Raw genomic sequence first — 66,681 nt, forward strand, 5'->3', positions numbered from 1 at the left:
AGAATCAAAATTTTTCAGAAGAATCTTCATCCATGCTTGTGATAATTTTAAGTATTTTATTATATTTTCTGAGACTTATTTTTTTTTTACATATTCTTTTTTAGAACATCAAATTGAATTTTCAGAGTACATAATAACATGATATTAAATTGTGCATATGGTAACATCTAAATTATTAATTAGAGCTACAAATAAGTAACTATTTTATGTTGCTCCTATTATTTATTAAACTATTTATTTAGAAACATTAGAATTTATTTAGGACTATATATTTACAAAAATTGATTTATTTAAAGTAATGCATATTCGTTATTAGAGTATCAAGTTTTTGCCTTTTGATTGAGTGCATTTTTCCGGTCGACAAATTGTCTATTGTTCACTTTTATAAAAATAAATAAATAACTAAGGTCTTTGCCGTGAGAATGATTTAATATATTTCAAATTTCTTTCTGTTATTAGACATAGTATTTAATTGTTGTAAAATTTCTCTGTAAGATGTATATATTTTTCATGTTAGCCAAAGACTTTAATTTTAGATTTATTCGAGACAATAATAGTTTCTGAAATATTATTGAATCCGAAAACATAAATTGACTACTGGATACACTATTCTTAGTTCACACTATAAAAATGTTATTTTGTATTTTTGATTATTTTTTGAATGTGAAAGAAGAAAAAGTTTAACAATTTTTCATTTTATTCAATAAGAGTAATAGACAATAACTATTAAGCATTTGCTGTTCTTATACCATCCTTTATATTACTATTGTAAAGTAAATATTGTTAAAAAAAATATAAATATTACTATTTCTATTTAAAAAATATATCGGCCTTTGTTCAAGAACAAAATATTAAGAATTAAAATCTGAAAAATGTAATATTTAAGTTTTTACATTTTCTATTTCTTAGAATTAAAAAAAAAACTTTATATAATAATTATATATATATATATATATATATTTCTAGATATAAATAAATTTATCAATATACGTTTAGCAAAAACAAAAAAAAAAAAAACAAAAAAATTAATATTTTATCTTAAATTATCTACGATGAACTAAAGATAAATGAATCCTAAAGTTTTTTTAAAAATGATTGATAACCAATGCCTCATTTTATGTATTATTTGATGTTGAGTATTAGTATAAACATTGCTTAAATATAAATTTAATATCCATAGGTGGTGGACGGATGTCTTACAAAGTGTTCAATAAAAATATCCTCGGACCCGCTTAAAAACAGCAAATCCAGCATTTTTCCTGCTTGTTCAGGAGGGACTATTTGTTCGTTATTTTCTTTAAATTGTTTGAAACACGCACATAGTAATGTGCATAATAACGAATATTTGAAATCTCAAAACGAAATAATAAAAGATGTTTTTGTCGTACTCACTAAATTGGAGTACATCAAAGATCCATTAGTCCTCAAGTATTTTAAGAAGATTGACTTCGATACAAAAGTTAAACACAATTTACTTCCTTCTACAAAGAATCAACTCGGCGGTGATAAAATAAATACGAGTTTAAATAGTTGGAGTTATGGATCTAGTATAAACTTAAATGAACAAACAGCCAAAGATGATTTATCCAACTGTAATGCACGTAATATGACCTCCAGTATGAGCTATAGTAATGGACAACTAGGAATCATAACGAACGTTGAAGGCAAAGTTAATCAAGAAATGGACAAAAATGCCGATGAATTTCCAACAGAATTTAGAACCAGATTGAGAAAAAGACCACTTAGTAGAAGCTTCGTAGAGTCGTTGAATATTTTTCACGGTAAAAGAAGAAAGCGTCGAGTGAATTATATAGAAGACTACAGTGATTCCGAGATAAATGAATCAGGTTCATCTATCTTGAAGCAGCAAAGAATGCACTTGCAGGTTCGTTATATTTTGCTTATTTGGGAGATTGATTTCTTTTTTACTTAATCTATTTAATTATTAATCTACTTTATTAGGAATAAATTTATGAGACGTCTGTAATAATAATAATATTCACTTTTAACAATATTCTTTCTTAATAATAATAATTGTAATAATAATAATATTCTCTTTTAACAATATTCAATATCTAAATTGCTTTTTATTAGATTGAAAATAAAAATGACACTAAATATTTTTATTGCATAAACATTGTTAAAGTAATTCAGTTTAATATAATTATTTTTTGTTTTTAACTCTAGTTACTTCTTAACGATTTTATCGAGCTATATTTTATTGTCAATATTTTTATTGCTTTTACTCAAAAATAATCTTTAAGATTATCGGGAAAGTCAACAAGATCATAAAAATCATAGTAAAAGTTTTTTTTCTTTGTCACTATGATTATCCTGTATTTAATACTGTATATATTTGATTGATTATTTGTTTGCTTTTATTAATCAATTAATAAGTTATTGATGCTTCAAGGTATTTCAATTTTGTCTAATTTTTCGCAATATTTCTTTAAAATTCTTATTATCGACAGCGAAAAAATAGTTTAAATTAAAAAATTTTTTAAAACTTGTACAAATTTTGTATTTACATTTAAAAATATGTGTTCGAAAAATATCTATAAACAAGTTTGTTGTCTATGACGATTAGTATATTATTTGTTAAACGTAAAAAAATTCCCATTTAAAATTACGTACTTTATTAGGCCTTGTTTTAATGTCAGAAAAATGATGTGATTATTTGTATTATGAAATTATTTTTACTATCATTAATTAATATTCTCGGCACATTGCCTTGCATCTTATATATATACTATTAAAATCTTTACTTTAGACTGCATTTAATAAAAATTTTTGTTATGTTTACTATCAATTACTATCGATTGTAATTAGTACATCTTGTTAAAAGCCCTTAATAGTTATCTTTAACTATTTTATTTTACGATTGTGAATACATCTGGGGTTTTTACTTAATTTCCATAAACGATACTTCACTTTAGTTATAGAATTATAGATGATATATTTTATTTTATTACTTGGTTTTATCGTTTTATTTTAAAGATTATTTTCAGGATATTGCTCGGTAGTCCTTTATGATTCCGTTATAGTTTATTATTCTCTTAGAGTTGAAATTCAATCTCATTAACAATAGAAAGATGTGTGATGTCAATTACGACAATTATATTATTATATGTCTACCATAGGAAACAGTTTAGTTTCTATTTAAAAAGCAATTCAATCTAACAGAATTTGCATTATTTCTGAAAATTTTGTATTTTATATATAATTAATAATGTCAGTGATCTAAATTTTTCTTTTTTTACATTTTTAGAAAAATAAATGATTTTTATTTAAGAGCTTTATGTACAGATCGTGAGTTAGTTTGCTATGTGTTTTTGAAGGAATTGCTAATTTCAACTTGTTAAGTTATATTATTTGTAATGAAGTGTGATAATAACTTATACAATTAAGTAAATTTAATAGAGTGCAATACTTTTACGAGTCAAAAAATAAAAAGGAAAGGACTAGTAAGATTTAAAGCGTAACACCAAGAAAACAGATATTGTTTTATTCGTTTTCATACATTTATAATATGTCAAATAATATTTATTATATTTGTACATTACTCCTGCAAAAAAAAAAAAAAAAAAAAAAAAAAAAAAAAAAAAAAAAAAAAAAAAAAAAAAAACAGAAAAAAAAAACAGAAAAAAAACGCTTTTAAATATGTATACTGAAAATACAAGATTTTTTATAGATACTTCTCAGTTACAGACCTACTTCTTATTTTACATTATACATGAAAACGACTGATGAAACAAACAAAATTGAAGTGGGTGTTAGATTCCTAATTTTTTTATGGTGACGCCTGTTGACACATAGACTCGACGGCTGACGTTGCGGGAACGCCAAAATTTCAAAATCTACGGCAGCAAAGAGATGGATGAGAACGACATGGAAGTAGAGGAATTTACTCGCATCGGTTTACAAAATAGAACTCAGAGTAAAGGAGATGATAGCAGTAATGTGGCCAATTCGAGCAATAGATCAGAAAGCCACGCGATCGAAGATTCGGACACTTTCGATCATACTTCTCGATCTCGGGTTACTAGCGTCTCGGAGAATGTCGAGGGCAAACAAAGCGTTCAGCCAATCCACAAAATTTTCAGCTCAGACTCGTTGAATAAATTTGACGAACAAACTCTTAACGAACACTCTCAAATTGTAAGTTTATTATACCTTTTTGTATATGTAAATTGCGCTTGTTCATTTATTTCTAAGAATTATCATAAATTTATAATTTCTGAACTTTGAAAAAACATTGTTTATTTACTTTCATTGAATTAAGGTATTTTATTGTATTCTATTAAGTACAGAAATCCGCCTATTAATGGTTCTTCTTTGATTTTAAATATTACATTTTAAAATAACGATGGAAATGAATTAATTTTCTTACCATTCAAGAAGAAATATTTTCTTTATATGATATATTAAATTATATTTATAAAAATTTTCAATTTAACTTCTGATTTTTTTTTACTCTCTAAAAGGCAGTATTTGATATAAAATAAATATTATAAATTTTTCGAATTAAATATAAATATTCTCCTCAATGACATTAGTGTAAGGATATATCGACAACTAATGTCGTGGTGCGTTTCATTAGAATAAAGACAAATAAAATAATAACAAAAATATAATTATCTACGAGGCTGAAAAATGGATTGGAGATTTAAAAAAAATTTTTTATTATTTTTTTTTTTTTTTCAAAACAATTTCTATTATACGAAAATGTGCTTTATTTTTCCAACTATCATAGCGTAATGACGAAAACAAGGATATAAAGGCAGATGAGTTTTGTATGAATCGTATACAACTTAGATCACGTAGTCGGATTTTAGCTGCTGGACATCTTAAAATCTTGCAACAAACCGAATTGACGCAGAAGGAGGAGCATATTTCTGGCCACAATGTACGAGCACCAATTTTGAATATTGATGTTAAGAACGAACGAAATTCCTCGACGTTTAAAGTTTCGAACAAGAGCAACAGCAAGAAGTCCAAAGTATCCAAAATAGATGAGTTTTCTGTTAATAAAAGAAATGCTTCAAGTATTTTATCTCGAAATGAAAAAGAGAATACACGTATTAATAGGCATAAATCGGTTGTATCGTCAAGGTCGTCTAAACAGTCCAAAATCAATACAGTAGAAAAACTTAGCAATTCTGAATTGAAGTTCGAACCATCGAGCATTTATAAGCGGACAATCGATGGCGGCATTCCGCTTAGAAATCCCAAGGTTGAAACTTCATTTTATTTTTTTAACGCATTATTAATTGAAAATAATATTTAATAATATGTAATTGTGCGAGGGACAACGTATGAGGGACTAATTGTACTTAATGAATTTGAAAAGACAACTATTTTTAATTCCAAATTATTTCTTGCTTTAGATATAAATTTAGTAAAAATTACATATATTATAATTCTAAATATAGAATATATACTTTATATCTAAAAGCATATTAATTATTAAATTCAAATTATTTTCTATGAGAGCTTTTTAATGATTTGAAGCTGCTTTTTTTGTCATTAAAGCAAAAGTATTATTAAAATAATTTGTCACATTACTTCAAATTATTATTATAATGATTTGTTTTTATATAAACAGTACTATCACATAATTATATTATTACACAATATTATTACACATATTTTTTTAGTTATAATTAAATTTTTCGGATAGTACATTTTAATTGTGATAAAATACTTCTAATCTAACAGGTTGAACTGATAAGATTGGAAATGATTTGCGAAAGTTTTGAAGATTATTCAGCTAGTGAAATAGAGTTGTTAACTGGAAAGTACATTGATATGTTGATGAATTCAAATTTTACCTGTGATACTTGGCGTAATTCCTTAAATTACCATCCACCCGAAGCGATTGTTGAGAAGCACGTTGACCAAATCGATAATTCTGATTGCGTATCTGATATTGATTCGCAACAGGAAAGTGTAAAGTTGGTTACAATGGTTGAATCTGAAGATAATGTACATACAGAAGATAATGTAGATAAAGTAAAAGTAAAATCTCCTGCAAAATCTAATACGAAACAAATTGAAAGTACGTTTTCATCGTTTACTACTTTGGAGTCTGCAATAGCCACCCTCGTAGATACTGAGCCTGGAGAACAACGGAATTTCGGTGCTATTAATATATCGGAAGTTTTGAATAGTCCATCAAATAGTGTAAACGAGAAGGAGAAAGATCAGACAATTGAGTTAAATGATCAAGCAGTTGATAATAACAATCAGAGGCAATTAAATTTGTGTGATAAGCAGCTGTCGGTGCACGATGCAATTTTGGTAAATGGTACAACGATGTACGGTTGTTCTGTTTGTAATAGAATATTCGTCGCTGAGAATTTATTGAGACAACATCAGTCAGCTAATCATAAAGATAATGATGCAGCAGCCAGTTGTATCGACTCTGCGCGTGCTAGTACGTCTAAGTCCAGTATTAAGCATAAAGCTCAAGCTTCTGGTCGTTCATGTTCGAAAAAGGCGATGCCAGAGAAGTGTAAGAGAAAGTTAAAGTTTTTAGAGAGCCTCAAATGTACGATATGCTCTATAACATTCAATTCTAAGGAAGAGCTTTTCGATCACATAATGACGCACAATGAACAAGAATTGCAAGAGGCTTATAAAGTGGCGAAAGCTAAAGCGAAGAAGCAACAAAGCGAGCGATCTTCCAACATGTCCGAGGAGTCGGATAAAGCAACGCAACAGACGGCAGAAGATTCGCACGATAAAGAAATACAGAATAAAACGAGGAACAAGAGTACTGATAGTAGTAATCGAAGTAGCAGGTCGTCAGTGGATGTCGAAGATTTAATTTTTGAAAATCCATTAAATAATACCCCGTGTACCAGAACTGGGCCAGTAGTAACGGTAGATGCACAACAACAGGTTAGATTTCCTTTAGTATTTTATAATATACGGTGTAACGTAAGGAAGCAATTTTATTAGAACATTATTAGAACATTATTTATAATAAATTAAATAACTTTTGAAAAGGTATTTCATGTCGAGCATAGAAATTTGTATGTATACGGTATAATGATGTATAAGGTCAATCAATGACTTACGCGATGAAATAATAATCCAAGTAACGTAACTTATAAATTATATTACCAATGATCGATATTAACATAAGAATGTATTGCTTTGTTTATAGTTGATAGAATTAGAATGTAATGAAACTCTTGTCGATGAGAGCGAAATATCCATGAGGATACAGTGCTCTAAGACTGTAACGATATGCTCTTGTCATGAACACGAAACGATACCACAAGATCTTCAAATAGAGATGGTGCTGTTGTGCAAGACTTGTAACGTTGTCTTCCGTCGTCGCGACTGCTTCGAGGTACATTATAGAATGAACTTGGAGTGCCGTCGCCAACGTACCAACAACGAAGTGACAAAGATACCGAAGCTTTTTTGCAGTGGATGTCCTTGCGTGTTGGATTCTCTTATGGACATGAGGATGCATTTGGAAATGCACGCGAGAAAAAATTGTCAGGGAACTGTTACTTTTATCTGCAACATTTGCAAAGTCGCATTCTTCGGCGTTGGTGGAATTTTTTATTCACATTGGTTCAACCATACAAAGTCACCGAACTTTGTAGCCAGTCGATACTCTTTTCCAAAACTATCCGTTGTCTCGGTGGTGGAAGATTCGAATTTCGCCATAACGACAAGTAAGAGCCAGGAGGGATTTTTCTACATTGCTGAGCATGTTTGTAGACAATGCAGGTATATAAAATCGATATAAAATAGTTGATAGTTTCCTAATATCGCCTACTTATCTTATTGACTTAATCAATTGATTAGTAATTTATCTAATCTATTCGAACATTTTTTTCTTTATAACATTCATTCTTAATTAATAGCATAATCGTTAATGCTCAAACGAATATATTATTTGTCGATGAATGTGCGCGTGTATTTTGTTGTTGTTATAATTTGCTTTACCGAAGGATAAAATTAATCGTCTCTCTATAAGTAATTAAAGCAAGTTTTTACAACTTGAAACAAAAAAAAAAAAAAAAAAAAAAAAAAAAAAAAAAAAAAAAAAAGCATAAATATACGCATGTCAATTAAAAAAAATATTTTTCTTCAGACTTTTGTGCGATGATTAATAACGCTTTTGTTTCAACAGGCTGCCATTCAGTTCGGAGCCTGAACTTTTAAAGCATAAGACCCGTCCTTGCCAATCGCAGCAATCGACTCCACGTACCGATGGTCCGGACAGTAATCGTCTGCAGATGATAAAACTCATTTGTGATCTGTGCAAAAAGTACTACGTTAGCAAAGAGAACTTTGATAGACATTGCAGCGAACGAAATCATCTCAAAACTCCAATAACGAAATTTTCTCGTCTGCCCATCAATGCCAACGAACAGGCCTTTGTTTGTAGTCTATGTCGTGCCGTTAGCAAATCTCTCGACGATTTGAAAGAGCACTGGAAACGCATTCACAGTCCTATAATGGAGCTTTATACCTGCAAAACTTGTAACGTTGTGCCCTCGAACGATGTTACGAATTATACTTACGACAAGTTCGAAAGACATTGCCGTATTGTTCACAAGAGTGAGGTCATTACGTGTCTTGTATATTTTGTTACTGCGAGGTACGTTTGTAATATCTGTAGGTTTGGTTTCGAAACGGAAAAGTCGATGAAGGAGCATCAGGTCGTACATCAAAAGAGATCATCTCAAAATAAAAGCGCTAATACATCGTTGGCAGGATTGCCAATCGAACAGCAAATGACGACCATGTGGGTAGCTGACAAACATGTGGCCTCTGACGGTGGTAGGAAAGTGCATCCTGTATATGTGCATTATCCAGGTGTTAATAACAAACGAGTTGTTCCAATATTACCAGGTTAATATTTTTCAGTGTTCACTTTCTCTTGTATTTAATTTACGTTTCATTTTAACGCGATTGAAAATCATATTAAATCAAGTCATTAAGTATTTAATTATCAATATTATAACGTAAATTGTAACTATAGTTTATTTTCCATATTTTTAAGTTTTTTTTTTTTTTCATTAATTTTATTTATATGAGGTGGATGATAAATGAAATTAGTCGAAATATCGAATTATTTATACTTGTTTCATTGAAATATTAATATATGTTTGAAATGTTAAAATCATTGATTTCTTATAGTCTGTACGAAATACAAATCTCAACTGCTTATAAAGATGGTCGAGAATGGAAATACGATATATATATATATATATATATATATATATATATATATATATATATATATATATATATATATATATATATATATATATATATATATATATATATATATATATATATATATATATATATATATATATATATATATATATATATATATATATATATATATATATATATATATATATATATATATATATATATATATTACGGTATAAATATAAAAATACAATAGAATAGTGATATTACATTGTAAATCCTTTTTTCCTCTGCATATATTGCGGATAAATTATGAAATCACGTTTATAATAATAATAATAAATAAGTTAACTAAATTTTAAAAATCACCAAAAGACAAAAATTGTAACATTCATGCAATATGTGTAATTAAAGTTATAATGAGTACTTTTTTTTTTTTTTTTTTTTTTTTTTTTTTTTTTTTTTTTTTTTTTTGAAATTTTATGATTATTACTGACATTTAGTCTAGTATTTCGAGCGGATGGCAATCGCGAGTAAAATAAATTGATGCGTTTAATTATGAATTTTGTTTTGCCGTTAAGAGTTCAGTTAGGGCGTCAATTTATAATTCTGATTTCTCTGTAATTGTACAGCGCCACCGAAGAACCAAAGTCAGCAGTCGTTGCAGCCTTGTAATTCAAGCACCGCTAGCGATAATCCAACGAGCTCGTCGCCGAGCATCGCCTCCAGCAGTACGAATACTTCACTCGCCCGTGGCTCCAACTCCATGTTGCGCAATATGCTCGCCCAGAGGGCGCTTGATCAGCCACAGCCTCCCGAGCAAAACTGTACCACGAATTCGAGCGTCGAAACGATACTCATCGATTCGCGATCCAACAGTCCCTCGTCCGATTCCCCCGCGCCTATTGCGAGGGATAAATCCGGTACGAGTGGCAACGATGCTGGTAATGTATCATTGTTCTTTTCTAATTAATGTAAAAAGCAATCAAATTGGAAATAATGGTGTAGGATATGAGTATGGAAACGCGCATAATAGGCTTAAATTTTATATGTAGTATTAATTATAACGAGCGAGTGCAGAATTATTTGACCTATTTCTTACATTAATGTAAATAGTCTGTTTAATACCTAAATTAATATTTCTCCCAGTACATTTAAAAAGTAGTTATTTATTTGTTTATTACAATTTGTTTATATTTTATTTTTATAACAATTTATTGTTGTTGATATCGTGATCATCGTCGATACCTTATTGTCATATCACTACTGCCACAAATATCACCATCGGTATCATTATCATTATTATTATAACTAGCACTGTCATTTTCATTATTATTATTTACGTGACTAATGTAACATGTGTGTACAATTTTGGGAGGGAAAAATTACGTGTTGAAAGATGGAATAACGAAACCTAAGCGGTGTCTCAATGAATCAAATGACATTCATAAGTAAATATATTTTTAATATCGTATGCTAAATTACCGTTTATTAAAGTCTGAAAGAAAATCTGTTAAAGGAATTTGCGGGAGTTTTTAATTTTATTACTGAATACCGTATTTTCCGTATTTTAGAAATCTACCGTATAAAACATTATTATATCATAGAAATTTATGTTTTAAGATTCATTTAAGATTACTAAGAAAATATTTAAATTGTTTCAGTAATCGCATCAAAAAAATCGTATATGACAATGGTGAATCCGAACTTCGAGTCGCTGTTAGGTACAAACAGCTCTTTACAGACAATTAATAATAACAACGACGGTACTCTTCTTGACAAAGATAACTCCGGTGGCACCGCGACACCCGTTAGTATGGACTCCTTGACTCCACAGCCGTTCGAGGTGGTACTCGTAACTGACGATCTAAGCGAAAACTCCAATTCCGAATCACTGATTGTAAATGATAGGAACAGAATTTCTTCGGCGGATAAAGGTTTGGATATAGTAAAATCCAACACTAACCAGCAGAAGCAACAGACAACCGAGAAGAACGAGGTTTCTTCGGCAAAATCTTCCAAGTTTCTACGTGTGCGTTCGATAGCTGAATTGCAGCATATGAAAATTCATTTGTGCTCCACATGTGGTTTGAGTTTCGATACGCCACATGCTTTTGATCAGCATTCGCGCCAGCATGAAATAATCGGCGAAGCTAATCGAATGACGCCAGTGCAGATGATCTCTCCAATGCTTGCACAGAATAACAAAGAGCTAAATGATTCTCAAAATATGTTAATTTCACAGGCCAGTCATAAACTGGCTTTATTGACACCTAGTGGCCAACCTATGGTAAGATAATATATATATATATATCATCATTTCGGTTATTAATTGATCAATTAGATTATTGATTTAGAAGTTTTTTTTCATTTTCCAATGTAATTACAATTCAAATTTCATTTGTAAAATTAAATAAATCTTATAGAGTGCACGTGCATATAGAGACAGTAATTAACTTGAATATATTAAAAGTATACTTATATCTTTGAAAGTTAATTTTCATTAATATCTTATTATAAACACCCAAGCTTTTATTTAATATTTTAAAATCTTTATAAAAATGACAATTCTTGTACACATTAACGTTTGTTGCGATGATGATTAATATTCTTTACACACATATACACACGTATAAGTACATACGCATTTTAAGTTTCTGCTTTTTTTTTTTTTTTTTTTTTTTTTTTTAATTACATTGTCGACATGTTTTTTTTTTATAATATGTAAAAATGCATGCTAAAATTTATTAATGCCGTTTCCTTTTAACATGTTCTTGTATGTAAACCCGTAGGTATGTATAACAAATCCAATGCCTCGGCTCTTTCCAATCAATTGTATCAACCACTGCAACAACAGCAATATCAACAATATAAACAGCAGCATCATCCCTCTTACTGGTTTGCATCTTGCAACGATACGTATAATGCTAACCAACCAAACTTGCAATATAACGCATATAGTCGCCATAATCAGCAACTACACCATCAGCAATCACACCATCACGCACCACAGCATCAGTTATCGCACCATCAACCGCTGCACAATCAGCCGCCGCACCACCAGCCGTCGCACCATCAGCCACCACACCATCAGTCACATCATCAGCCACAACACCATCAGCAACAACACCATCAGCCACAACATCATCAGCAGCAACACCATCAGCAGTCACAAAGTGAAAAGTCAGCACATCAATCAAGTGTCTTACGACGACCGGTTAACTTGAATAATGCAAATGGTACATACGTGTCCCGAGGTCCACCACCCGCATATCCTAGTACCTCCAATTCAATGACGCCTAGTCGATCAAGCTCGATACAGTTGCCGGAGAGAAACACGACAGGTAGCTCGGTCCCGACGCCGAAGCGACCTTCGGGTGCTGCTACGAGGATACCACAGCAGAGTTTGCCAAATTTCGGAAATGGCTCGGAACATCGACAGACCGTAAGTTTGCGGTGTTAAACCCTTCCAATTTCATTTCATGCCACTGATTATTACAAGATTATAAAAAATTTCTTGCCAATACTAAGTTTCGAAAATTTCCTTACTACTTTATATGAATGTCCAGAATTCCATCTAGAATTCTAATTATTTTCCTTATCAATTAATTTATAAATTACTTTTATTAATGACAATTGCCAAAAATTTATGTAGTATTTCCATTTTATCTTTATTAAATGTAACATTTTTTTTTCAAGTATTAAAACGTATAATCAATATGATTGAATTATTAATATATCACAGTGAAAAATTTTTTATAAAATTGTTTACTGAGTCGTGTCTAATCTCACGTTTCCAAAAACTGTTTTATCGAGCACAAGTTTTGTGCGTTAAAATAGTTTATACATTAAACAGATTATTATAAGCCGTGAGCTATTAAAATTTGGTTTTACAAGATCCTTATAAGACGCATTAATAATTCATTTTTCTTGAAACTAAATTACTCAAATACTACTTTTTTTTTTAAATAACAGGCCCCCCGAATCCCGTACAATCTGAACGAGGATGTAAACAACTCTAGAATACCGCCAAATCATCAAGCGATCAGACATTCACAACACAGCCAGTACAAGAATTACAGTCGAAATTCCAGCGAAATGAGCTACAGTGGGGGGAGCATTATCGCAAATCCAAATTATCATCATTCTCAACAGCAATCATCAAAGGTTATGTATACCTGTAAGCTCAAGGGTTGTCCATTTCGATCCGATAATATCTCAGCACTCCGTGCCCACGAGAAGAACCACATAAATCAGCAACTCTCCGCCATATCGAGCAATTTACTGCAGCAACAGCAACAGCAACAGCAACGTCTTCCTATAAAACATGTACCGGTTAGTCAGATGCCCGAGAGGACGCGTCATGCGATACCTACCAGTCGACCGCCAGTGCACTCCAGCTTAGACAAACGGTACATCTGCCGTGTCTGCAATATTTGTTGTACCTCGAGCACCGAGCTGATCGATCATATGGCGCAATGTCATAATACACCGAGTAGCCAACTTTGCTGCTACATTTGCGATTACTGCCCAACACCATTAATTTTTGACTCGGAAGATTTACTGCGCAAGCACATGCATTCAAATCACAATCACTTCTGTGAGCTTTGCAACAAAAGGTATCCCTCGAAGGAGGACCTGATAATACACATGGAGGTGCACGCGAGGGCTACCTGATACATGAGCAGCGAAGAAAGCTTTTAGTAAAAATCGTCAGGACGTTCCAGGAAAATCTAAAAGCAAGAATAATAGCAAGGAAAAAACCAAGCGTGTTGTGGTTTTTAAATGTATAAGAGCCTACATACTTATTGACTTCATTATCGCACCGAATCCACCCTTTCTCGTTTTGCGAGTTACAAAAATTTATGAATTTTTATTCGCATTATTACTGCGATGAGTAATAGTTTGTTGATTGACGAATCAAAGGGTAAATTGTGATTCTGTTTCATTTGAAAGAGTTAAATTTACTTCAACGAAATACCTCTATATATTTTAAGTTCACGAGAGAACACATTAATATTAATAATTAAAATTTCTAGTTTCATAAGATTAAATAAATGAAAATATATTAAAAATAGTCTGTATAAATAAACAACAAAAGGATGTTTAATAGATTCAGAATTAGAGGCTGTATGCTGTATAAAGTACTTCTATGGTTTATGCAAGTAGTTTTTATTTGATTAACGTTCCATCGCGTAGTTTTGATTTGCTTGTTCTCGCGTGCACTTTGAATTTGTGCATATATATATTGGATGATTTGAATTCTATTTATAAATATACTAAAAGAAAGCAGAAGAAATTTATAAATAAAATTTGATTAAAGTTTGTCTTTAATGACGACTTATTATTCGTAGTTTGTATAATTGAGTTTACTTTTAATAATTTTGATGATTCTTATATCGAATGAATAAATTTTAGTTTCTTTAAAGTTGTATTTATTGAACTGAAATGTAGTTCGTAAAGAATAATTAATTTATGAAAATTCCAGCTGAGTAAAAATTTTATTAGAGTGACGTTAAATTGATTATTCTGTTAATGATAGTTATTGTAATTTATATACAAAATTATTTAAGGTTTTTATAATTATGAAATAAGTAAAATAATATTGAAACCATTTATTGTATTCAAACGTACAACAAATTGCTAGTTGATGATAAAAATTAGTATAATTATTTGTATACTTAATGTTACAATATAACTAGTAGAGACGGCCAATTTGTTCATTAAAATGTCTCGACTCGAATCATATTATAATTTCGACATTAATTTTGCAAAATAAAGTTCTTTCATTTGTTATAATTATCAATAATCGAAATAATTTTAATAGATGCTTCCTAAAAAATATTTTGCTTAGTGTTATTTTCAGAGATTACATTATTTAAGAAACTTCAAATCTTTCCATTATATTTTTTTATAATTCATATTCATAACTTTTCAAATGCAAATTCTATAAACAAAAATAAAAAAATATCTTATCATTTAAATACAAAAAATAGTAAACATTAAACATACAATTTCGAAGTTCAAATTACCTGTTCTTTCAGAAAAGGAGATAAAATTTTTAGTGTCATATTATGAATGAATATAAAAATCTAAACAACTAAACGTATAATCATTTCTGTTTAAATTTCTGTTAAAAAAATATTCACTTTGTTTAGATGCATCAGTTCCGCTTACATATTTTCATCAATGTCATTAATTTAATGATCACAATTTTTTTTTGTTTTTTTTTTTGTTTTTTTTTTGTTTTTTTTTTTGTTTTTTGATGAAATTTAACATATTTAAAAACAAAAAAAATAGTAACTATATAAATGCGTATTTTACGTTCAGTTACTGAATCATAATGAATTATTAATAAATAAACAGCGTTATTAATGTACGTTAAAACATCATTAATTGATGTAATTTAAAACGTGTGACATTGGGTCGCTAAAATAAACATTACACACATTTTTATGCTCGTATTTTTTAAAAATACCTAAAGTTTTGATTATTTTGTTAATAAAATTGAAACTACTACATTAATAGGTTAGAACGTTAAAATCTATTATAATGTACGGATAGCAAGATAAACTTACTTGACAATCTAAAATAAGAATATTAAATTTTGTTATAAAATTGAAACATTTAATAAATAATAAATAAATGTATATATAGTAATAAAAATAATAATTACTAAAGCTGTTAAATTACATGTTTTATAAATATGCTTGTATAAAACTGCAAGTGATTGAGAAAGAAAATTATTTACTACTCTTGGTGCAGCTTCATTATTTTGTAATTTAATTAGTAAATAATTTAATTTCAATCTTAATTTCTTTTATTTAATTTTAATTAATCAATTTTTTTTCAGTGTGTTATTTCAAGACAAATTATTTTTTTATTTTTATAATTAAAATAGATATAAATTTTATACAAATATATGAAAATAATGAAAGCCGTAAATTAGTTTTATAATTTTATTAATTACTTTAGTGCACATTAAATATCCTTAAAATAATAGATAATAGAGAATAGTTATTTTGATCAAAAAATTTTATTAAAAAATTCTATACAGACTAAATATGATTCCTTAACTGGTAAAAGTGTACAAATCTGTCATTAATAGTGATAATGATAATGATAATGATGATAATAATAATAATAATAATAATAATAATAATAATAATAATAATGATAATGATAATAACAGTAATTGTTATAATAAATGGTTATACAATAGTATAGTTATACAATAACTTGTTTAAGTGATAAAGCAATAAATAATTTTGCCATAAATATTACTTAAAGATAATAAATAGCCAAACCCTATATAGTAATAAAAAGCAATGCAATTTTTAAAAATACATGTATAGATTTGATTTAACAGATTTTTCGTTTATATTTAAACAAAAAAAAAGGTGTTTTAATGGAACTACGAGCATACTCACCTCTTAATTATTTGTTCTATATAATGTTAAGTGTCATCCTGAAGTAAAATTAAAATTACGAGAAAGAATTAATGATGAAACAATTTATTTGCACGTAGAATATATAGATTAATATGATTTTGTATTATTTGTAATTATGGGAAAAGCGATTAAACTTTATTATTCTCATTGAAAGTATAAGACAAATCTCCAGAATTAAAATATTTTTATTCATCATATTTATATAATAAATACAATATTACAATTTTATTATAAAATTATTAATATAATATTGTAATTCAAATTCATTGATAATTAATCAGAAATAAGAGATTTATTAAAAAGTGTTTGATTTGAAAAAGTGTATTCTCAACATAATTTTACTTCAGGTAACTAAGATAAAGTGAAGCTATTTTTACATCACTTTTTTATTTGGTGTACGAGTGTATAATTCATTTCTACGGTCTCACAGTTTTGTAACCACAGTGAGAAACGCGCATGTACTAAATGCTAAATTATTAATTTCTAAGCTTTGGCACGTGATTCACGTTCGACGTCGTCACAACGATTCGTCCTTATACAACGAAAATCATATGTGTGTGTGTGTGTGTGTGTGCGCGCGCGCGTGTGGGTGTGTGAGGCGCTTATGCATATATATATATATATATATATATATATATATAGTGTGTATATTTATGCATATACATATGCATATATATATGTATATATACATATATATATATATATAAATATATATTTGTGTATGCGTGCGTGCGTGCGTGCGTGTGTGTGTATGCATATATATATATATATATATATATATATATTTATTCTTATAACGATATTTATAAAATTTACATATATATTATATTTTTATTGTGTTGAACTTAGATATTTGTTATTATTTATATGGTACGTTTTAATGTACTTAATATATTTCTTCCTATTTACTACTATGTTTCATACTGTTCTTATTCATTTTATTGAGTGTATTTTTAGAGATCTCGCTAAAAAATGCAGTACCTCGCTTATGGAGATACCAGAGATTGTCACTTTTTCGAAAACTAAATTTTCTATTTTATTTTTTAATATGCTTTGTAGAAATTCGGAGGCACTTTTTAAAATAATCACTAAATAAAAATACATTATATCTTGTTATTATCATTAATTACACTATATGATGTATAGCATAAATCACATATTACTTTTCAAATGTAAAGATAATATAAAGCAAAAAATTGCATTTCCTTATTTCACTAACTGTATAATAAAAATATCAGTTACTCAGTGATTTTTTGTTAATTGGATTATTATTTTTAAACGAATTATTATTATTAGTATTCGTCGTTAAACCGGAATGAAAACCGTACTGTTCGTATAAATTATAGATATTAATTTGAATTTAACAATCTAAATTAATACATAAAAAAAAAGCAATTTTAATGTTTAAAGAATAAGAACAATAATTATCATTGATTTTGGATTTGTCTTTTTTAATTTTCGATCAAGTGACAATGTTCATTTTATGTTCATTTTCTTGCTTATCATATATGTTTATCAAGATGTTACGAGTATTACATGAGTAGTACATGTACGAATATTCTATCTAAGCGCAATAAATTTATATAAATTAACGTATGTTAACATTACTTATGGATTAATATATTTTCACGTCCGAGGAGAAGCGAAGTAGAATTCGGTCTTTACGACTATGTTACTTTATAATACTGATAAAGGTATAAGATGTACACTTTGATTTTCTATTTTTTTACTTTTTATACAAAAGTATAGAATTTCACTTTTTTTTTGTTTTTTTTTTTTTTTGTTTTTTTTTTGTTTTCTTTTGAAAAGCATTATTTGTAATAATACATAAGAACGTGGGTTTTATACAAATTTAGTAAAACGTATTTAGTTCATAAATTGGCAGCAGTCACATATTGACGCTCTAAAGCATCAATATTCAATCATAAAAAATAACTGCGGGCACTTTGTTTTTATATAAATAAATACAATTTATTCCTAATTTGAAGTATAAATATAAGTAAATAACACATTGGACAAAATTAAAACATGAAATAAAAAAGTAATGTTTCAATTTATATGAAAACAACGGAAAAACGAAAAACATTATTTAAGTAAATTTTTCTTCAATTAAATAAATAAATTAATTGTAATGTTTATTTTTACTTATATTTATAATTTTGTGATTAACAAAAATATTAGTATAAATATTATAAGAGTTTGGTAATAAAAAATATCTTTGTTTTCGAACATAAAATCTCGATGCTACATAAATATAATAATTTCAGAAATCATAACAGCTTCATCGCACAAATGATTGAGATTTTGATTACAATCCGACTTAGATCAATAAAACTAATTGTTACATTACATTTAGTTATACAGTTTAATTAATATGTATATATATATATATATATATATATATATATATATATATATATATATATATATATATTTTCAATACATTGAGACATTGAGCATTGAGAAAAATCGCACAAGAGCAATAAAACGCGAAATTTATAATGTTACTTCATTTTTTACGGCGGTTAAATATTTCAATGTAATATAATGTTAAGATAATTTAAAAGAAAAAAAAGAATTGAATATTCATGTAAATGAGAATACTTGAATTAATGCATCATCAAAATTAATATGTCAAATTTTTCTTAATTTTAATATTAAAGTTTCTTTTTAAACAAAAAATATTGGTTTATATTTTCAATTGTATATTTGAAATTTTATGTTTAATGACATCTCTATAAATTTAATTTAATTATATATTTTTTTATTTTTCATTTTTAATATACATTTTAAAATCAGTTACTTTATTATTTTATAGAATTTATTATTTTAAAAAGATTTCATTGTCTAATCTATTATCTTATGTTTTTTAATATAATTTTTAATTACGTAGTTAATTAATTAGCTACAGTAGTGCAAAAATATGTTTTTTTTTTTTCGACAGATTATCATGAATTTGCACATTATCGGACGTTTTTCTACTGTTATAACATTGCATATCTCACTCTTTATAAATTTTTAAAATACAAGTAAACATGACATTTTATGTTTACTGTCATTATATTATCATCATCATACTTATTGAGATCATCAATGTAAAAACTTGTTAAGATATTATTTTATACTGTGCTTGGGTTATAGAGTATTTACACGAATAATTTCTATTTAATGTTCTATTCACCTTATAAAAAATTTGATTATTATAAAATATTTAGGAATTTTCACTTAAATCGAATAGCTATGAAATTTGAAAATGAACTTGTGTAGCTAAATTTATGATAAATAAATACTATTTACAGTATTCAATTAACGAATTAAACAGATGTACATGTAACGTGTAGGAATAATATTAAAATTAATATATTTAGATATAATACTTTGACTGTAATGCACATAAATAAACATTGTATATATTACAGGCTTTTTTTTAAATGAATAGGCATTAATTGAGATCTATTTAAATTTACGAAAAGTTGATTTTACTTAATTAGGGGGGAGGGGAAGCTTGCAGATAGAAACATTTAAACTATATTATTAACTCCTTATGTCTTATGCATGGACCGGTTATTTTAAACCATTATCCGCGAATTTTGAGTATCTAAAGCAGGTACTGATATTATAACATTATACATATATAATATATATATATATATATATATATATATATATATATATATATAGACATTGACAATATATCTAGATTCTTTCATTAATTCTACAAATAATAATAACGTAAGGATAGTTATATTTTATTATTTATTATATCTCTGATTTCATATTTTTATTTTTCAATTGTCCATATTGATTCGCATTCAATTTTAACGTTTAAATGCAATAATTATTTAAAAAAAAAAAAAAAAAAATCTATTTAATTAAGTATACTGCATTGGATATTTTGAAAGACAATTATAAATTCTGTAGTAGTATATCAGTAATCTATCAATTATAACTTGAGTTAATGTACTAATAATGAGTAAATATACTTTACAGAAATAAAGATGTAAAAACTATTTTTTTTTTATCATATAAAGAAAATACCTTTGAAATATCACAATTTATAATAATGCGAATACATAAATTGTAAATAATAATTACCTTTTATGTTAATTATCTTATCTGTATTTTATTGATTTATGATTCTGTAAAATCATGAAAATTGAGGGAAAAAAATTGTACGTAATTAAGAAATTTTTGAATTCTGCTCTATGTTTCCACTATTTAAAAAAGTTATTTAAACGAGAAATTAAATTTTAATTAAATTGAATAAAGTAATAGGAAGTCTGGTATTTTAAAAGTTGATCGATTTCAAGTTGTGTATATTTTTTTTTATACAATGATAATTAAAAATTAGTGCATAGATTATGCTTAAAATTCGTTTGATATATAATAAAACGTTATTTCAAATCTCCTTAAAAATTGTATAAAATTTCATAGTATAAAATTTTAGAGTCTTTTATTTCTAAAATAATACTTTTTATTAGATAGTGAAATCGTAAATCCGTTGAATGTTGTTGAGCGATCATTGTTCGATGGCTCATTCAATGAATTTATATCAAGTCTCGTGGGACGAAAAGTAACGGACTCGTTTACGAAGTTTGATAAAAGATTTTTTTATATATATATATATAGATATAAAAGAAAATGTTAAACAATCGTAAAGGAGAGGAAGCGCTAGAAGAGAGTACGATACTCGAGATTATTCGAGACGGCGCGACTGATATTTTATCAGTCAGGCCTTTACAATTCCCTCGTCCATTAAAATCTACTGACGGCCTCGTCGTCGCCGACGAAATAGTTGCAGCCCTTTATCGTCGAATTGTACATACTATAGGTGGGACTGACGAGGAGGTGCCCGACGAGACTACCTTTCTCGTCGACGCAGGCCGAGTAACGAGCTCCGTGGTGGTTGGACTTGTAGCCCTTGTCCCTGCGCAGGGTCATTACGCGGCCGTCCGCCTCCAGCAGACACTTCTCCTCCATCGACGTGGGGTAGCGGTTTATCTGACTGCAGGCTTTCTTCGGCTGGGGGCCATCCTTACGCTGGTTAACGCGGCAGTCCTCCGGACGTAGTGGCATGGACGGGTAGTTGGGTTGACGGGCGAGGGTCGTGAGGGTCCGGTCGCCCGTGTCGTTGAAGCTGCGGGATCACAGGGACGAGCGATTACTCCTCCGATGTATTTGTCAGGGGAGCTCGTTGATTAAAGGATAAATTTGCCCGATTGTGCATCGAGACTAATTGTTTGTTTAAAGAGTATTCTTTTTTTTTTTTTTTTTTTTTTTTTTTTTTTTTTTTGGGATGCCCAGTGTGTCGCAGAAATAGCCAATTATAGAGAATATTCAAGGAGAAATGCATATTAATAGTACAAATTGTAATTCTGCTCTGTTTCTCACCGAAGAGAATTTAAAAATTAATCGATGTGGTTTTATAATTCAAGCTTGTATACATAACGCCGTTAAAAGTACAATAAATGTCAAAAAAAAAAAAAAAAAAAAAAAAAAAAAAAAAAAAAAAAAAAAAAAAAAAAAAAAAAAAAAAAATGTTAAGCGCTAACCTGTGATGCCTGACAATTCCACGCTTGATTCGGCAATGCTCATTGCCGCCCTGACCGCTGATCGCGGTCCCGTGGGTTTTACAAGCCTCGACTCCAGGGATCGGTGACAACGAGCTCGGACCAAATGAGCTGCTGCTTTGCCTCCTGTCGAATATATTTACCATTTCTACGGACGGTGTGGGTGAGAAGGTTCCCTAGAAGAAAAAAAAAAACAAAAAAAAACATCAGGATTCCCTTTAAAATTACGAATCTTTTGGTGAATTTTTCGGAATTTGAATTAGATTTTGAAGCTAATAATTGCTATTATTAACCGTCAGTTTCATTGAGTATTGTCTGTTATTGATTTTCCTGCGATTTTCCTACATTTTGACGAATACGCGACAATAACCAATATTGCATTGATAATGTACACGTTTGAACTTGATTTCTCAGAATGTGATAGCATTTTATCGTAATGTTATTTACAGAATATTTCAAACTGTTAATACAATTGTTTAGTATAAGTGATTTCAGTCAAGTGGCGAATAGATAAAAAATTAAAAAAATTAATGATACCATTACTTTTTGTTTTATGATGTAATTGCGTCAATTAGTCATTTGGAGTGTTTTGCTAATTATTTAAAGATAGAACAATACTCTTTAATTTTTACACAATAAACTCTACTATTATTTCTATGTAAATTCTCAATAAATAAAAATTGCATTATTATATTGTATAAATAATTATTGAACTGAATGATTATCATGCGTTATGCTGTTTACAGAAAAAAATGTAAATTAATCTCTGCTTTTCTCTATTCTATGTGTATGTCACAGATAATAAATTAAAACATAATAATTTTCTAATTTTCTATTATAATTATCTATGAAACTTTTAGCTAGTAAGTGTATAATAATTGAAGTCAATGTAACCTGTAAAGATGTTCTTCTTAACGTTCCTCCCTCCATGCCAATTAATTTGACACCTTTAATGTTTTTTTTAATGATAGCGGATCCGTCGGTAAGATTCAGATTTAGTTCCATGTTACTGCGATCTGCGCCAATTTTTTCACCTTCGAGTCTGCCATTAGTAATGATGGTGGTTGGCACTTTAGCATATGGCATACCTACTTATTTCAATAGAATATAAAATTTAAAATTTATTCGACAGATTATTAATAGGTTTGCTGTAAAAATTTCTAAAGCTCTTGAACAATTTCAGAAAATAAATGGATAATAAATTAATATTTATATACGTGTAAATGATTGTACCGTCTAAAGAATATTCAATAATATATATTTACGATTAATCATTGAACGAGTGAAAGATTATGGCAATGAGTAATTTTGCATTAAGAATTATATTTGAATTTTATAGAATATATCGAGGCTCTTGATAGATTTCCATTTGGTTGATTAAACGAGGTTAGCCGAATAAAATGGCCTTACTCATAGACGTGGCTGTTGAGGGACTCAATATTCTTGGTGGAGGTGGGCCTATACAGTCGGTCATGTGCCCAGACGTGAAATTCATATTCTTAACACCGAGAATTTGTCCAGGTGCCACGGGATTGTTAATAATCGTTGGATGATGAAGGGCCTGTCCCGGGCGACTCGCTATCGTCGCCGTTTGCTTCGGACTCATTGATTCCCGTAGATTCTGCGGTCCTTGTAGATTCTGATTCATTTTGTGCGAGTTGTTACAAATTAGCGATTTCGGTTCGCATAATACGTTTATCATGTCACATCGTATGGTCGGTTGTTGATGAGGTGGTTGGTGTTGTTGAAGCTGGGTGTCGGTGCTGCTCCCGTCGTAGTCCGTACGGTTACTCGAAAGTGTCGGTGCGTCGGATAAGTGACCCGGTGAAGCGTCCTGTGCATATTACAGTACAAATTGGCTTCTTTATAGTCAAGTAATTGTATTACCTGAGATTTCGCGAGAGTTGGCCTTAAGTAAATAAATGGATGGGAATAAGAATCCGTAGAAGCTATTAGTAATCGAATAATATTTATGTAAGGTTACATTTGCCCTTACAATCATCACGCTTTCATTATTTTTATTTAAATGAATATCTATCATAAATAATAATCGATATTTCTCATTAAATCAATTGTTTTTCAAGAAGGTGATATTTATTTTAGGTTGATATCACATTACTGGAATAAGAAAATTATTGTTGCGGTAAAATAATCAGGCATTATAAAGAAAAATTTCCCTTTTATGAATGTACGGGAAGTTGAGATGCCTCTGATTAAAAATTTAATTAGGAATTTGTGAAATATTGTTTGTAGAAAAAAAGTAAATAGATAGGAAGAAACGTAGGTATAATGGAAAAGAGGTATGGATGCGTGTAAATAAAATACATAAATCAAGAATGCCGGAATGATAGATAAAAAGTATACAAATGATGTTCTACAAGCTTTTACAAATACATAAAGGAAGAAAAGTGGACAAAATACTTGGTGATTGTTAAATAAAACAAATATATCATAGTGAAATATTTTTATTCGTGTAAAGAATGTGGGTAGAATTATTCGAGACAAATTTAAAGAAGAAACTATCGAGTATCTATGGAATTTTACATGCAATGGCAAAGTTAAATAAATAAATAATATATTATTTTAATAAATAAATGCAATATTGTGTTGTTAAATTGTATGCCAGGAGTATTATGGGCAATATAATGAGTGTAATATAAGAAATTTGTTTTATATATTTAAGAGCAACATTTTAATAAAAAGCAAAAATGTTTAATATTAAAGGACAATGTAGATTATTAGAAAATATTTCTTTAAAGATAGTTGATTATTGTATAAAATAAAGATAAAAATTAAAATTATCGATTTATATCTTTATGTTGAAAATTTTTAGAATATTAATTAACTTAATGAAACATTTCAATGTAATAGATCAAATAGATGTATTGATAATTAAATTATCAAGAGATTATTAATATTTGTGGCAAAAAATAATAATATAAGTTTTTAAATTTTTGGAAAATTCGCATTTTACTTAAAAATCTTTAAGTACAAATATACCTTAGATATATATACATTGAGAATTGAGTAAAGCTTTAAAATGATCGTACATTAAAGATAATTAAATTATTTCAAGTTTCAGATATATTTGCCTTTAATGTTAAATAAGACTTAAAACGTTAACTACCTAAAATTAACATTTGAATATTGCATTAAGTAGACATTTTTTTTTAGGCAATTGGAGTTCGGGGTTGGTGGCGGTCGAGGGGGGGGGGGTTTGGCCAGGGGGACGAGGGATATTCTTAAACGGTGTATTTCCTTATAACATTTTAATATTTATTTCAATAATATAAACTTTCAGCTTTTATCGTTCAGTTTTAATTAAGCATCATTTAGGATAATTAAAAAACAAAACGATCGGCGAAATAAAAGAAGCGGTAGAGGAAAACAGGAAGAGCAGAAGTTTGTGTAAGGAATGAAAAGCATGTCAGTTGTGATGGAGAAAGGAAAGGTACGGCTGAAGTAACAATTAAAAGTGCTGAAAAGGCTTACATTCATAGTGTTATCGATTAAAGCGGCGCCCGAGCTGCTTTGTACTACTCCATTTAGATTCTTCGTATTGCCAGGTGCATAGACATTTAGTATATCACAGCAACGTGGAAGGTATCCACCGCCGAGAAGATTGCGCGTGAAAAAGCTGACGATAAGCTGAGCAAAAATGGCCGATAACATCGCTGCGCTGCGGAAAGGAAACTTTTGCGTGTGGGTGCGCGAGTCATAAAATGGATACTCTACGAAAGCTGGTATGCCTAAGTCCTTCTCGCCACCTACAGAAAAGAATAAAGAAAGAACAACAACAACAACAACAACAACAACAACAACAACAACAACAACAATAAAATAACAAAAATAACAACAGCAGCACTTTCAGTTTGTAAAATGATAAAAATTTAATATTTATGTAAGTGAAATGAAGTATAACGTAATATTGAAATACCAAGGTTGCCTGTTTCTCTAGGACGTATAATTTGTAAAGATATTTAACAAAATAATAATAAAATTATTTTATTAGATGTTATTTGATGTTCTTTATTAGTTAAGTTGAGAATGACAATTTGAAGAAGACAATGGTGCAAGAGCATGTAAGGGTATGTATCGAATAAAACTAATTTTATTGTGTAGCCATGTTGATTACCAAAATCCATTAGTGCTGTTGGTATTCTCATTTGTTTTCCATTATTCCGTAATGTGTAAGTTTTATTATTTTCTCTCATATATATGACATATTTATAAACGAAATATAGATTTGTACGAACGCGAATGTGTATGTACTTACCAGATATTCGTACGACAGTGCCGACAATGTAACCAGCAATACACCCATACGAGTCAACCAGCGTGGGCCAGTGGATAACAGAAAGAAGTTGTGGAAATAAAACCACGTACATAAAATCGGAGCATAAATAACTGCAAAATTAAAATGTGCAAACTGAATTTTTATCACTACATTTTAATGGGAGGAATTTTTAATTTACTACGACAATGGAATTGAAATTGGTGCAAAAGTATATACTACTCTGTACGAAACGTAAAACAAAACAAAACAAAACAAAACAAAAATGCTTTGTAATTAAGTTAAATGATAGAATTTTAACTACGGTTTTTCTATATGTTTGTGTTGTGTGAATTACTTACGCTAAATAGTTAACACTGCTAACACTAAGAGCAACTGTTGCGGAAAGAAAAGAAACTATTGCAACTGAAATCCGAAGAATCCAATCCAATTCTCTTTCAGTAGCCTAAGGTTAAGAGAAAATACTTCGTAAAAAAACAAATATTATTCAAACATGCATGCATTAAGAGAAAAACAAAAAACAAAAAATACAAAGAAAATGAAAAATTCAAATTGATATTTAATAAACTAGGATGAGATTCAAGTGTCTAAGAGCGAAGAAAAAATTCCTTTCTTCTCACCCTCTTACCGAATATTTTTTTTTTTTTTTTTTTTTTTTTTTTCTATTGATTATAAAAATGATTACGCTACAATAAAATAAGGTCTTATTATATGAAATTATAATCAAATAAAAGTCTTGGATTAAACTACGCAAATTATGCTAATAGAAAATACGTCGTAGATAATAATAATAATGACGATAATGATAATAATACTCTAAGGGTCAATAGTAGGAGCATTAAAGCGCTTTGGAAGAAAATGAATAAAAAATAGAGCTTTAGTTGTTAGGAGTTGCATTATTTACCTTTGGCCTTAACGTTAATTTATAAACATTCCTCGAAAACATGGAGCTTATTCCAAGGATGCTCGTGTCAGCTGACGCCATGACCCCGGCTGAGATGCCAACTAGACCTTTTATAAACAAATCGAAGAATTTTTTCCCAATGCAGCTAGTTTATTCATCAATGTGGCTTAAAATAAAATAAGAATGCAGTATCTGCCTACCTCGCGACCAACGATTTTACATATCCACAGCCGAGCAAACATAAACTCTCTACTTTCCCTATGGCTTCGCTTTTCCATAGCTTTAATCGCGATTAAAATTTCGAGCGCCCAAGGGAATGTTTCTCATTTAATTAGGAATTTATTAATTTTTTAAATTTATCTTTTTCTCGATTAGATGCCATATCGAAAGATATAAAGATGGATAGAGGCGCAGAGTTATGGCGATAAATGGCGATAAATGGCAATAAATGGCAATAAATGGCAATAAATGGCAATAAATGGCAATAAATGGCAATAAATGGCCAATTTAGCTACGCGGTATTCCATGGAATGCCGTTACTCGCGGGCCCGAAACGCAAGGCGCCAATCGATTATTCGTTTATTCCCCTCCATTATCCGCATAGCCAATTCAAAATGGGCCTGCCCATCCACCCACCTCCTACCCCACGGAGTTCCGACACGTCGAAAGGTTGGTCGATCGACCGCACGAGCATCGTCCGGCATGATTTGCAACGATTTGCCGGGCTTTGATTCGCTTACCGGCGACTGAAACCCACTGGGGAGTGAGATAGCGGAGAACGAGAGGCATCACGGCACTGCCATTGTCCAGGCCCATGGTTTTGTTGTAAGTATCGATAAGTGGCCAATCGGTAGCTCGGGCGACGGCGCCAATCATCGCCGAAGGCACGGCTAGGGATAGGCAGCCGAACATCGAGGCGATCGAGAGGGTGCGCGCTTGATTTGCGCTCTTGATGCTCAGAATCCTTTGGAAGTAGCCCTGTAACATGGTCACGTGATTATGTCAACGTATACCCCGGAGCTGTTGGAGTCTCCGTATCATGTCCCGGTCGTCTCGCTCTTTTAAGATACGCGCTTCTCGATTAGCATTTCAATCAATTATTCCATAATCCCGGGTATTTAATTATCATAATTATCCGATTGTTGTGGCATTGAGTTTAATCTTTTAGTATTATGCGTTAGTCGTTTTATCATTCTTCGATATGCCTCTCTCTCTCTCTCTCTCTCTCTCTCTCTCTCTCTCGTTCTTTGTATTAAACGCACTCTTAAAGGTTTTTTTTAAAGACTCATAATGAATTTATAGTCTCAAGGAAATGATACTTTTCTATTATCATGATTAGGAGCACATTTAGTTATTATTATTATTATCATTATTATTATTACTATTACTATTACTATTACTATTACTATTACTATTACTATTACTATTACTATTACTATTACTATTACTATTACTATTACTATTACTATTACTATTACTATTACTATTACTATTACTATTACTATTACTATTATTATTATTATTATTATTATTATTATTATTATTATTATTATTATTATTATTATTATTATTATTAAAAACTTATAGATTGCAATACAATAGTGAGTCAACAACTTGTATACTTATAAGATTATAATTATGAAACTATTTACGTTCGTAAATTCCAGCATAGTTGTCATATAGTTTTTATGTAGAAATTTTATGAATTCCTTTCTTATCGTATATAGATAGATAGATAAGAACATGCGATAGAGGCGATCATAATGAAAATATAGTAGAAATTATTTATTTATCTATTCTTCGAGTCGAATTCTCCTGCTTTACGATAATAATAAAGCAGCGAAAGCCATAGAGATATTTATAGACAGAGAGTAAAATATCATTGTAAATAATGCATTTAACAATGTAATTAAGAGACTTTGAGAGAATCGAGACTTGGAAATGGAGTGAGAGAGTGGCGCAGACGTATTATTAGACTTGGAAATGGGATGGCCGAGCGATGGCTTACCTGCCAAGGTATGCGTCCGAAAATGGCGAGGAGCATCGTGTCGAGCCACTCGCCGAGGTCGTGCGTCTTTATGTCGCCCATCCAGTTTTTGGATGCTGAGCTCCTTTCGAATGAGACGGCCGGATGGACGGCCGCGTATGGTGTAGAAATTGACAAGCCGAATGCTACGCAAACCAGTTGTAGAACGTCTGTCCAAACCATCGAATACATGCCACCAGAGATTTTGTACCTGTAAATTGTACATTCCTGATATTTTGTAGTTTTGCTTTTAATGCCCCCGCTCTCCCCCTCTTTGCTATTCGCCACTTAGTACCCAAGTAGGCAATGCCAGAATATTTCGAAATACGGTGAGAGAGAGAGAGAGAGAGAGAGAGAGAGAGAGAGAGAAAGGCTTAAAATGTCGATTCTTTGAAATTTGACTGTGAAATATTAAGATTTGTAGATTTATTAGAGAGACGTGGAATATTGTGAGATATTCGACTTTAGACGAGTACTCGTTCTTATACTGCATCCTAAATGTTAATTTTACAAAGTTAATTTTAATTTCTCATCAAAAGCAATATTTTCCGAGATTTTCTCTTAAAGTTTTTTGAAAAACGTGTATCTTCCGAGTGACTTACAAACATAAAGCTATTTATGATATTTTGCTGTATTTTAATATTAAATCTGAGATGTTAAAAAGCTTATATAACAATTTATAATTAAAAATATTTATTTATTAAAGTTTATTGTTGTGTAGTAGGATAGCATACAATTTATACAACTTTGAAGCATTTAACAAAATTTTTTACCCCTGTGGTGATGTTTTCTCTCTCTCTCTCTCTCTCTCTCTCTCTATATATATATATATATATATATATATATATATATATATATACATAAATCTTTGCATATTAATGCTTTTATTATCGTGAATTAATCGTGAATTATAATAAAAAAATATTAAACATCTGACGGCGTGTTGATATAGCGATGAATTCACTCTCATAACGAGAGTCAGGAAATTGACAAAGGCAGATTAAAATTCCCATTTACTTGGTAAAACTTTATGCATCGCAATGGGATTCGAGTTTACTTCGACGTTATATAAGACGCGAACTTCCGATAACGATATTCGAGAATTAAAGCTTGTTAGTTGCTGATCCTTGCGTGCTCGCGAAGCTTAAAAATTTGTCAAGCAGAAGGCGAAGTAAAGTTTTCGTCGCTCTCTAACAAGTTTGCAAGCTCGAAAATGTTTTACCTCACTGTAATCAACGAGTATTCTGTTTACGGCATCGTTCGGCAACAGATTTTTAGTCTTTTTTATTTTATCGAAGCAAAGAGTTGTTTATATGGATAAACAACTCGAACAAGTAAAGTTTGAAGGAAAATGTACTTAATGCACGTAAGCAAATAATTTCAATAATTTTCATTTTTGTTATTTTATTGAAAAAACTTTTTATTTACTTAATTTTTTTTTTTTTTTTTTGTTCGTTTGTTTTACTTTTACTATTGCATTAAATTTCATTTTTACTTTCTTTCGTAATTTGTATTTTGATTGTCTTTGGTAATTATCAGAAATGCATTTGTAATGTCAAATTTGATTAAAAAAAAAATTAAAAACACTACTATTTAAACGTTAAATTCCTGTGCTAGTAAATTATTATTTTAAACATTATGACTACGAGTGCCGTTCAATTCCTAACAAGTTCTATAAAATTTCATTCCTTCCTTAAATTAAGCAATAAGTCGATTTCAATAGAATTCATTCGACAATAAATATAATGCACACAAATTCTATTTAAAGTAAATTCAGAAATTAGAAAAATATTTCAAATGTAATTGATTATTATTTTAACTATAATTATATGCAAAGGAGCATTTTTGTTAAATGGGTTGTTTTTACTAACAATTATTAAAAGCAAATGAAACTTTTAAAATTTTAATTTCATATTGCGGATTATACGTATTGAAATTTACATTTGTGTTGATTCTTATACTATACAATGATATTTTCAATTAAGTTTTAGCCTTGTTTTTGTCATTATAATAAAGTCGTTTTTGTCATATAATAACTCGATAACATTGAATTAAGTTTCTTCATATGTCATATGTATGACAATTTTAGCGAATGTTGTTCCTCTATTTCTGTCTCGTATACGTAGTTGTATAAAAAATATATTTTTTTTATATAGAATTTTTTTACTTCGTAACGTAATATCGTAAGTTATTGAATTACATTACATACATTACAAGACAGTGAATCTTACTCGTAACTAGTATCCAATTTTTTATTAACGATTTTTTCCCCTCATTTTTTCACACAATGTCGGGCGTTTCGGTGCTTGAGCGACCGCGGATCTAACAAAATGTCATGTCTTTACCTGAACGCGTGATTTTTGCAAAACGAATTACTAATCGAAGCACCGGCTCTAATATCTAAATAGAAACTAAGCTATTGCCGAGCTGACGTAGCATCTGCCCGGCAAATAAAAACGAAATCTGTAAAGCTCTCCCATGCCCATGCCGCTTCCATACAAAGCAAGCACTGCCGCCATTTAACAGGCGCTTCAAGAATCGAGGAAACGCGGTCGGAACAACGTATGCGGGCGGTGGGCGTGATTCTGTAAAAACGACAGACGATAAATAGGAGTCGGCCAGGCTCATACTCCTCGTACTCACGTGGCTGCAGCGAGAATCATAGAACAAACGCCGAGACTGGGCTCGATGCCGGCGACTATGCTGAGGGAAAGACCCAGCGCCTTGAGCAGCGACGCGCACCGGAATAAGTCACCGCAGAAGGCGGGCAGGAACATGAGGCCGCCGACCCGGGCCCCGTAGTGATGCTGCAGAGGGTCGAGCATCGTCACGTACTCGGCCTTCCTCATCGGCTTGGCGAATAGCAAAGCACCTGCGCATACAGCGTGTTCGGCCCTGTTGGTCATTTGATTTTCGCTGCGCTTGCAGTCATTAATTGTAGGTGGCGGTAACTAGTTTCGAGCTACTGACCGAGCTAAGCTTGATTTATTTTATTTTCCTAGCATAACATTCGTGAACGCTGCCGGATTAACGATTATAGGACCGGGATTTTCAATCGGACCTTCCGGCCGTGATCGATATTTTATCGATAATTATTAATATCGTCGCTTTTAGGCTTTTTATTGTAATTCTCGGATTCTTTTGACGATGCATTGACGGCGAAAAAATTGATTATTATAATGCACTCTAGGCGGCGGATTAGAATATCACGTTAAACGAATTGAATACTTACAATTTTAATAATTGAACATGTGTTATTGGAAGGCGAAACATTCAACTACTCTTCGCTTTCTAAATGCATAAATTCATAATAAATACAGGATAAACGATCCATTACTAAGAGTCAGCATTGGCTACTTTATGTCAATATGATATTATGGTACTGTGATAATCAAATAATATTGATCTTTATTGAACAATGTCATTAATTGTCATTAATGTCAGTTAAAAAAACTGCTCACTTATCTATAATATTAAAATTGAAGCATATGACACTATAATTCTACACAATTTAAATTCCTAATAATGCTTCTTTTTTTTTTTTAATTCATTAATTTTTCTATATGTAATGTTATACATATTATATATAATGTATTAGTATATTAGGTATATATTATATTATCTAAATGTAATGCGATATAATATGTAATGTAATGTTTATAATATTTAAATTTCTGTAGAGCGATACATAAGTTGTACTCTAGTAATCCAGAATTGATTAAAACAAAAATGTACACAAGATTAAATAAATCGATAGCGTTATAAATCGAATAATGCAAATAACAATGTTTCGTAATGTCTCTTTGGGCATGTAATTGTGATTTTAATTTACTTATGTGCTCATTATGTGAATTTCAAATTGAATATTATGATTTGAAATCCAATCATCGATATTATATATCTTCATAATTATAATAAAAATTCATAATATTTAAACGTTTTTATATTCCCTTAGATATAAGTTAATTAAGCAGTTAAGATACATTCACGGTTAGAATTAATTTAATTTAATGTTAATATAAATAATTTGAATTCATTTTATATAAATTCTGTATAAAATTTTATGTTTACAAATAACAAAAATGTATTGAAAATATGAAAATTTGATATTCCGAGCTGTTTATATCATTTAATCGGTATATAAAAAAACTTCATAGAAGAATTAAATAAATAAATTGTTCGTAGATATAAGATATAGAAAATTTAGAAAAATTATATTACTCTTGGTTGTATAAATAATTAAAAAACAACTAAATAATAAATATATTTTTATACTACTAAGCTTTTGTGTAAGTTAACCAGTTTAATGCATTTTAAATTATTAATTGTGTATGGAATTAATAACGTAATAATAAATAAGTAAAGCAAATCATATAAAATTATTATCTATTGTAAATTTAAAGTAACAAAAATAAAACTAATTGGATTAAATGTTAATAAAATTGTGAGTTTATATATATATATATATATATATATATATAATTAATTAAATTTAATGCGGAATGTATATATTACTAGACAAATTTAAGCCAAATTGTTTTTTTTTCGTATATATAATTTAAAATCACATACACAACTAAATAATTTTGTATTAACAAAAATTTAATTTTAAATCTTTCTATTTTTTCCTTAAAAATGCCAAGCTGTAAAATAATTTTATTCATCTCTAAGTCAAAGTTTATTTTATTCAAAGTGATTTTTCGAAATACAACTGTAATTATGAATTTAATAATTATAGTTCTAAAAATGTGACAAAATCTGTTAAAAAGCCCGATTAAAATATTTATTTTATATTTTATATTGAAGTACTAAAGTGATCAAATGTAAATAACTTTTTTCAATATCTGTCGGTTGTTCCCTAGTAGACTGAATATCGTTCAAATAATCCATATTGCAATATAGAAAATACTTGCCATTATAAATGTTATATAAATAAAAATAAAACTGTAAAATAAACGATCAGTTTATTTGGAAAGTTATCTTATAAAATAGCATCCTATAAGATAGCTTAATTATTGTAGAAATAGTCGAACGATTCAATATTTCATGAATTTTATTTTCAACTACATATTAAAATTTAACGTATCGATTGATCGAAATTAACACGATGGAAAATAAAACTCTTATATTCATAAAGAATTGATACCCTAAAGTCAATTATAATCAAAGACAAACTTATACCATATAGCCGTTTCATCAATGTCCGTGTACATTTAAAATATATATATATATATATATATATATATATATATATATATATATATATATTCATGCATATTTCGTTCTATGTGTTTCATTTAATTATTTTATTTTAGATTAAAAAAGTATTGGTGATAGGTTATTAAATATGTTTTGCCATCAACGAATGTTTTCAATTTTACGTACAAAATGCGAATGTTTTTCATAAAAAATTCAAAATTTCATTTTCATCAACAGATTTTTTTGTTTTAAATTAATTTTTGCATGCAAAATAACGAAATACAAAATAATTTCAAAATAAACGATAAATGCATTTTGTCTGTTCATTTTGTCAAAAAAAAAAAAAAAAAAAAAAAAAAAAAAAAAAACTATACTTTTATAAAATTATCATGCTTATTATTTTATAATATTATTATTTATACTTCAAAATAGGTCAAGTTTTGATAAATTGCATATTTTACACTCATGGTAAATCTTAAAATTATATTGTTAATCAATATTAGTTTGTCGTAAGTTGCTAATTGATATCAATTGCTTTCAATACATATACCGCCATAATATAACCATTTATTTTACTGGAAAGCCGTTTTCGACATAGGAATATTTTTAAAGACTGCTTCTTCTTCTTTTAATACTCGTAAATATTGATTTCAGTTTTAAGGGTGGTAAGTAAATAACCAAAAATCTCTATGAATAAAACATTATCAGCAAATAATATAAATATATCAATTAATCTTATAATAATGCAATCGTATCAATACTCGTGTAAAAATATTTATGAAATACTTCGGCACAGATGATATTATGTCTTCGGTGATTTAGACTTTAATCTAGAGACGAAGCAATAGAATAATTTATGAATTTTTCAGAGCCAAAACTTCATGCCAAGTTGGTGATACTAAGTCATTATAATGGAAAAAAAGATAAAAACATATTAACAAAAAGGCATGTTCGCTTCGCAATTCTTTTCATTTCCATAATTCAACAGAAATCTAACGGGAATCTAGAAATCTAGTTCGCACATTACATCGTATGTATGTATGGGAGTGCGCGCGTTGAGAACTCTTACGCTTACCAAAAAGTAGACTGAGACCATATCCAATGGGCACTTGGCACCAGGCCAGGCCCTTACTAAACATGGAGTCCGCGGTACCATTGAGTATGGTGTCACCGACGCAGGTTCCTGTAACAAAATGAGACGCCTCAATTTCAATACGCTTTTATTGATAATTCAATAAGATAAATTATCCATCGTCAGTAGTTAATAATTTTTATGAAGCGATATTTCGTTTAGTGAAATTGAATTTTTTCATATGCACTTTTATCACTAAATTTGTCGAATGTCGAACAAAGCGTCGTTCGATCATAATTTTTTATAAAGACAGTATTTTTGTTAGAGAAATTAAAAGTATATAATTATAATTCTGATGAATATTTTAACAATCTTTTGCATAAAGATACGATATTACTTTAACAAACAGGATCATTCGTAATTATATTTATATTGACTTATGCATTAAATTATCATTCGTAAAATTATAACACAATAATCCAATGATTTTTAAGCAAAATTATTAAAAAAACTTATATCTTTCAAAATAATATGTGGTTGTTCATTACTATTATATTGAAAAATTATGTTATATTGGTTAAATAAATTCAGAAGTATTAAATGCTGCGAAAATATGTCTCTTTTTTTTGCACATTGATAAATTGTTGGATTATGTAGTGTAAAAACATAGAACTCGAATATAAATATTTGTCTAGTGTAAATATTAGTTTGCTGTCAGTTTGTCAATTAATTTTTGTACACAATTGTTCAATTGTTGTAATTATATATTTTATCTTTTTTTTTTTTTTTTTTTTTTTTTTTTTTTTTTTAAACTTATTTATTATAAAACTATAGAATTCATATAAAAAGTATTATTGTATATCATCGTCTTGTTCGTAGTGATAGTTTTCAATTTATTTCGATTATAATACATGTTACAATGGAATAAATATAAAAATCAATAGTTATCGCAATATATAGCCCAGTATTACAAAAAATATATTTTAATAGTGCAAAGATTTCATAAATTTTTATCAAAGATTTTTTAGTAATTGTAACGGGCAAAATTTTGTACATTGTATTTTATATTATAAATATGAATAAATCGTTAAATGGTGTTAAAACATGAATATTATGTATTTTTACAGAAATATTCATTACATTCGTTGTTCTCATTTCATTTGATTATTTGATTTTTTTATGGAGGAATAATTTTTTGTTGTTGTTGACATTTTGATTAATATTATTATTTTAGTTAATATTTCTTCCTAACCATCTTTTTACATTTTTTTTTTATTTATTTATAAATATAATGTATTTATTAGATTAGTTTATGAAATTCATATACTCGTATTGTAAAATTGTTCTGAACATTGATGAAATATACAAACATTAATAGCTATTTTAAAAAATAATAATTGTACTAAATTGTTATAGAGGAATTTTGAAAACTAAATGTTACTAAGTTCTGAACACCCGTTACTTAACAACTCGTATAAATCATACTAAACTAGTAAAAAGTAATTTATATATGTCTTATATAAATTAATTGACTCTTTTAAATTCATGTATGATGACGAATGTGCTATCATTTTATAATTTTAAAATAAAATGAAAATTATGCAAAATAAATGTTTTCTCTCTTAATTTTCAATTTCGTTCTTTTATTATGTCCGAAGTTAATTAACCGCGTTAGTTTAAGTTCAAAATATTTCGCAAATTAATTTAATCGCAGTAATAGCAAAAGTTTTCCAAATTATATTCTGTATCTTTTAGCATAAAAATTTTTTACAATTTAAATGTGTTATAAAGTCTGCCAGATTCTTCGCGCGACATCTTGTCATCACTAACTTTTCATTTATATATAAATAATTAAATTAATTTTTATCAAATGCACACGAGTTCTTACATAAAAGAATATTTTATTATCATGATGATAGATAACGTATATATAATGTTATTTTCAATTTTTTTTAATACATAATAAGTTCCCTATTTCATTAAAATTGTTAAATAACAAAACATTTCTATTGCATTAGATGTTGCATTGGATCAGACAAAATTATTCTTTGATAACGTATGTCTAAAGACGCGTAACAAATAATATTCGATTTTCTATAAAATTCATTTATATTTTAAGCAACAATTTTTATAATTATTTAAAATTTTTTATCTCAAATTTCAATTAAAAATAAATATAATGTAGATATAGTCAGTCCAATCAAAGTTTTTAATGATTTTTTTAATAACAAAATGAAATTAGTATTAAAATATTAAGTTTTAGAATTTTAGTTAAAACATTATAATGCTAAATTAAGAATATTTATTCTTAAAATATTTCGCATACAAGATATCATATATATAATTCATTAAATTTTTTTTTCATAAAATTCTTTTTCCCTTTTGTTCATCGTTGTATTACAAGTGCAATAAATAATATTGTTTTAAAATATGTTTACAATTATATTTCTTACTATATATCCTGCTGTACCGTTCTTCTTACATTTACATCGATAATTCAACGAAAGCATTATTCACTAACGTTCTTAATTAATTCCAATTAAACTCTGATGTCTATAGGATTTATAAGAATCTTTTGATTCTCTTGACAGTTAAGAAAATTGTAATAAATTTTCTATAGTTTACGCAATTGAATTTTATTAATATTTTGTTTTTATTATATATTTAATTGAGGGTTGTGATAATCGAATCTTCAAAAACCAATCTGTAGTAATTATGGTGAAAAGACTTAAATAAATTTGTCCCTCTTCATTTTTCTCAAAGGAATTGACATTCATATTACAATAGATTATCATAAAGTCTATTTAAATTTTCACATTTTAAAACGAGTTATCGACAATCTCAGTCATTGATTACTTTTTATTTTCCAGAAATATCGCTCATTTTTCATTAACATTTAAAATTAAAAAAAATTTTCCCTTATATCACTAAAGCTATTCAAGAACTGACAAAAGCTTAATTTTATAAAAATTTTGAAATTTAAATGAAAAACGTTTCAGATTCCCAGAATACGTTCCAAAGTACTTCTCTTAAAATTATGTCGTAATAAAAATTAATATAAATAATTTCTTTATTTTTTGTACTTCTAAACAACGATCTCAAAATTCAATCTATTTTTTATATTACTAAACTCAAATTATTCCTTAAATTAATTTTTTATAAATAATTACATTTGTTCAATTCTGTTATAAATAAAAATATATAAATAAATAGTACATCTAGACTATTATTTAAGGTTATGAAACAAAAGAGCTTTTAAAAAAATGATTTGACCATTTGATTTAAATGCAATGCAATAATAAATGTAAGATTAATTTAATAATAATTAAGTAGAATATCATTTGTTAAGTCTCTAAATATTTATTACGTTAAAACTATAAAATGTATTTGAAACTTATATGTATATATATATATATATACATGTGTGTGTTATTTTAATTTATTGACATATCCTCATTATTAAATTAAAATAACAAATATCTTTATAATCATAGTTACATCAAGTAATATAAAAAATACAAATCATTTGTAAATTCTTTATTTATCTATTTCGATAATTACGTATAAAAGAAATATAAGCAAGTCCTTGAAATCATTTTTACGTAAAAAAGAAACTTGAAGTAGGATTTCATACCTCCTCTTTCAATATAATTTTTTATTACTGCTTCGACAATGTTTGCTAATGTCAAAATTATCTATCGCAATTCCGCATAAAAGATTTTCATGACTTTTACGGCAATCAAAAATAAAGCGCAAATAGCATAAATAATAAGTACGTATGTGAATAATTGTTGAGTACGTTACCTACGAGTGAGAATATACCAAGGAAAAGTCCAATGCTCCGATTGGCCAGTATCATTGCGTTTTGTCCGCCTTTTATTTTCTTAATCATGGTAACCCAGATGCCGACACCGACCGTGGCTGCGTGAAATCCGACAAGTCCTAGCACTCCTAACATGTGAATCCCCATGTTTCCGTGATTGCCTACTCCGGTGGTAACAGAGGTAATGATAATGATGGTGTGGTAGCTCCCAACCTGCAGTGACGAATAATGCAATTAGTCACTTGGTAATTTGTGCCGTTCCTTCTTAGAAAATTTATATTCACGGGCTGTGCGGACGCGTTATTAACTAGCCAATGAATAATTGTAGCAATGTTGCATTGACAAATTTGCCTCTAATATTACACATATCATTTTTCATATTTGTAATATATCGGATGAAGAAAACTCGAGGGACATTTAGTTGCTGGGAAAATAATCTCTGTCATTTATTAATCAAGAGATTAGCACGAAAGATTAATAATGTAATTATCGAATACACAATTATATATATATATATATATATTTTTATAAATTCATAGATTTTCATGATTTTTTTCAAATTTATAAATACGTTTTTAGTGAATAATAAACATCGGTATAAAGTACATGGTTTTGAGAATTATACCATAATATAAGCAAAGATATTTTTTATAGTATGATATTACAACAGGATTGTTTATGTATATTTATACAACAGATTCAGTTAATAGAATAATTAAATGCTTCTATTAAAAAACACTTTCTAGCAAAACTCATATTTTAATATTATTAATAATTATGTCTATCTTAGTAATTATTATCTCTATTGAATTATTTATTGAGGAGAAGTGTGAAAAATGGAAATTATATATATATATATATATATATATATATATATATTTATTTATTTAAAATTATTTATTTCATAAAAAATGGTCTAAATTTTATAATTTAGTAATTTATTAACTTTTCCTTAAATTTGATTAAATTCAATTAGACTTAATTGAACGAGCAGTGGATAAAGTATTTACAATAATTTTTTAACTTATAATTATTAGAATTATTTAACTATTATAATACGAAATAATCTTAACGAAGTAAACTTTACTATTGTTAAAAATAATATTTTCTAATACAACGTCTATATTCATATAATCGGATAATAGAGTTTTTTACTTATCAATATGCCAGTAATTGTTCCAAAATAGAATTTTTACCAAACTTTATCAGATATGATCGACTGTGGTTTTGTTACGTTATTTATGATTATAGATTTCATATATGTATTGGTTATTTTTAATAGTATTTTTATCATCAAATACTATAGTATGCTACTATATTATTTTAATAAATCTTATTTAAACATGATAAAATATTTTATTTTTGATCTTCAACTTTTATTTAATTTAAAGCACATAAACGAAACACTCCAGTATTATAAATAATTTTTTATCGTATTTTATTATTACTTTTTGTTGTTGATATAATATAATTATATAAATAAACACAAAAATTTACATATTAATCTATAACGTATAGCTGTTTTATAATAATAATATTGAAATAACGATTGAATTATTTATTCATGCATAATTTGGTATTTAAATTTAAAAAATGATTGAATTTTTTATATTTTTCAATACTTTTATTACGAAATGTATAATAGTTTATGAACTTTTTATTATATATTATGCAAAATATATGTGCAATATTTGTAATATATTATTAATGCGAATACCTTATTTATTACAATGTTCGTATATTATTTATTCAAAACATTATATACCGTTTCAGATATTGAATATACAATAATATGGAAATATTGTAAAAAAAATTTTAAATAATTGCATTAAATAATTGTATATCTGCAAAGATTAATGAATGTATGGAACGTTTAAATTCTTTCATTAGAAGTTTTTTTTTTTATCGAATTCGCATTATTAGAATATTTTATCTAATATTGTTTTATTCACACATTTAATGTACTATGGAACTATAATTTTGCAAAATATCTTATTTAATTTTGTCTGACTGATTATCTATAATTTTAATAATAATTTAAATAAATTTATGTCTACATTGATAAAAAATTTATTATAAAATTTAATTTATTATAAATTTTAATAATTTTATACGTAATGTATAATAATTACAATAACATATATAAATTTTTTGTTTGTTAATATTTATTTATTGTTATTTATTGTATAATGCCAAAAAGCAATGTTACTTTCATCTATTTTCAAAATAGAAAATGAAATAATTATAATTATTTTTTATTTTGTAATAAAAAATTTTATTCTGTAATAAATACATGTAATCGAGTTTATTAATATTCTATTAATTAAATAAACTCTTGGCTTATTATTTCTAATAAATGTTTTCGAAAATAATTGGCAATAATTATGTGATAGATTTGGTTGAATCGAATCTATTAAATTGAATCTGATTAGTATTTTACATTCCGTCCAAGTATTTATACTTTGGAAAAGCTAATGAGAAGTTCAAATTTTTAGAAAGAATTACTATTTATATAATTTAGTAATTATATTATCGATGAATTTTATCTTTATTAATATATTGATTTTTACCTAAATATAATTTTAGCTAAATATAATAAGACTGCATTTTTAATATTCTTATAGTCAATATAGTAGAATTTAATTAAAACAAAATGAAATATTGTTATTTCTGATTGTCATTAGCTTCAAGATTATGTTTGAAGTAACATGATTATAACTATCACTTCAACATCTTGTTTGGATAATTTTGAAAATATTCAATAATGTTATGAATAAGTTAGGTATATTCAAAGTTGAGCGAGAAAATTAATTTTAATTAGACATTTGAAATGATATAAATATTTAAATACTAATTCAAGCATTTCGAGTTGTCAAAATGAAAGTTCATACGATATTGTAGTTTTATTACAAGAAAATAAAATATTCACGTTGTTCAATGTTGTTCAAAATATGTGGAATTCAATTAAGCTAAGCGTATAAGTTTTGAGGTTTCACTTCTCTTATCGTTATGAACTTTAGTTATGAAATTGCATGTGTAAGGTTATTTAAGCATTGCTGCATATTACATTATATATATATATATATATATATATATATATATATATGTGGTTATTTTAACTTTAGAGAGCGGTTGAGTACGAAATTTAACGATCCTATGAATTAAGTCTAAATTTCCGGCTAGGAGGAACTGTATTTCGCAGGTCTATGTATTCAATTCCATTTTAAATTCAAGAGCTGAACTGCTTCAGTCTTTTTATAAATGAAGACCGGGAAGTTGTAGGTGAATCAAGGCGGTTCAGTGGAGTTTGAGGTATAAGCTTTGTTATCTGCTCTTGCCGAGGGAAGGAAGTATACGAAGGATCGAATTATTTAATTATATTACTTTTTTACCAAAGAGGGTATATAATATCTGTTCCAGCTGAATAATTTGAAGAACTGATAAACTACATATGATTCGTCTGCTACCAGATTCATATTTGTCCGTTTAATCCATTATCATTGTTAGTCCAATTAAATTTGTTATAAATATTAAGACATTTCACGTCACATTAAATTTAGTAATTTTTTTTCATTAATAATGTGCTTGAAAAAAGTGAATATAGTTTTTGAAACGATTTTAGTAGATATTAATATCATAATTTGTGAAATTTAAAATTTGAAAACGTGAGTTTATTTTATCATCTTTCTTTTTCCATTCAAGAAATATCTTTAAGCAATGAGATTATAAATAACGTTGTATATATTCATATGAATACGCGTGCTTTTTAATGTATTATAAAAACCATTGAGTACATTCTTTATAAGCTTATTGGAATAAAAAGTGTTAATAAGATAATATTTTCAGCGATCCCATGAGTGACAATCTTAATTATGATGTAAGTCGTGATGATTTTGAAAAAGTAATTTAATTAAGCCATTATAAGCAGCTGCTAGATTTCTTAATGCCATTCTTAGCTATTTAATTTCTATTTAATAAGCTTAAATATGGAGGAGCATCTTTGTGACTGCACAAGAAGCAATATTTTAAAAAGATAAGATTTTTACGGTCGTTTTTCCTACTCGCCGACTGTCATCTGTCATCGTCGCGTGGCAGTCTTTCCGCCTGCTGCTTCGCATTTTTTTTTTTTTTTTTTTTTTTGTCGTGTTGGATCGAGGAAAAAGAAGCAACTGATAATACTGATACGAGGATGAAGAAGAATGAAGCAACGTGTTTCAAGGGAGAGGCTTTTCCAGGATTGCTTCAAGGATTACAGCCCCGCTTTATTCTCAGACCCCATTTTTGCATTATGGGGAGCTGTGAGAGAAAGTCGAAAGGGAGACGGAAAAGAGTGCTTGCATCACGGACGAGCACAAGTTGTAATTTCATTTTTCCTTCTCGCTGCTTGACTTGTTACAAAATGCCAATGATAATAATGACAATGACAGCGTCGACGATGACAAAGACACGTTCTGGTCTACACACAAGAAATTCATTGTGCGTAACATTTATTAGGGACTGCGATTATGATGGTTACACTCAGAGTCATATGTTTCTATGACACTTTGATAAATAAATCTGCACGTACATATTTACAAAGGAGTTACAATGAGAATATTATTATTATTTTATTAGTTGTCGATTTAATATATCGATAATCGATCGATAACTATTTAATAGAACGGTGGTCGTGTTGTTCGGTTTTCACATTCCAATATGTAGAATAACAGCAATGTTCAAAATTACTTTTCATTTTGAAATTCTACGTGCGCTAAAGAGGTAAAATTTGAACTGTTATTCAAAGATTAATATCCGTTGTAAAACACCGGCTAGAAAAATTTAAAGCTATAATTCATTTATAGTGATCATCAATGTTATTTAATGAGATTTCCTTTTATTTTATAATAATAAAAATACTAGCTGTAATTGATAGTCTGACGTAGGAGAGATCGGAAGTAAAAAAAATAGTCTTTCAAAGGGTTTATTACAGAGTTATAAAGCCTCGTATTGATAATTGTATCATGTATAAAATTATTTTATAACAATTACCACTGGATAATCCTTTTTATTAAAAATTACAAACAAAAAAAAAAAAATAAAAAAAAAATAAAAAAAAAAAATGAAATAAAAAAAATGTGTAATTCTAAAAATAAACTACTTATTTGTATATTGATAATAATAATGATAATTGACGATGATATAACAAAAGCCAATGCTGAATGCAGAAATGAAGTGCTTATCTTAAAACTAGAGGACGGAGCGGAGGAAAGAAGGTGAGGTGAAATCGAAAAGGTTAAAGCGCGCATGAATGTAAATGGGACGACAAAGTGTGACAAGATGAAGAAGTAAGAAAGTATAGAGCATTAAAGAGGAAAACGTGCATCTAAATATTGCAGGCACGCGCCGTAATAGAAACGTTGCCGCTGGCAACGAAGTAAAAAGCTCCGCGTTCTCAAAGTTACCCTTAAACGTCACCCCAACGATATATCACCAAAAAAATCTACTAGATCTGTTATATAAATGGCACATGTTGCATTGTATATGACTCGTTGGGCAGTTAGATATTTGTATATCGTTCTTCTCGTTTCTGTAATTTTATTTACATTCTGTTTTTTTCGTGCGGATCGTGCGATTTATGCGATTGCGGCGTAATTCATTGTGATCCTTTCAAATTGGAAATAAGTTCAAATTAACGCCAAAACTTAATTAATATCGATTATTTTATTATTTTATCGTTCATTTTTTTTCTTTTAACAGCAATTTCTATCCAAACAATACTAATATAAAAGAATGATTTATAACGGACATAATGCTATTAACTTTAGATATTTTAGATATTTTAGATATTTTAGATATTTGAAAATCTATTTAATAAAACATAAAGTTACAATTACAGTAAAAATTCAATGTTACTTGGAAACTTATTCATGTTTATTCCAAACTCTTAACGTATACGATATTTTAAATAGATATATCAATTTTTAATGTGAATTCGATGAGTCTGAAAGATAATTTTATACTTATAAAATAAATGTAAAGAAGATGAATAAATTGTTTATACAAGCTCAAATAACCTATACATTTTTAACTACATCGGAATAGTAAAAAATACGAAAAATATAGGCGAATGTATCTTTCATATTCATACAAATTTCATTTTATCATATTTTAATAAAATTATAGACGCCTAAATACGATATCTTATATTTTTCATACGCAATAAAAATATATAAATGTGATTAGTTGATTATATTATTTATGATAATATTTTATTAATTAAACTATTAAATAGCTTTTAAAAACATTGAGAGTGTAATAATAATAATAAAAATACAGTAATAAATTATCTACTGGATAATTAACAAATTATTAACTATACTTTTCGGTAAGGCTAATATAATAAAATGAAGAAACGTCTAGTTACCTAATTTTTGTTAAAACATCTAATTAACCAAATTAGTATTAACGACTCGGGTGCAATTTCCATTTTACTAATGCGAACAAATGGAATTGTCACAAAAACAGCGGCACTACTTAATTAGCAATCACAGCAGTGATTGCGAACACTCGGAAATGCCAAAGGGTTAAATTTTTAACTCCAAATTTGTTTATCACGTTTTGCAATTGAAATTCACTGTCGCGCTTTTCCGCATTTCTCTTTTCATCTGTAACTATATGCGCTGATGTGGCTTTATGCATATCGATTTTGAGGTCAAATAGAGTAAGTCGATAGTTCCAATTATGAATTACTGAACAAATATCGGAGGCGACCTATCGAAAATGCCATGCTTTTTATTCGGCGATCTATATGAATTCAGAATTTATTTTCATATGCAGGCAGAACTTAACGGATGGAGATTGATAGAAACCTAAATACATTACAAGTTTCATTGATTAAATTGCTCGGTAATATTTACCTGTAGAAAACGTAAAATCCTGTCTTAGCTTCTTTGCTCTTGAACCTCTTTATTCCTTTTAAACTTCCAAATTCCTTTTTTAGGTTAATTATCAAGCGACTGACAGAGAAATAATTTATTGCCGAATACTCAATTGTCTCGCATACTTTCGGGGGTTTTAAATAATATATTTCTCGTTAACGTAATATACATTAAATCCGTAGAATACACCTTATTACAAAGTGTTAATTTATTTAGAGGATTAGAAAATAATCGGTTTTTTTTTTCAATCCCATTAAGTAGAAATTTTTGTTTGCATATTTACCTGCGCGTTTTAAAATATATAACTAAATTTGTTAGGAATAATTTTCCAGTGGATTAGAAAATATAATCGCCACATTTTGATGGGATATTATAGAATTCATATCGTATTTGGAACCAATGGTGTCAAACGAGTGTTTTCAAAATTTGTGAAAGTATGCTATTGTTATTTTATATTGAGATAAGAAATAATGTGGAATAAAAACCTCCTGAAATATGTGTATTAAAAAATAATGTAAAATTCTGTTTTTCATTTCATTAAACCATCGAACTTTTCATAATTTACAATATTAAATGAAATAGTAAAAAAGAGGAAACAATTCTTTTTTATAAATCTTAGCTAATAGTGTTATAAATTTGCCAGTGGAATCATCTAGTTACCTCGAATAATTGGAAATTGCAGACACTGAACGAGTAATTTAAGGTCTGATAATTAACTACGAAACTAAAATTCAAAAGTAGCTTAGTTATCTTCTATTCACGTTTTCAATGAATCTTCATGGAATTCGATGACGACTACTTTTTACTATGAACATATCGATTATTTATTTTTATAGGAAAGATTTCGTTTATATTTATATGTTTTTCATCGCTCATTATTTATAATATTTAACGTAGCATCATTTCATTTTCGTAATTCATTATTAGTTACACATATCGCATGTGCTGCTGAATTATATTTAGTTTGTGATAAATATATTCCCTTTCAATTAATTTTTAAGCATTCACTTTAGCGAAGCATTATTATCAATAAATAAAAATAATTTATTTTCCATAAAATATATTTAATGCATTTCATTTAAGATGTAGAAAGAGAATTTTCTGGTCATAAATACTCGTTGTTTATAAAATATTTAAGATTATTTTACTTTTAATACTTTATACTAAATTTTTTAATAGATACATTTAAATATAATTTAGTAATAACAATGTGAAAGTATTTTTTCATTGACTTCCATTTTCATAAGTTTTTTTATTTATATATAAATACTATTGAAATATTATTAGAAAATATAAAAAGAATAATTTATTTGACAATAAAATAAAAACAATGTTCATAATTAAAAGTAGAGTCTTTTCATATGAATGAAATGATAATAAAAAAAATAAATAAATAAAAAAATAAAAAATAAAAAAAAAAAATCATACAACTATAAAATCTTACTGATAAATTGAAGCAATAAAATAACTTAGTCAATAGTATAAAAAGAAATTGAAGTCAACTAATTAATTATCATATTAAATTAGTATAAAAGTTGTAAGTTTTGATGTTATTAAATCAAGTTATATACATTAATATTTTATAAATGTAAATTTTATTGAATACATTACAGATAGAATATTATATTTTTATTACAGATAGATTAAAAGTGAGTATGAAAATTAAAGTGCTTAAGAAACATTCTTATTTTTCTTACGGAAAAATTTATTACTAGCAAAAATGCCTTTCAAGCAATCATGAATCTACTTAAGAAAGTATGTGCTTGAATGTGGAAAGCATGATGCGATTTAAGGAAATGAAATAATATTATTTGATTTTTAAGATGCAACTTGGCGAATAAGTTTATTTGAATGTTCAATTGTAAAACTATAATCGTAGGTAGGCGATACAAAATCCCTAACAGAAGAGAGCTAATTAAAATTAAGTAAATTATACATACTAACATACAATAAATGTATTAGAAAAATAATGAAATATTTACATATATATTTTTATGTGATAAAGTTTGAAAAAAGTATAAATTAAAATTATAAACAGATGTTCACAGAACTTCGACATTTTGACGATGTAAAGTTGTTAATAATAATTTTTTTTTTTTTTTTTAACTTATTTAATGATGCGAAAATATATTTCATTATAAGAACAGTAAGAATAATTTTAGCCACTGCTATTTACGAACTAAACCTCCAAATAACAATGTAAGAAAATGAGAAATCATTGAGTACTTGATAGATTTTGATAATTATACTCCAAGACACATGGCAACATCTCTCCCTTTATTTTTAAGAAATACAAAAAATTGCTACAATTTAATTGATTTTAAAGCTTGATTACCTATACCAAACAATTTTGCTAAAGATTAGAAAACTACATTGTAATTTTCTCAACTTCAGCCGTAAAGTATTTCATAATAAATATGAAGAATAAACGAGAAAAAGTCAAATTCGCAATTTGTCGAATGGCATTTCAATCGATACTATGACTCATTTCAGTTCAATATTTGTATTTATTTCTATAATTTATATTTGTGAATTAATATGGGTTTTAAAGTTTTAATGTTGTAAATGAAAATAATTTAACATTGTTATCAATGAAAGCATGTAATAATATCTTTTCATTCGCTGACATTTAAGATTCTTAAAATTACAAAATATAACCTCTTTCACATTGCGTGTATTTCCATTTATGCATCGTTGAAGTTGAACTACCTAGACTTTATAATCGTCAATATCGTTTATGTAGATGAGCAATATGTCGAAATACCAAACAGAGAAACGTAAAATGATAGCTCTCCTCCATTCGTATACCATCATCGGTGAATTGGACATGCACGTAGAGGTCAAATACACTGGCCGATCTATGCGGATTGTAAAATTATAATCTCTTACGATAAAATCTATATTTTACTATTTTCAAGTTTTCGAGCTCAAGTATTGTGTTATCGTATTTTTTTGTTCAACAATAAATCAATATTCTATGAGAAAATTGTATTATAACGAAGCTAGGCAAATAATAGTTCAATTTAGTTAAATTTATCTTAAGTCATTTAAATATTTATTGCACTTAAATTTTTTTTACATAAAGGCTATTGAATGGCTCCCTAATGATCTTCGATTAGACAGTCGTTGAACATCTCATTATTATTCGCCTTGATTTTTTACTGAATACGCACGAATCGTTCCTCGATCTTCTCGTGTGTAGCAATTGTCTTGGATATCGCATTTAAACTATCCGGCAATCAGCCAAAATATGAAAATATTTCTTACTCACTGTAACTGAATGCCTCGATATTTATTAACAGTTGTCACGTGGTGTCAAAAAATACAGATCATCGTAAATCATTAATTCTTCATTTTACCGTAACTTCGCTTAGACGTAAAGTGAATCACTTTTCTGCTTCCATTCTATTTACTAAACATTAAACATTAAACGTATCAAAATTTTTAAAATAAAATATCGACACGAGATTAAAACAAAAATCTAATAATCTTAATATATAAGTCTGTAATTGTAGCTATTTACATGATGAATCTATAATATTCCTATCATTTAAAAAGAAAATATAAAATTCGTTTTCAAAGCCTCGAAAGAACATTTTTATTGGATATTTTATTAAAGTCACTTTTAATTAAAAAATATTTAACTTTCCTAAAATATCCTTCTCTCTAGCAAAAAAATCATTCTAATAATAATAATATAAATAACAACAACAACAACAACAACAACAACAACAACAACAACAACAACAACAACAACAACAACAACAACAACAACAACAACAACAACAACAACAACAACAACAACAACAACAACAACAACAACAACAACAACAACAACAACAACAACAACAACAACAACAACAACAACAACAACAACAACAACAACAACAACAACAACAACAACAACAACAACAACAACAACAACAACAATAATAATAATAATAATAAAGTAATTGAAAAACGAAGAGAAAAGTAGAGAATAAAGCCTTTTATTTCTTATTAATCAATTATATTCTATTATATCGGCACATAAATTATATCGAGAGCTAATAAATTTGATTTAGCAAAAACGTAAACTATAAGGAGGGGGAAGGCTGTTGCCGAGGCTTCAAGAAACACTGAACATTGATTTTTGCGAACATTCGGATGCTGTGCAGTTGCACGAACGTCGAAGAATTGAGAGACAGAGAGCCAGTTGATGATATAATACGATTAATAATGCATACGGTGATGATATAGGGATTAATCAGACTTGACAATAGCCGATCCCCTCTTCCTTTTTATCTTGGCTGGTTTAGTAATGTGCTGCGTGGAAAACATTACCAGCAAGGGCTTCATCCATGTCGCACAAATCCATTACGCTTATACAAAGGCTCTGGTCGATTTGTATCCGGTCATCCCTGAAACACACACACACACACACACGCGCGCGCGCGCGCGCGCTCGCGAATCCTTGATGCTCGATATTAATATTTGTGATCAGAGACTACGGATATTAATAATCTAATGGTCAAATATTCACTCTGTATTGCATTTTTTTGCTGAAATATGATGGACCAGATTTTGAGGCAATTCACGCTGTGTAATACATTTGGCTTCATTAAATACGTCAGCAATTGAGATTGTATCATTGATATAGTGCAAATTATCGTATCGATTGATATTATCTTCGTTTCACAAGGACTTTATGCTCTTAACATTCATTTTGTATTGTCTTAACATGTATATTTGAAACATTTAACGAATATGACTGTTCTGACAAAATGCTTATTTTTACAAAATGCAATTACTTATATATATACATCTAATAATCTTCTATTAAGTAGACATACAAAGGCATTCGTATGGTTGATTTTATTATTTTGCTTTCATCCTCTCACGATAATTAAAAATTCATTCCTCCTTTAGGCAATGATAATGCCTAATAGTAATAAGTGAATTGTTTCTCGAAAGCAAATAGAGACTGTATATATTACAGTTACAACCTTGTAACAATTTGATATATTTCACGATGAATAGTGCAGTTTGTGGATCAAGATGAAGCAGTGCTTTAGCATTTGCATTCAAATGGATCGAAAATGCGGCATCATCGGATAAACGACAAATATATGAACGGGCCCAAGGTAGTTGTTTTAAATGAATAAAATATTTATTGGCTGCAGAATCTTTAAATTACTAATTGGTATTGCGTGCTAAATTAAATAAAGTAATAAGTATTAATATAACTTTTATTCTGTAATGTTATAATAAAATACATTCAATGACTAATAATGTAAATGACTAAAAGAACTGATTTGTATTTCGAGAAAAAATATCTTAAGATATAAGAAAAATCATTCTAAAAAATTTCTTAAATGCTAGAAATTTAATGAAACATATTAATTTACATACGTACACATATGTAACCGTTTAAAGTATTTATATATTCATTTTGATTAAATATACCTTATCAGAAATTGTCTTTTGCCTTCATATTTTTAAACATATACTAGAATATGTCCTGTAAGAAGGTAACTATTTGTAACAATAATAAAAAACATAAACAACTTCATTAATCTTATAAATTGCATTATTCTTGCATTATTAGATAATATAATTTTAATGAGCATTAATCTGCAATAAATGTAGATGTACACTTTAAACGTCAAATCATAATATTTCCAGACAATATATAAAAAACCGTAAATAATGATAAAAAAAGGTTTTATAAAAAATCTTCTGAATTTTATAATTTATTGAAATTCAATCAATTATATCATTTGATAAAATAACGATGACATTTACATCATTTTAATGAATATAATTCTTATTTATATTTTCTGTAATTACTGATAAGTAATTCACTTATTCACTTGTATTTTTTATGGTATTAATTAAGCTATAATTTTATTATGTCTTTATGCATTTGTTTAAATCTATAAATAATTAATATATATTGAAAATTTTGTTGAATTTTGAAATTTTCATTAATATTCACGAAACAGATGTCAAGTCTATTTAACAGTATATTATATGAAGCAGAATATCATTCAAATTGATCATCAAATTTTTCAAAATTCTAATAAATTATTTATTCACTGATTTTTTAATTATTTATCATACTAAAATATATATATATATATATATATATTTTGAATATATTGAATATAATCTATATATATATATATATATATATATTGTCAAATTTCTATTAAATATTGTTAATTTAGTATATTTATCATTTATTATTTGATAAATTATGGTAGCTTATACGTAATTTTATACAAGAGGATGCTTGTTCCACCAATAATATTTTAGTGTATTTTAATGAGTACTTGGAAATAATTACATCAAAAATTGTTTTTTTTATTCAAATTAAAGAAATAATGTTCCTTAGAAAATAAAAAACTTTTGATATTATATAAGTATTTTTATATTATATTTTCTTTTTCTTTAATTCAAACAAAATATATCTAACATGATCTATAAAATTTAGTAGGAGATAAACAGTTTATAGAATATTTATTTTATATTGTTATACATTGTTAGATATATCTCTTAATGTATTATTAGCTAAAGTCAATAATTATTCAAATGAAAATAAAATCAATACAGGTACATTTCGAATTCAGTACATTCGTTGTAAATTCGAAATTGTTAATATTTTTTAATATACTATCGTATGCAAAGTCGGTCTTAAGTTTTAATATTCACTAAATTATTAGGAAATCAATATTCTTATTAAGTGATGTCGCTAAGTAAAAATAAGATATAAATAAGATTTTAAACAGATAAGCATTATTACACGATGTAACATTTACTTTAGTCATTGATTATTTATTCTAATTTTACATGGTAAAAAGACTCTTATTAGATAAAAATAATTAGTTTTTATATTTTTACTAATACCTTTTATATTTTTATGCTATATTTAATATATTTCATATATAAAATACTATTTCAAATACTAAATTTCTGTATGCATTGTGCATATTTCTATGTACATTTCTACATAATTGAGTCTATAGAGTACACAATCCATATTAAGCTAAATACAGATTTAACAGTCGACAAAGAAGAATATGGCAATCCGGAGGCAAAAAATAGAATATTATAGAAAGTTGCTTCAGCAGTGGCTAGAATACAGATGTCGTCAAGGAAATAAAAAAGATAAAAAAAGAATACGGAAGTACTTGATGCAAAGTTGACATAATATAGGCTTACTTTGTGCAAACAAACAATGACTGTTTTATACATCATAAGTTGACATATGCAAGGAGAGCGCAAAGTAAATGACGCAAAAAGCAATAAATAAATCTTAGACGTGAATATTTTAAATAAAACACATTCAGCTTAATTGCAAAATCTTCTAATTCGAATATCTCTTATACCTATTATTATTAAATTATTACATATGTAATTAAAGATATGTATCATATTTGCCATATATTATGTACAATCATACAAAACTAATTTATTGAAATTTGTTAGTTATTGTGATGACTGAAATATTTTGCATATATTATGCAGTTCTGCCGTTGAATATATTTTCAAATTAAATAAGTATTCAAAATATTCTGGTTTGGTATTATTGTTAAATACGATATTAATATTATACTGAGTTATTATGTTACTTTATATATCTACTTAATCACGGATTCTTTTTGCAATTGGATAAACATGTTTGGAATGTTGTGGATGTGTAACTTTCATATAAAAGGAATGATATTCTTGACAAAGATTTAAAATAATACGTTTTATGTTATTGCTTATTGCTTTAATTATTAAATGTATACAAATATTTCTTTTTTGTTAAAGTACCTCTTACATGTACATATTGAACAAATTTATTTAAATAGCAGAAATATCTCAATGAATTTTCGAACTTTCGATCTGATATAATTTAGTTGTAGAAATATATATTTTGTATTTTATCTTTCTATATATAAATGCAAATGAGAATCTATTTACATTAAGATTAACGAAATAATGCGTTTTCTGTATCGTGATTGCTGACTTTTTAAATCAGCAATAATCAGCGGAAACATATCCGTTTTGCGTTTTACAAAGGATGTTTTGGAATTACGATGACAGAAAAAAAGATATAATTAACTCGAATTTGTACAGTAAGTGAAGTATTGGAGTGTTGTAATAGTAACATAACTAAAGAGAGACAGTGAGAGAGACAGAGAGAGAGAGAGAGAGAGAGAGAGAGACAGACAGACAGACAGACAGAGAGAGAGAGAGAGAGAAAGAGAGAAAGAGATCCTTCTTTTTTGTAAGAGATGTGGTTGCGTTTATATGGATATGGATTAAGCATGAGATTTAAAAATTGATATTATGTGATGCATGCTTATATAGTATTTAATAAATCATTTTAATTTTTCTTCTCTAAGCTTTTACATTGTTAGATTTTATATTCTTCATATTGAATAAATGATTCAACTTTTTATATTTAATTATGTAACTGTATATTTTCCATAAACTTATTTCATTAAAATAGGTTCCTTTACGGATAGTCGCCTACTTTATTGTATTATAGTACTTGTAAGAATCAAATAAATCATTTAAATCATTATTTGTACCATATCAATATTAACTTTTAACTATCATTCTTAATTTCCTTTAAATGGAATTCAACTAAAAACTTGTCTTCATTGTGTTATATCTGATTTTTTTTTATTATTTTTTCAATTCTGTAGTTCTTATTTTTTCTGTCTATTTATAAAATTACAATGTTTTTCAATATAATTTTTTGGCATTCGAATATATTGATATTAAATTGGTTAAATACTGTTTTATAATGAATATTGCAACCTTCCAGTTTTACTTACTAGTTTTATTTTTGTTATATTGCTACGTTTAGTTTTTATTATTTTTTTATCACTTTGTCATATACTTTGAAGAATTATAGTGCATTTGTATTTCATAGATATTTATTCTTGTATATTTGCAATGACAGGTTAATTTTTTTTTTAACTTATATTATACATCACTATTATTCATATGTTTTACCATTAATTATATTAATTCTTTAATATTATTCATTAAAAATTAGTTAATGATTCGAGCATATTATTTAATCATCATAGACAGTTTTATCCAAGTACAACTTATGGAAAATAAACATTCACTACTATTCTATTTGTTGAAATTTTCGTTTACAGTAATACATACAAAAATCATTAAAGATAATCTGTTTCTTTTAATTATCCTTGATTTAGATCTGTTCACATTCACTTTTACATTTAATATGGATCAATTGTTCAAAATATAATATTGAAATTAGAGTTTTTCCAAAGCTAAGTAAGAATTAATACGTGTTTTTATAAAAATAATATGGATTGGATATTGGATTTACATTACAAAAATTTAATTTAACATAAATAAATACTTTACATAAGTATTTTTTAACAAAGCTACTCAACAAATTAGATACTTCTGAATATAATTCAGTGTAAACATTGTTTATAAAGATATAGAGTAAATATTAATATAATTATCTAATAATTTATAAAAATTAATAATACGTAAATGTTATTCTTTGAAAAAGTACTTTGAGGTTTTATAAATATTTTATATATTATTAGCAAATTAAGATTCGTAATAAATGCAACTTGTGGCAGTAGCATAAATTGACTTGTTTAATACTATTAAAAGCTTTAAGCAAGATTAATTAAATAGATTTTATAAATTATATAAATATTAACAAAAAATATCATTAGCTTTGTGCTTTTTATATATTACATAATTTTATAATGTGTTTATTAAAATGTGGCTATGTCTAAGGTAATTAATGTAGATTCGTTTCAGTAAATTAGAAACCATAAATTCTTATTATATCATAAAAAGAAAAGCTGTTTGCTTGAATAGTAGTGAATAAACATTTTTATTTACATGATTTTTATTTGAAAATATTAATTATTATTAACATATATAATAGAATTACAGTTTATTATTAAGTGTAAGTGAAATGTAATTATATTGAAAAAATTAGTTCATATACACATCGTAATATTATTACATTTTATATTTTTGTTATATACCCATTATAAATAATTGAATATAATTTTTATTCTTGAAAATATACTTTCTCGTACTGTATTAAATGTCCTTTAATTTATTAATACGTTCATTTTATATATTATTTATGTAATTTTGAATTGTCTATATGTTACGAAACCCTTATAAAGTAATTTTATTTTATTATAAATAGACAAAAAATTAAGATATCTTCATTTCGTTATTATTTTTATTTATTTGTATGTGTGTTTCTCTGACGGTGCTTTGAAAATAGATAATATCGCATGTTCATTATTACCACTGTACTTTACTTTAAGCTATCTACGTTAAATCAAAAGAGTCATTAAAATAGTGTGCGTAAAAGATGAGGTAATAAAAGAGTATTAAAATGTATAAAAATTGATAATCGCTATTTATAATGTCCACTTCATGATTCTTATCTTTCTTTGTATTCGACTTTAGCACACTCATCGATCTTGTTTTATTAGTTCAATTAAATTGCTACATTTTCAGCATAATATGAAGGAATAAAATGCTTAAGCAATAGATAGAGTTAGAGAGAGAGAGAGAGAGAGAGAGAGAGAGAGAGAGAGAGAGAGAGAGAGAGGGAGGGAGAGAGATACAACAAGATTTTATTGTACATATGCTGAATCGACAGTGGCAGTAGCAGCTTTTATATTGCGTTCACTGACTAGAGCTTTGAAAAGGGAACTTTTCACGAGTCGCTCAACGCATACTGGCTACGATGATAAATCGACCGCTCGAGAGAAAAGCGTGCCATTCTCTAATTCTCTCTGTCTCTCTTCGTTTTGAATTGAAAAGTGGAACGTAAGCCTGAAAACTAAAAGCAGCGCGAGCATCAGATCACGGAAATGCCCAGCTACTACTCAGGAACATATAAAACATACACCGAGAAACGCAAACCTTTTACAGCAAGAGCATGATTGTGTGTATACATATACTATAAGGAAGACAAAAGAGTATTTTTCAGTCCAAGATTCATCAAGATATTAATGCTTGGCTTTTATCATTAAATTTAGAATAGAAGAGATGTCATTTATTTTTATTCATCATTCATACGCAAATTATTACATAAATTTACATACATAAACTTATACATAAATGATATTGAATAATATGGACAAAAATTGGGTAATAATGTTGTGTTCACTGTTGTGCACTTTGTGAGAAAAAAAAACATGGAGATAAAACTTAAGATATCTATAAAGAAAAAGGTTTAGGTGCATCATTGTCATAAGTACAGTAGTACGTCAAAGTTAACAAAGTGTTGAAATGAAGAAAAAGAAAAATACTTACTTCTCGCATCCTATGCACTAGTCAAATAGAAAATAGTAAAAATAAAGGAAAATACTACAGTTTAAAAGTTACATAGAAATAAGATTGAAGCATCATAAATATGCTATTACATGAATTGCACAAGAACGAAGTTACACTGCAATTACTGATAATGAAAATAATTATTCTAATCTACGTTTAAATTTCTATTTAATTTTTGTAATGATTTCATTAATTTCATAAATTTATATTATGTAAAATTACGTTTATAGAAATTATTTTTTTTTAATATGTATTATTAATTAACAGATGTATTCATTATTTCAAATTTAATAAATTTTAATAAGTTTCTATTTTTATTTTTATTTTTTTCCATATATACATTTTTTTTTAGATTCAACCTTTATTATTTTATCAATATAAGTACCAATTTTGTCAACATATTTTTTATCAAAAAAATCTTTATGCGTGCGTGTACATATGCGTATATATAACGTGATAGTAAACTACAATGCTCTGAACTAAAATAATATTTCACTTACGTATGATCGAAATTTAAAAAAAATTATACTTAATGATATGATTGTATAATGTTTGTATAATTGTCTGAAACATAAGTACAGACAAATTTAAGAAGAAGAAAAAAATACATAATACGCATGTAAGATGATTTAATACGATATGAAATTAAGTACAACTTTAAGTTAAATTTGAATTAATGTAATCTTATTGTAAAAGAACTGTTATTTCTTTCAATATTTATAAAATTTTAGTTTTAATTTCTGACAATGTTGTTACGTTCTATATAATCAACTGAGATAATTTATACGCATAGGAATATAAACATACATACTCGGTTTAGTTTACATATTAAGGTCTTTTGTTTTAGAATAAATTATATTCTCTCTCATTCCTTAAATAATTATGTAAAAAATAAGTTCCTACAATATAAAATCCTATTAATTTTGTAAGTTTCTGAATAAAAATTTTTAACGCAAAGAATAGTTAAACAAATTTTGAATTATATTTTAAATGGATGTGGTAATATTCTTTTTAGTTTTATTCTAAAAGTATTTTTGTTGGAGTATACATTAAAAAAAAAAAAATGTTCTACACACAACTGCATATTGTTATTTTAAAACTTTGTTATATTAAATATTTGAAGTACCGGATTTATTTATTGTATCTTTCTTAAAAAAAAGGTATGTACATATAAAAATAAATTTGTAGAGCCATTTTATGATATTGAAATCTTTCTGTAGTATTTTTAAACTTGGGTAATAAAAATTAAAATTATATATCTGCAACATTACATATTAAAAATATAATAGTCATAAATAAGTAATTGTTGGGATTACAAATAATATTGCTTTAAAATCTTTTTAATATATATTAAAATTATTATAGATTATTTAACTAATTTTTTTAGACATAAGTTGTAATAAATAATTATATAATGCTTAGAAGAACTTTAGTAATTCAGATTTATAAAGCTCTTAAACGTGTTAAAATATTTAAATTAATTCATAGAAAGAATTATGGCTTTGGTATTACTTTTTATTCTAATCATCAACTTTAAATAAACTTGACTACTCCTCATATCGATAGTGAGCTTTATAGTTGTACTTACCATTTATATTATATGTACTATTCATTGCTCCCTTGTATCCTCTTATTTTTGTAATTTGCAAACGTATCTAGGCACGGGGATGCTCGTTATATTGAAGATACGTACCATTTGATATTGTCTACCGAGCATTCTATTTATAAATAACACATACAAATGTTATAAGAATACTAATCAATGAGCATAGTCCGTTCAGCTTTTGATATGTTTTTGTTTAGTTCTCTTTACATTTATTTCTGCTTTTTTAAATACATATCAACGTATTTTTAATATAATAGCACTATTACTTTTTACAACACTATGGCATAATAATTTGTAGCGTTAATAAAAGTTGGGTGGATTTTTATTATATTGTCGGTTGGAGATTAAAATGTGTATTTAGGAGTAAAAAGGTAAATATTTAATATAAAAATGATATATGCATATATGTATAATATAATATATTGATAAGTTGATATTTACAGCAATAATTATTGTTCTCCATACCGGTATTTACAAATTCCTGATAATTATATTAAATAATAAATAAGACATAGAGATAGTATTTGTAATTAATTACACGTTGAATAACAATATAGCATTAATTTTCTTTTAATCAGTCATATTCGATGGTAAATAAGATCACAATAAAAAAAAAAAAAAAAAAAAAAAAAAAAAAAAAAAAAAAAAAATGAAGCATCAATTGCGAATAAATCATATTTTTACTTAATTAAATCTACATATTATTTTTGAATAATTTTTTATGAAACATTGAGATATTGAATAATTTATTATTATGTAGTTTAGTTACTTCTAACAGACAACATGTGAAGTAAATTTAAATTGTATAAAACGATACCATGAAGCAAAGTATGAAAAATTAATTACCGCATCGAATTATTATTTATTATTAAATTTTTAAAAAAGCGAATAACTTGATGAAAAATCTTGCGTTTATTAGATATACAATTAATTTCAAGTCTGATGTCTATGACCAATAGGATTCGACGTAACTGTGAAAAAACTCTAAGAAAAGGTAAACATTGTGCCTTATTTACCTTTTAAAGTTAAGCGGCCAATATAAGCTCACAAATGCAGGAAAAGCAAGCGAATCATTTACCTGAAATCTCAGATCCTTGCTTCACCTCATCCTCTCTCGGATTTCTCTACAGAAGCTCCATGCAGCTCAATGTGAATTAATTCTCCGATCTCTGGAATCAGCGTGACATCCCTCGTCCTCGTTCCGTTCTCGTTGTTTTCATCTTAATCCTTTTTCCTTTCCTCCCTATCCTTTCTCTCGTCCCTTTTCTCCTTATACTAATTCCGAGATAATTCTATTTTCATGTCCGCGGCCATATTATTCGCGTGATTTTTCCCTCGATATCTCTTTTCAGCCTCCCTTGACACCTGTCCTTGTTGTCGAGAAACGACAGATTATATATAGGCAAAGTATTAGTTAAATTACCGTCGCGAGGGATACGAGATCGAATTATGTCGGGCGAAGAGGCGATGAGAGCTCGCTCGTTTGTTTAGTAAGAGGAATTTGACTGACAGGAATCAAGTTTGTCCGTATTTGATCTTCACTAACGGAAGCTATTTAACGCTTCCTCTTTCTCACCCACTGCGATGTCTTTTCTGATTAACTCGCCGGCGTCACGATAAACCAATTGAATACTCTACTTAAGATGAACAAATAGCGTGTATTTTTTTTCTATTGTAATATTATTGACTTTGGAAAATTATAAATAGCTGAATTTCATTTTTCATGAACACCATACGCTTTATTTAATGTTTCACAACTGTGCGTGTAAGCCTTTGGAAGTTAGTTAGTTATTAATTTTCAAAGTGAATTGTATCGTGGGAAGAAGTCAATTAAGAAATAATTATTATAAGAGGTAAGGAATATCGACTCTCATCGTTATTTTTACACTCAGCAGCTATCCTATTAAAAAGGAAGCTCAATGTAATATTAAATGAGAATGTTAAAACGGTTACAAGTTTTATCAAGCTTAATACAATTTGGATTACCTTGTTAGAGAACGAATTTTAATGGTAATTGGGTTACTCTTGTTTGGAGATAATGTGCCGCCACTTTAGCACGGTTATTGATATAAGATTCTATTTATAAATAACGTAATTTACAATGATAACGAAGGATGCGCGAGCAATATTAGCAACGCCTGGCCTCGTCGATGTACCGGAAAATCGTGAACTCAGATGCCCAGCCCCCGAGTGAACTTGAGACCTGGACAATTGTATCATCGAGCTCGATCGACTCCAGGCACTTGCATGCCGAAACTCGGGCGCGATCGCACGAGGAGGCAACGCCGTGGGCGGGGGTGGCTTCGATACCGGGTCGAAGGGGACGTAGACGGACGTAAACGAGCGATGATGCCACCGCGGCGAGCGCGTTACTAGCATTCGCCATCCGGCGAGAGTTGGTGAGTGCGGCTTCTCTCGCTCTCTCTCTCTCTCTCTCTCTCTCTCTCTCGTGGTCTCTCTCGTGGTCTCTCTCGCTCTCTGGACCAGCCGCCGCCGACGCTGACGCCGACGCCGACGCCGACGCTTTGCACGCAACCCCTCAAGGGGCGACAAAGCTGCCGAAGCGGGAGAGCAAGGGCTCATCTTGTCGGGGTCGAAGGAAGCTGCGAGGGTGCGAAGGAGAGGTCCACGTGTGTGCGGAGTAGGAGAGTCGGTGTATTGATCCGCTCTCGCCGACTGCGGCCTCGTGCTTTTGGACACACTCACAATGACGCCCCTTCACAGGAATACGCGCGCGCGCACATCCGCGTACAACTCTTCAGGTACTTCACAGGAAGATTGGCGAAATTTTGGGCTGCTTTGCTGCCCGCTTCTTATTTCTTTTTCTTAGTTATTTCTCTGTCTTTCTCTCTCTCTCTCTCTCTCTCTCTCTCTCTCTTTTGTTATTGGAAATTTTCCGGATTGCTAGATTTTAACTGAACCTTGGATTCGTCTGAATTGTGCCTTTCAATTTGTTACTGACTCTTGTACCGAGATAAATAGACATTCATTGGATGAAAAATAAGTAATTAAATTTTTTATTTAATTTAATTTTATCTTTTAGTCACTGATATATATCCAAATTTGCTGAGAACTGCAAGTCTTGTGCTAGAGTCGATTAGCCGAAGTCTGTCCAAAATCGTATTACTTACATAATTTTAAATATAGAAAAATTGGTTTTATTCATAGTATAATCGTTAACCAGGAGTGTTTTATCATAAGTTATATATTAAAAACAAAATCTATAGTGATACAAAATTATTTTTCATAATTATTATTTTCAAAGAAATTATTTATAATACTTTCTTGACCATTTATTTCATAATAATAGTGCTAATACGATCGACCATTGGCAATATGTGGTTTGGGAGGAGGGGGGGGGAGAATGAGGGTAAATGGATGCATGTGTAAATTTATGTATTATGTAAGGAACTCAAATTTATTTATTTAATTTTAAACTATTTTCTATTTTAAAAAAATTTACATATACTTTCTGCATCTTGCTACATAATTTGTTTATACATAATAATAATAATAATAAACAAAATAATAATAATAATAATAATAACAATAATATATTCATTATTTGCAGGAATATTTATTTTCCTAATTTAATAAATATACTGAAATAAAAAGTAGGACGTATAATAAGAGTTTTTTTATCATTTTTTGCCTTGTAGAACTTTTATCTTAAGAAAACTTTGCAGATACATTCATGTAAAGCTTCCATCTATATGATATAGAATAATTTTTTTTTCTTTAATGATAATAGCCAATGTTTATACTTGATTTGAAGCAGCATTTTATGAAATGGATTTCAAAAAAGTTTTCGGCATGTTTACATTCGGTTTCTCTTTGCTTGTCGTTAATTTTATAAGTTAAGTCGAATGATTGTGAAATTCGATTTTATACTTTACAAAAATAATTCATTACTTTTATATAAATCATTTATAAAAACAATTTATTTATACAATTACAAAACTCCTTTTTGAATAAATATTATAATGAATTTTTGTATTAAGTTTTATGAACGCATTTGAAACGAAATAAGAATATATTTTATAATAATGAAATAAGATTGCAATTTAGAATTTTATTTCTATAATATATTTCAAGATATTGATTAATTAAAGATCATTTTTAAAAATACAAAATTTATATAATAATCATAAATTTTATTTCATTTGTCATTTTTAGTATTACTATTATCTGTAAAATATATTATTTTTTTTAAAAAATATGGAAAATTATAATTCCTACAATGTTATTTCTTATTTTTTATCTTTGTAATTTAATTTTTAACGTTTCTAACCTTTATGTACAATTAATATCATTTTTTGGCTGTTTTCATACTTTTCTTTCATTACGCATTAATTTTATAAATTTTCATCGGCATTCTTATCAAATTTTTCTTGATGTTCTGTATGAACTTTTAAGATTGTTCAGCTATCCTTTTGCTTTTCATATGATTTTGTATTTACTTTATTATTACATTACTACTTCTTGAAATTACTTTCGAGCACGTCGATTCACCTTTAAACTAGTATATTATTTAATTTTTACAATAATGCTTATTTAATTATCTAGGAATGGCATTAAGCTATTTTAAATACTAGTAAACATATTTATATGTCTTATAATATATAAATAATATAATAATATAATAGAAGTAAAATAGAATTTTAATTTATATCAAACTATGGTTTATGTATGACTGCCAAGTAAAATTATATCAATACTTGCCAACGCATATTTAATCTATCAAATATAAGCAACGTAGACAACAGTAACTTACAATAATAGTAAAAGCTAATAATAGTAGCTAGGTTTCTCAATTCCATAATATCCATAAAAACGCGAAATTCGGCAAAATACATTTTCATTCTATATAATCGAGAAAGTAGAGATGCATAATAACTTAACACGACGAAGGAATGCAAGAACCACATAAGAAGAACGGAAAATTCTTTTCCTTCCGCACGCCAATTCGCCCCCACGCATCGCTGGACTCCTATTTCGTTTTCTTTGGGAACGTTGAAAAATCTGGCCATTCAACCTATCTCTCGTTCTTATTCCATTGCACGCACTGGATACCGTCTTTTCGTATATTTCGTCCTTCCGATGCACTTTCTTTGCTGGTTGACTTCTTTGGCTTTGAGCCAGCCGAACAGGATTACCGACATGCCACTTTTTATGCTCGTGCTAGGCTTTCCTCTTGTTATACGTATGTGGAGAAAGAATAGTCATGAATATGGGGAACAAAACAGAGAAGCACGAATGCACGATTGAGTTTCCCTTCGGATTAGTAGCCGCAACGTCCCGCTAAGACTTGCATAATCCGCTCACCTCCAAGGATATTCCCTTCTTGTTCTTATCACTTTACACAAACTTTACTTTTCCCCCATTAAATTTATGGGTTGGATCAGCAGGTTTGAAGTATTTATGTAAAGTACATACGCACTAGAAGACTCTGCACTTGCGTAATGATGCTTACAATAAATACATTATTAATTGCTAATTTTTTAAGCGCGCACTCAAATACGTACACATACACTTTGGTAAAATAAAAAAACAATATATATACGTATAAACTATATATGTTTGTAATATATCATGTTTATAAAAGTAATTGAATTGTTATCATTTATATAAAATATTTAATATTTAATATATGTTTAATTATATTAATTAATTATATGTTAAATAATATTTTATGATAATAATTTAGATAGTAATTAAGTAGGTAATATAATATTTTTAGAGATGAACAAAAATGTAAGATTGAACTTGTCGTACTTTCATATTCGAAAATACATAAAATATACTTTGTATTATGTTATATATGCATTCATTTTTAGAAAAATTGAAATACCAAATTATTTTATTTTCATATAATTATGTAGTTTGCACAAAAATATTAAAGTAACATTAAATATTCAGTTAAAATTAAAATTTTTTGTTCATAACAGTAACCTAAAAAATGAACATTTTAAACGATAAATCTCTGAAAATTTATTAAAATTTAATATATATGTTTAATCTAACACTTTAAGTAATTTTAAGTTAAAAATAATTTAAAATTAATTGTAAGTTGTTATTTTAATGTATGAAATATTAATCACCCAACAAGATATGTTATATTACTGCGAAATCTATATTTGTTATTTAATATTAAAGCTTCGTTGTAACTCTTTCAAATAACTATTTTTAATATAACTATAATATATTATTTCAAATAACATTTATCATAAAATTCATTGCATTTTCTTTAGTCACGTAATTTCTGAAATTATTTCATAACTAAAAAATATCTTTGATTAATATATAATTATTTTATATATATATATATATATATACTTTTTTATTTAAACTATTTATAAATTTAGAATAATAAGATTTTTTTACAAAATATAATAAATAGCAATAAATATTTTGAAAATGAATATTAATAGTTAAAATGTAAAACAGTGAATTAATATAAAATAGTAATAATATCAATTACTAATTGTTAATATTAAATAAGATATGTAAGAAACTAAAATTATTGAACCTTTGCATTTTGATAAAATTCAGCTCTATTCCTCTTCTTTCTTTTATTCTCTTTCATTTTTCTTATGACTTGAACATATAATGGATGCTGTAGATTACAGTTGCTACTACAAATGTTTTATTTACTCCTATTTAATATCTCTCCTATTTAAGATGCTTTTCCAACCATTTTAGTTTAATTTTGACTTTTTCAAATTGGATGTAAGGTTGAAAAAATATAGTCATTTTGTTTATTTATTTATAATTTATTGTATATTTTTTTCATTTCTGTAATACACAGAATTATAATATTAAAAAACAAATGCGTTATTATTAAATTTAATAGTATTATTTTACTATTTTTACAGAATTATTTTTATAATACTTAATAGTCGTTAAATTAATTAATCAAGTTATATTAATTTTATATTCTTCAATAAAGGTATTTTTGAGAATTACATAATACATAAAATTATATAAATAAATACAATACGATGTTTAAAATATTATCTTATTATGACACCAAAAATACCGAACAATTAATACTTTGAATTAGTGACATTTCTGTATCCTATTTATCAAGTAAAATATGTTGTAATGTAATTGTTATCTTTATATTCTCTTTATATCATTTTTATTAGTATCTTTTTTAACTAAAACTGAGTGGTATATTAATGATAAATATAGATTTCATTTAACATTTGAGTATCGGCAATTTTTCTTTACCGAAGCATGTAATTGTATATACAAAATGCTTTATTTAAAATTAATTTTAAAACTTGT

General features: G+C 27.5%; 2 protein-coding genes across 2 annotated transcripts in view; one reads left to right on the forward strand and one right to left on the reverse strand.

The window, feature by feature from the left end:
• LOC105363539 (putative histone-lysine N-methyltransferase 1) overlaps positions 1-14,193 on the forward strand; it is an 18,102-nt gene extending 3,909 nt beyond the window's left edge. Inside the window, exons 2-12 of the mRNA XM_011501270.1 lie at positions 1,181-1,885; positions 3,817-4,158; positions 4,754-5,233; positions 5,719-6,903; positions 7,172-7,749; positions 8,156-8,880; positions 9,822-10,133; positions 10,854-11,479; positions 11,616-11,637; positions 11,982-12,634; positions 13,165-14,193. Of these exons, the coding sequence (XP_011499572.1) occupies positions 1,181-1,885; positions 3,817-4,158; positions 4,754-5,233; positions 5,719-6,903; positions 7,172-7,749; positions 8,156-8,880; positions 9,822-10,133; positions 10,854-11,479; positions 11,616-11,637; positions 11,982-12,634; positions 13,165-13,866 (6,330 nt within the window). The 3' untranslated portion in view covers positions 13,867-14,193. The remainder of the gene's footprint in view (positions 1-1,180; positions 1,886-3,816; positions 4,159-4,753; positions 5,234-5,718; positions 6,904-7,171; positions 7,750-8,155; positions 8,881-9,821; positions 10,134-10,853; positions 11,480-11,615; positions 11,638-11,981; positions 12,635-13,164) is intronic.
• Positions 14,194-21,346: 7,153 nt separating this feature from the next.
• Positions 21,347-60,709, reverse strand: LOC105363540 (high-affinity choline transporter 1). The gene is made up of 14 exons (XM_011501271.1): positions 60,470-60,709; positions 39,510-39,741; positions 35,709-35,816; positions 32,078-32,306; positions 29,417-29,645; positions 28,149-28,386; positions 27,409-27,515; positions 26,846-26,949; positions 26,487-26,617; positions 25,703-25,977; positions 23,621-24,044; positions 23,105-23,298; positions 22,193-22,386; positions 21,347-21,777 (listed from the first exon to the last, which is right to left on the reverse strand). The coding sequence occupies exons 2-14, from the start codon at positions 39,673-39,675 to the stop codon at positions 21,396-21,398; spliced, it is 2,781 nt and encodes a 926-aa protein (XP_011499573.1). The 5' UTR covers positions 39,676-39,741; positions 60,470-60,709; the 3' UTR covers positions 21,347-21,395.
• Between the last annotated feature and the right edge of the window lie 5,972 nt (positions 60,710-66,681).

This window comes from Ceratosolen solmsi, unplaced genomic scaffold (genome assembly GCF_000503995.2).
Source record: "Ceratosolen solmsi marchali unplaced genomic scaffold, CerSol_1.0 scaffold57, whole genome shotgun sequence".
Classification (NCBI taxonomy): Eukaryota; Metazoa; Arthropoda; class Insecta; order Hymenoptera; family Agaonidae; genus Ceratosolen; species Ceratosolen solmsi.

Excerpts from the sequence above, each read along its gene's own strand:
- LOC105363540 (XM_011501271.1), bottom strand. The coding sequence starts at position 39,675 with ATGGGGATTCACATGTTAGGAGTGCTAGGACTTGTCGGATTTCACGCA. Across the intron at positions 28,387-29,416 it reads TCGGACGCATACCTTGGCAG|GGCTACTTCCAAAGGATTCT; the intron begins GTAAGCCATCGC and ends ACCATGTTACAG. Across the intron at positions 26,950-27,408 it reads AATTAACGTTAAGGCCAAAG|GCTACTGAAAGAGAATTGGA; the intron begins GTAAATAATGCA and ends TCTTAACCTTAG.